The sequence below is a fragment of the Lissotriton helveticus genome, chromosome 7 (assembly GCF_964261635.1).
Source record: "Lissotriton helveticus chromosome 7, aLisHel1.1, whole genome shotgun sequence".
Lineage (NCBI taxonomy): Eukaryota > Metazoa > Chordata > Amphibia > Caudata > Salamandridae > Lissotriton > Lissotriton helveticus.
In genome coordinates this window covers 479,561,476-479,633,564 of record NC_136068.1, presented here as the reverse complement: position 1 = coordinate 479,633,564, position 72,089 = coordinate 479,561,476, and positions in this window count along the sequence as shown.

Here is a 72,089-nt window from a genome sequence, read left to right as displayed (position 1 = left end):
ACCATTTCGAGGAGGCTGTAACTGGGGGTCTGGCAGCGTAACCTGATGGCTACTCCTCGTCAGCAGGACTCGAAGTACCAGGAGTCCCCTTGGCCGCCCACACCTGTATCGGGGCTTGAGCGCCGCCCCTTGCTGACGCCTTGAAATCACCTCGCCGCGTCAGGAGGTGCTGTTTGTTTGTATCGCCCTTCATTACCCACACAGAGTTGCACGGGGACATTAAAGAACATTGCCCGCGCGGATTATCATTTTGAGGAGGCTGTAACTGGGGTCTGGCAGCGTAACCTGATGGCTACTCCTCGTCAGCAGGACTCGAAGTACCAGGAGTCCCCTTGGCCGCCCACATCTGTATCGGGGCTTGAGCACCGCCCCTTGCTGATGCCTTGAAATCACCTTGCAGCACCCGCTTCCCGGGTGCCGCAGCGTCAGGAGGTGCGGTTTGTTTGTATCGCCCTTCATTACCCACACGGAGTTGCACGGGGACATTAAAGAACATTGCCCGCACCGATTACCATTTCGAGGAGGCTGTAACTGGGGTCTGGCAGCGTAACCTGACGGCTACTCCTCGTCAGCAGGACTCGAAGTACCAGGAGTCCCCTTGGCCGCCCACACCTGTATCGGGGCTTGAGCACCGCCCCTTACTGACGTTACTTAACCTTCCACTTCCTCCGCTGCGCGGGAGCGCACAGGAGCGTCCCGGGAAAAGCCCGGGACAAGGACGGGACCGTCCAAGGCCGTCACAGGCCGGAGAAGGCCGGGCTGGGCCACCCCTCTAACGGGTCCCATAAGCTGGAAAGACCAAGCAAGGGTGATCGGGACGGACATCATCGACTGATATATTATACTTGTGTGTACTGGGGCATATCCTGCCCCACCTGAGTAATTCTTTCCCTCTGATAAACTGACTAACATGGCCCATCAACCTGGGAAGGGGAGAAAGATGGCAACAAACACAATAGGGGGCAGTATCACAGGGACCCTAGATAATTTCATCACCAGAGCAGCTGTCGTGTTAGAGCGCGAAATAGCCCTCACAGAGAAGCGGCTATCCCTGGAACTTCTGGGCTCAAAGCGGTCCTCTTTGGGCGATATTAGGAACGCTGTAACGCCAGAACAACCAGATACCCGCAGAACCCGTGGGACTAGCTCATGAACGTCAAGTAACGGTCCAGAGGGGTGTAACACCATTACTTCCCTGAACACCTCATCAGGCAGCAGCTTATCATCCGAGGATTTCCAGCCCATTGTTTTAACTACTAAGAAGGCTCAGGCTGTCGATACCCCGAAAAATACAGCTTCATGCCCTAAACAAATAGGTAAAAGAAAGAGGGGAGGGGGCCGACAACCAGGTAGGCAACCGAAAGTACCCAAAACAACAAATAAAAAGGTTAAACCCCTTCCTTCCAAAGAAATTATAACAGCCAATGCACCCACTACCCGAATGATTGCACCACCAAAATCCACATCCAGCGTTATCTCTCAGCCTCTCATACATGCTACACCCGTACCTAGCGACGTTGTAGGTATCATATCTCAAGTGAAACAGTTGTTAAAGTCATTTATGCTACGACTTATTGAGAGACTGAAGATAATTAATGAGAAAATGGGAAAGTTACACCAGGCTACTGCAGAAAACACCCACATGCTGGAGAGTCTATCATCTAGCCTGCAAACTGGGGGCTCTTACATAAACCCGAGTAAACAGACTATAATCCCACCACCTATGTCTTGTCCGACCCCAATTACCGTAGTTAACGAGCAGAGGAATACAACAAATAAGGAGTATGAGAATGAGGGAGGTAGCCTTAATACACCGGGGGACACAGGTAAAATAGCTGCTGTAGGGGAAAATAGCAAACATCGCAAACATAACACTCCTTTATCCATACAGGTTGAGGGGAAAAGAAATATGGCCAAACCTACCAAAAATTTGGATAACCTCCCCGTTATTGACCTACCCCCGCAATCAACCCCGCTGGTGTTAGTACTGAGTAATGTACCACCTCTTACTGAGGGAGTTAAAGAGGAATAGAGCCAATTGAAAAACAAGGTTGTCCATTGGCTGTCCCGTAACACCACAGAAGGACACACGGCAGGGCATAACGTCATTATGGTCCGTCGGGTGTCATGGTTAGGCAGCTCGAGAAAATCTAGAAATGGTGACTGCATCGTGATAAATTTCAATAGCCCAGTACTCGTAGAAAGGATACTTAGGGAAGTAGAGCATGGTGGGGAGTTCAGGGGCCCGGGTATAGAGATACTACCCCTAGGTTTCTTCTATGGGATACCGACCCGAGTCCGACTCGACACCCGGAATGGGGGACACCACGTTAGGACACCCTACCACAGAGGACAATAGGGAATGGGCCCACTACTGTCGAGGCCACCAAGGGAACCTTACTGGGGTGGATACGGGTTTCCCCCGCCCTTAGAGGGAATAAACAGATACGCAGCACTTTCCGGTCTTAACGACTGTGATTGACTGTGCGGTAAAAACGTAACCCATATCCTCCCCAACAGTATCATCTTATCCAAAACTAGTCTTCCCTTAGTTGACAGTTTAGTGCCTGAGCCCATACCTGTGGGAGTTAAACTAGATAAACTTGCCCCCTTCACAGCTGATGGGTATCAGAATAAAATCCCCCTGAAATATTATTGTCTGATCCTCCTCGGGTGGTTACCTTGGGTATCAAGGGGAACAATCAAGTTCACAACGTACTTTCATGGAACATCGCGGGGTTGGCAGGAAAGGTCACTGACCCCATGTGGGTGCAGTCTGTCAGCAAATTCTCACTAATATGTCTCCAAGAGACATGGCTCGTCAACTGTAACATCGCACTGCAGGGTTATAGAGCCTTCTTTGTTCCAGCGATAAGCGCAACCAGTGTCAGGGGTGGTTTGGCAATCTTTGCATCGTTGGCCCTCAGATGTAGTATCAGGGCTATCCCTCTTGACAATAGAAATATCCAGGCCATCTCTTTAGGCCATAAAGATAGTACCCTCCATGTGATAAATTTCTATAATGCTATTCATAAAGATGAGTGTTGTGGGATTGCTGAGCTGAATAATTTTGTCAAACAGGGCCGTGGCTCACAAATGAAGGACCTGCTTATTGGAGGAGACTTTAATGTTCATCCTTGTGGTAACCCTAAGTCCAACACCATGGGGACACTGGGTTGCCCATTGATAACGGGACTCCACTTTGAGCACACTAGACAAGGTAACACCCTCAATGACATGCTTGACGGGCTAGACTTATCCTCCGCGCTGAGTTTTGCCCCACCACTTAGCAAACAAAGGGAACCCACGTTTGAAGGTAGAGGCTACGGTTCATTTATAGACTACATCCTACTTTCTAGACCTATCGTACCTCTTCTCCAGGGTTTTTCTATAATCCCAAGCGCACACAGCGATTACAATCCTGTCTGTGTGACTATAGGAGGGAGTATAATGAAAAAAAGGGACAAGCACAAGGTAGTAACACTTTACTACCAACTGATGGAGGGTGGCGGATTAAATGGAGCCAAGTAATCCCGTCTCTCTTTCATGACACACTTAAGGTTGTTTGTGCGGCAGAATTTTCCTGTTGTCTCCACGATGAATCTACGGCTACAGGAATACTAAAATCCTTTGAAGGTATTGCAATTAAAGTGGGAGGCATGTAATCAGCCCAAGGGAGAACTAGCATGTCTAGTGAACCGAAATGGTTCTGTCACCTATGCTCAAAAGCTGCAAGAGAACTTAAGGCAGGTTTAAAAACTACACCTAGGGACAGATCCTTGATTAGCATATTTCGGAAAAACGATAAAAATGCCCTGGCCAAACGTAAAGTGGAAATGAAAGAAGCACTATGGAGGGAGCTCCTAGATCCCGTGACCCTATCTAGTAGCTCTAGATTTTGGAGCACCATTAATCGATCACCTTTTTTTGCGGAAGGGGTCAAAGAAGTGGGCTCCAACATCACAGAGGAAGAATGGGTGTCCCATTTTGCCAATATATTTAAAAACACGTCCACACCGTTAGTCATCTCCGACAAGATCCCAGGTAATGAAGCAGTGGTGTTCTCTTTGAATGAAATTGAGGAGGGCATTAACAACCTTACAAATAAAAAGGCCCCAGGCCCGGATGGAATACCTCCGGATCTTTTTAAATGTAACCCCTCTTTCTGGGCCCTGATCCTGACCGCAGTGGGTAATGCCGTGGCCAAGGAAGGACGCCCAACATTCTGGGGAGTCTCAACAATCGTACCAGTTTACAAGAAGGGGGATCGCAACTGTACGATGAACTACAGGCCAATCTCCCTGATTAACTCCGTTGTAAAGGTCATAGGGGGAGTCATACTAAAGAGATTGAGTACCTGGGTGGAGGAGAATAAGATCATCTCGGACATCCAGTACGGGTTCCGTCCAGGTCACTCGACAATGGCTCAGTGCCTAAATCTCTACTTGATCTTAGGAAAATACACCATCGCCCGCCCGGGACCATCTACATGGCCTTCATGGATCTTTCCTCGGCTTTTGACTGCGTCAACCCGGGAAAGTTGTGGCAGTCCATGGAGGCCATGGGGGTGGAGCATAACTTGGTGGACTTCTTGAGGGATCTCCATAGAGATACTAAGGCCAACATTAGATATACAACAGACCTCAATGTATACAGGAATTTTAATACCGAAAGGGGGGTTAGGCAGGGGTGCATATTAGCCCCCTTCCTTTTTAATCTTTATATCAATAACCTAGAAGGAGCATTGTTAGACACAGGGGCTGATTACCCATATGTGGGTCGGCGAGGACTGCCCGTCCTGCTATATGCGGACAACGCAGTCCTCCTGGCCCGCACCCCTAAGGGGTTACAAACCCTACTTGATGCATTCCATGGATTTATGACCAAGCGAGACCTGGCCATAAACAACACCAAATCTTATGTGATGCGGGTAGGGCCTAGACTCAAAAGACAGTACCCTTTTGTGGTGAACAGAGCCAGAGTGCCGAATTGCTTAACTTTCTCTTATCTGGGTATCCTTTTAGATCACCGGCTTAATTGGGTTGCACTTTTAAATAAAAAAAGGGGTGAAGTCACCAGGGCAAATGCCGCATTATTTGGATTTGCCGCTAAAATGGGTAACCGACCTGTGGCAGCACTGCTTAAAATCTATCGAGCCAAATGCTTAGCTATAGCCAGTTATGGGAGTGACTTATGGGGATACTCTGGCCTCGAAGGTCTTCAGGTAACAGAAAACAACTTTTTAAAACAACTACTGAGCATTCCGAAGGGGACACCGAATCTGTCAGTAACTGCATCATCTTACTTGCACTGTAATCGGTGGAACCACCGCTCTTTGTGGGTCCCTTGTTTGTTGGTTGGCGGCCATCTTTGGTTGGGGAAGAGGGTGCACGCGCTAGTCCTCTCTCTAGGAGGCGACTAGTGCTTAAAACCAGGCAGATCTGGTCAGTTCGTTCTTGACCATTAGCGCACCACATGCAGCGCTTCTACTCTGCGCGAACTTGCCTGCTGCTCTTTTGAGCTTTTAAAATACCCGTTTTTTGTATTTTTGTATATTTGAGTTTAAATTGTTTCCCCTGTTTTTAATTTACTTGGCCCTCGCCTACCTGTAACTGCATCATCTTACTTGCACTGTAATCGGTGGAACCACCGCTCTTTGCGGGTCCCTCGCCCTTGTTTGTTGGTTGGCGGCCATCTTTGGTTGGGGAAGAGGGTGCACGCGCTAGTCCTCTCTCTCGGAGGCGACTAGTGCTTAAAATCAGCCATGTCCACGCGCAGCGGAGACGCGCAGCGGGGATGCCGGAATATCGCCAGAGTTTCGCCAGAGTCAAGCCCGTCTGTGCCCGTCCGGGCCCAGACGGGCTCAGGGCATGCCACTCTGCTCAATCCACCCAGACTTCTGCCCCCCCCCCACAGGTATTCACGGGATTCACTGCTCTCGCTTCGCGCGCCTAAACTGCTTAGTTGCCGTTACTACTGGGTTGAGGGTACTGCTTTTAAACATTGTCATGGATGTCGTTTATCTAAGAGCTGTGTGATTTCAAATTCACTCACTATGGCTTTGCTTAATTGCAGATCACTGCCTTGTCACGCGTTGGAAATACACTCCCTCCTTTTGGACCACTGTCTGGATGTGTTATTCCTGACGGAAACGTGGTTGACCGCGTGTTCTGGTCCCGACATTGTCAACGCTTTCCCGCCGGGATACCTCATTTTCCATCTTGATAGGCCGGATGGGAGAGGGGGTGGAGTGGCTATCGTGTATAGAGACACACTTGTGTGCAAAGCTGTAGATTGCGGTATTACCAACGCTGAAAGCTGTCATTTTTCCCTCGGCATATCTTCTTCCGTTTCCATCTCTGGCCTCCTTTTGTATCGGCCTCCTGCTACGCTGGGGAATTTTGTGGACTCTCTTATTGAGGCCATCATTCCATTAGCTGCTGCCTCGTGCAACTTTGTACTTCTTGGGGATTTTAATCTTCACTTCGATGACCCCAATGATGTAGTAGCAAGAGATTTATTGAGCTCACTTGGTGCTCTTGATCTTCACCTCGCTCATATGGGAGCTACTCACAACAGAGGTCATCAGCTTGATGCTGTCTTTGCTAATTCTGCCAACCTGCAAGCCCTCCAGATGTTGGCCCTTCCCTGGACGGATCACCACCTTATTCCTTTCAGTTGGTTGTTGAAGAACCGGGGAGATCCCGTGCCTAGACAACATACTGTGGAACGACTCTGGTCGAAGCTGCCGGTTGACAGTTGGGTTGAAGAGCTAGCTATAATTCGCCCTGACCCTGTAGATGACCCCAATATTGCTGATCAACACCTGGCTAATTGGCTCACTAACTCTCTTGATCTACTGATTCCTAAAAAAAGGAGACTTATCAGGGAGAGAAGAATCGCTTCTGCCCCCTGGTACACTCCGGAACTTAGGAGTTGTAGAACTTCTTGCAAAAGGCTTGAACGGGCCTGGAGGAGAGAGCAGACGGAAGAAAGCCGGGCTAATTATAAAAAAGAGATGAGGAAATACAAAAGTGCACTGAAGGATGTCAAAAAGAATTTCTTTAGTGATAGGATTGAGAGGGCAAGTAATTCTCCAAGAGAATCGTTTAAAATTTTTAAAGAACTTTTGAAAGCCCCGGTCCCGCCAGTCGTGCATGCCAATCCTAAAGACAAATGTGAAGAGCTGGCTAGTTTCTTCCATTCAAAAATAGATACAATCCTATCCTCTCTGCCCGTTATGCCTCAAATCTCTGAACCGGCTGCTGGTCCAATAAGCTGTTTGACCGAACTTGTCTCCTTTGGCCCCTTCTCGGAAGAGGAGGTTACAAAGGTCTTGTTGGAGATGAAGAGTGGATCTCCGAGTGATCCAGTCCCTATGAAACATCTTAAACTTGTGGCTAACACTCTGTCAGCTCCGCTGACCGACCTTATTAATCTTTCTCTCTCTCATGGCATAGTCCCTCAGAGATGGAAAAGGGCAGTAGTAAAAGCCCTACTGAAAAAACCAGGCTTGGATCCCTCCAATTTGACCAACTTCAGGCCAATCTCGCTTCTGCCGGGGTTCTCTAAAATCGCCGAGAAGCTGGTTAACCGTCAGCTTTCCTACCATCTTGAGTCCAACCACCTGTTGGGAGACTCCCAGACTGGTTTCCGTCCCGGCCAGGGAACAGACACGGCCCTGCTGGCGGTAGTGGAGGAAGCAAGGAGCACTCTTGATGCTGGAGGATCAGTGGCAGTGATCCTCCTGGACCTGAGTGCTGCCTTTGACACCGTGAGTCATCAGGTGCTCCTCCAACGCCTGTCAGAGGTAGGTGTCTCAGGGACGGCCCTGAAATGGTTGGGATCCTTCCTCTCCAACCGTTTCTACCAAGTCTGGGAAGGGGCAGAGCAGTCTTCCCTATTCCCTCTTCAATGTGGAGTCCCGCAGGGCTCATCGTTGAGCCCTACTTTGTTCAATGCATACATGACTCCACTTGAAAGAGTGGTAGCCCCCTCGGGGTTGAAGATCATCAGCTATGCTGATGATACTCAGCTGGTGGTGGGCCTCACTCAGCTGGCGGAACAACCCAATGTGTTACATGACTGCCTGGCCAATGTCTACCATTGGATGTCCAACTCGGCTCTAAAGCTCAATGGAGGAAAAACTGAGCTGATGCTCTTGGGCAACTCCAGTCCCTCCATTATTGCCAGCTGTTGGCCCCGGTCTCTTGGCGATCCACCATCCCCCAAGAAGGAGATCAAGTCCTTGGGAGTATGGTTGGAGGAAGATCTGTCCTTTAGGACTCACGCCAGGAAGACCGCGGGGGTTTGCTTCGGCCTACTGAAGTCAGCCCGAAAGGTGCTACCACTGCTTCCGGATCCAGCTAAGAAGCTTTTGATGCGTGGTTTAATCCTGTCGAGGCTCGACTATGGAAATGCCCTGTTTCTTGGCGCCCCCGAAGCGACCTTTAAAACCCTCCAACAGGTGCAAAACGCAGCCGCCAGAGTCTTGATGGAGATCCCTAGAAGGCAGTCTGCTGCCCCGGCCCTCAAAGCGCTTCACTGGCTCCCTGTTAAGGAGCGGGTGAAATTCAAGGCGCTGTGTACGGCCATAAAATTCTACATGGCAAAGGCCCCCCCATCCTTTTTAATATGGCCCGTCCTTATAAACCTCCACGCCTTCTGCGCTCGGACCAGCAACATCTTTTGCAATCTGCAAGAGTTAAGAGAGCTCGGACTGGGGGCAGGCGTTTTTCGGTACAGGTGGCATCTCTGTGGAACTCTCTGCCCCTTAAGATTCGCTCAGAGCCCAAGATCCTACTATTCAGGAAACTCCTAAAAACCTATTTGTTTCCTCAGTAGTGAGTAATCGAGTCTCTCCTTCTTGGTCTGTCGCGCCGGGATGCCCCCGGGTAAGCTGAGCGCGTTACAAGTTTCATATAATAATATAATAATAATAATACATGAAGAAACCGGTATGCCGCATATAAGTGACACCCTGGCCCTGCGTCCCCTGACTTTCTGGCTACAATGTTGGCTTAACAAGCATCTTGGCCTTACACATAACCTTCTGAGAGAGATTCTAAGCTTAGACCACATGATCAAAATTCCATGGATTAATTATTTGAAAACTTTTTTAGCGAGCTGGGACGTTCGGATTTATTTATAAAACCTGGAGGTATTACTAGAAAGGATGTAACACTCGTAAAACACTCTTTCACTTAATTAAAACAATGGAAAGTGAGGAGAAAGAACTGCTGAAGCCCAGTGTATGGTTGCATTTGATGCTTAAAACCTTCCTAGACATGGAATCATATTTAACTTTGCCAATACCAGCATACAAGCGTTTTTTACTTATCAGGTTTAGAATGAATCTCTTTCATATTTTATTAGCAGTACCAAAGGGAAGCCACAAAGGGAAAGTGTTAGCATCCTGTGGCTGCGACAATAAGTCTCCTCAGGATTTGCTTCACTTCATGTTCCTTTGTAAATATTACGAAATGCCCAGAACCCTTTATTTAAAACCTATTTTAACAAAGTTAAATTTTGTGCAAGCATGTCCCGCCCTTTTTTACTTGCAATTGTTAAAACCTGACTGTATCCCCTTTGTGGCCGGTTTTCTAAAATGTGCAATGAAATATAGAAAACGTCTGGATTTTTAATTGGATATAATGCTTTTATGGCTTTTATTTATCTTATTTTAAAACGGCCTTTAGTGACGCCCTCCCCATCATGTTAACGTTGAAATTAAATTACCATTATTGTTTTGACGAAGGGCAATGTATATTTTGTGTTTTTATCATGTGTTTGTACTGTATTTTGTAACATGTAACTTTTATGGTTTCTTACAATGCAAACCGAATAAAGTACTTTTGAACTTTGACTGCCCGGTGGAGCTACCTGATAGCTATAGAGGAGATGGGCTGTGGACTTCCCCCTCGACCGTCACCTACCCAGCCGGACTTTGGGCAAACTTTCATTTGTCTCTTCATCCATCCTTTCTCCCTCCTACACCTTTACCCCACCCCCTTACCCGTCTTAGCTTCATTTATTCTGTCTTCCGACGCTCTTGAAAGGTTTTCTCGTAACCAATGTAACTTGTAACTGATGTATTTTGTAATTTTTGGATCCTTATGTAAAGAGCTCTGATACCTTCGGGTCTAGCCAGCGCAATATAAAACTCAAATAAATAAAATAAAAATAAAAACAACCGGCACTCCACGGTATCTGATACAAGATCACTGTGGGATTTGGCACTACTGGGCAACATGGGACAACAATTTTATTTATTTTGCGAAGGTCTTGCACGACCCTATATTTCCCGCTTGGTTTCTTTATGCCAATTATAGGTGAAGTACATGGACTGCTCATTATTTCTTTGAGAATACCTTGCTCAACCAAATGCTCAATTTCTGCTGCATTACCTGCTTTTATTTCTGGGCTCATTTTGTATTGCCGAATATTTGGGTAAACGGCATCTTCCTTCACTGTTACTTTTATTGGATCGACATTTGTCATTAATCCTACTTCTTTTCCGGTAAAATCCCACACATTAGGATTTACGGTATTCTGCAGCTCTTCTAGTAAATCTTTTATGGTAATCTTTTTAATTTCGGCTTCCTGCTTAGCTAACATTAATTTATAGATTCCATCCTCATCTGGAGTCTGAATTTCAACACCACTTGGAGTGCAAAAGATTGTACAGTTAATTTTGCACAGCAAATCCCCACCCAGCAAGAGTCACATACTACAAACTTATGCATTTCTTTAAAATTGCCAATTCGTACTTCCATGGGTTCTGTAACAGGGGTCCTAATCTGTTTATTAGAAACGTCGACTATTTGGATCGCTTCTCCCGAGAGGGGTAGGTTTGGAATGTCTACTGTTCTCACAGTAGAACGGGTAGCACCAGTGTCCAGCAAGAAGGTGATGTAATTTCCCTCAACCTTGCCTTCCACGTAAGGACCTGACTGATCTACCGGTAAGGATGGGCCAAGTACGCATTCCTCTTCCCCCCCTCTTAGGCACGGTCAATATGACCTGTCTTCAAAAAATGTGTCTTGCAAAAGAAACTGTGGCGTCACCGTGTTTTTCTTACCACTTCCCTCCCAATTTGTGGTATCCACACTGTATTTGGCTTTACTCATAAACTCTGGCATAGAGGCAAGTGGTAACTAGTTTTGTATTACCTGTTGCTGTTGCTTCCTTGACACCTCATTCGGCGTCTGTGGATTTAAATTTTCATTTCGGACATTATTACTTTGTACAGACTTACACTTGTTTTTCCAATGCCCCAATTTTCCACACCCGGGACAGGGAAACTTTTTCTTTGCATCTTCTCTGCTCATTCTTCCCCTTGGTCTGCCCCCACTTCTATCTCCTTGGCCTTCTCCTTTTCCTGAATTATTTCTCTGCTGACTCAATTGAAGTTCCTGTTGCTCTGCTAGTTTTACTTGTGCCCACATTACTTTTTCTTCTAAATTCTTTCGTTTATTATCAATTTCATCCCCTCAATATTTTGCATATTTGAGGATTTCCTCAACAGGCTTTGCCTGCCAACATATTTTATGGTCCTTAATCATTTGCGAAATTTCTGGCTTTAAACCTGACACCAAACAATAAATACAATTTGTCATATCTTTGTTATCAATGTTCTCCACCCCACTGTACTGCTTGAATACCTGCAAAAGACGCTCATAATATGCATATACTGATTCATCTTTGTTTTGGGTAGTTCTGTCTATTCTTGTCCAAACAGTCTTCTTTGGGTGTACCTTTCCTTTCAAATAAGTTATTACTTGATGGTATTTTTTCATAACATCATCTGACGGGGCTCCTGTCTTCGGGTCTCTAGAGTACTCGTCATTGGGCCAATCCACTGTAATTTTACATTCAGTCCATAAATCTTCAGGAACAACAATGTCAAATAAACCATCTAAATCTTTTAACAATACTTTTGAAACTTTTACAAACCTTTTGACTTGCCTGTACCATTCTACGGGTTTCTCTCTAAGTTTTGGGAAGTCATTTGTGAATGATAAAATATCCTGTCGAGTCCATGGGACATGTATATACCCTCCTCCTGGAACTTCTCTCATTGGGCATAACCTTTCAACCTTTTCTGGTTCTTTCATCAAATACTCAGATGTAGTTCGATTTGCCTGAGCTTCCTCCTTTTTCTTTGTCCATCTAGCTTTCCATCTATCTAAGTCTCCCCATTTTTGCAACAACGACAATAATTCCTTTATTTGCAATTTTTGTCCTGACACATTCATGTTTTCTAAATCTTTGTCAGAAAATTCTGCTCTGTAGGGATTCTGTAATAATTTATATTTACCTATATCAATTCCCATGTCAGAGGCCAAATTCATTAATTTTTTAAGAAATATTTTTGTATTTAGAGTAATACTTCTGCATATAAATAACAACTCTTCTTCACTGAATGTATTTAGCCTTTCAAATCCCACATTTCCAGCAATCATTTCTTCTAATTCAACTCTTAATTTAAAAATTCCAATACTTTTGGCTGTGATTTTGGCTTTTCTATCTCACGAGACCACCTTTCTATTTCTTCTGGGGTCACTACAGTGGCACTTCTCATTAATGTAGACGATTCCATCTGAACTCCTCTAGAGCCTCCAGGAGTGATTTTCCTGATCGAACTACCCACAGATTTTCTTATAGGTAAATCCATCAGGGGAATCACTGACTCACACTCACTTGCCTGGTCATCAATTATTATATTTTCTTTTCTGGGTTATACTACAGGTGTAGTCAGAACAGGAGTTTTAGGACATGGTTGTTTATCTCCATACAAGGGAACAACAGGACCTATAGTTACCGGTATCGTTAGGGCTTCAGGACTTGTATTTAGTTGGGTGACTTTCTGAATTAATTCACTTCTTTGTTTATTTAATGCTTCCTTTTCTTTGTCTTGTAATACCTTTTCTAATGTGGTCTCATGGACAATCTGCAGAATCAAGGGTGCTTTAAATCGGAGCACTAGGGGTAACTCTATTTGTTTCTTCCTGATCGGGTGGTGGATTCTTTAATAATAAATCCTCAAGATAATCATCTTCTGGATCACCACTGCTAGTCATTACATTTCTCGTTTTCTCTGTACTTTTACTTCCTGATGGTTCTTCTGTGGTTAATCTATATATATAAAAACAAAGGTATGTCTGTTTGTCCTTTATGCATTACTACACCATTCATCCGATCGGCATGAAACTTTGGGAAGTTGTTGAGTACACTCCCGTGAAGGTTTCTGCCAAAAAAAAAAAAATTATTGTTAAAAGTTGGTGAGTACACTCCCGCGAAGGTTTCTGGCCCAGGGCCCTCATAATCTTTCCAATAATGAACGTTTACAGTTTCCGGTGCGACTCGCTTTTGCAATTACCATCAACAAAGCACAAGGACAATCGATGCAAGTGTGTGGACTAGGGGCCAGATGTAGGAGGCCATTTACCGACCGGTAAATGGGTATTTGTGATGTAGGGGGCCTATTTTACCGATTCGGTAAATTTACCGAATTGGTAAATTTACGAATCGGTAAAATACAGAATCGGTATTTTTACCAATTCGGTAACGGCCAGATGTAGGTGGGACTCTTCTGAGTCCCAAAGGCCTTACAGATTCGGTATTTTACCACCCAATCCAATTGGGTGGCAAAATACCGAATCCAGGTGAGCATGCACATGTGTGCATGCACACCTAAGCCATGTGACAGACAGACATGCCCTTAGGGCATTGTCTGTGTGCCACATGGCACACATGCCTGTATTGGGGTGCTAGTGGGTGTCAAAGTGACACCCCCTGCACCCTTGCTGGAATCGGTATTTAACGAATCGGTAAATACCGATTCGGTATTGCCCATTGATTCCTATGGGCTTCAAGGCCCATAGGAATCAATGGGCATTACCGAATCGGTATTTACAGAATCGGTAAATACCGAATCTTAACGATTCAGTATTTACCGATTCTGAAATACCTACATCCCCTCCCTCTATTTTACCACTTCTTAAAGACCGAATCGGTAAAATTCGGTATTTAAGAAGTGGTAAAATAGAATTACCTACATCTAGCCCTAGATTTGGAGAATCTGTGCTTCTCACATGGACAACTGTATGTGGCCAGCTCACGCGTCGGAAAACCTTCTGATTTATTCGTGTACACACCAGACGGAAAATCAAAAAATACCGTGTATCCACAAGCACTCGAATAAATAAACAGAAGTAAAACAACACTTTTAAATGTTTTCCATATTAAAATGAATAACTTTAAATAAAAATGACACTATGTAAATTGAATGTTATCATAACAAGTTTCCTTAAATTTCCTTTCTTCTGAGATCGAGGCAACGTGCGACGGGTAAACTAGTACAGGATATAATCCTTCCACCGGCATGGACTGTCTCCACTGTTTCATTTGCTTATCTCTTATCTCTCGGGGAAGTCTGTGATAGAATTTACTCCAATTCCTGTCACATCTGGTCTATCTCGCTCAAAAACCTCAGTTTCCAATTCTTCTAATGCTTCATACTGCGTTAATCTTGGTCTGTGGTCTAATACATTCATGCGAGTTCGTAAATTATGCAAAATTCTACCATTAAAAGTACCATATTCAGGAAATGCCAATATACCGTAATCCTTTGTGTATTCTCTCCAGTTTTCTAACCATACACAGGTGTGGTAGCCACCTTCCTATTATCATGTATAATGCGGCCATATTTGGTGGTGGAATAATAATCCCGTCTCTAGTTTTAATGATTTTTATCCTTTTTGAAATAATTCTTAATTTTCTGTAAAAACTAAATTTTTCTCTTTTCTCCGTACATGATATGGATTTCCTGTTCTTGTGCAAAACCTAAGTACCTTCTATCAGGGCGATTTCCTATTACTGCTGGATCTAAATGCCGCATATAATTTGTGCTAAATCTTTAATTTTCGGTTTTACTCAATTGTTTACTTCAGTTAAATACTTCTCCAATACCAGTGCGTCTCTTATTTGCAGTGACCAATCAACACTTAATTAAAAAAAAAATTTAACCAATGGTTGCGCAGCTTTTCCCGTGAGATGCATTCTCACACTCTGCACTCACCCCTACTTTACAATATTACCTAAGCTACACACCCACTGCCTCAACAAATCCCAGCGCGGCTCCCTGTGACGTCAATGCAGCACCCGCGACTGACCCCACCTTTACAAGGTAATACGAAAACTCAATTCTTTTCACTTTTAAATGCACTTTTCATTAATTAACAAAATAGAAACATTCGCTACTGTGATTGATTAACTAAATTCAGAGGAATGACAATTTATTTCACTGCAAGTAAAACCTCTTCCGCTTACTCTTCACACAAGCATCAAAGAACCTGTTACTCCTTCAGACTTACCCTTTCTAGGTGATATAAGGCCAAAGTTTCACCAGCGAACCTCTTTGTTATCATTTATTCTCATTTTTACACCAGAAAAATAATCCCTAACTAGTGCTTCAAGTTCTACCTAACTTTACGCACTTACTTCATCAGACAAGTAAACTCACTGCAGTGTGGCTTCCATTTACCACCCGCTATTCAATATCCCCGGGGCTTCCAAACAACATAAAGCAAAATGAACGGGTTTTGGTTAAAACATATAATCAATACAAAATCAATATAAAATCAATACACAACTAACTACCTATCTTTAATTAAACCCTAATTATCCTCTGCTACCAAAGAAATACTGATGGCGCGCGGGATTACCAGCTCGGTTTACCATACTCAACTGGGCCCATAACATACACACCATGCACCGGTAATCCTGCTTTACTTCCTGCCTATCAGAATTTCATTATTTAGGACTTTTACCTATACACCTTGACTTACCAAATCCTTGTCACTTGAGCTTAAAGTCCTAAGGGATCAAAGGGAGTTCGAATAATAGGTAGATGATAACATTTACCTTCATAAATAAACAGACTCAGGAAAGTTTTAAACACTTTATCTATGCAAAGTCTTATTAGCCAGAGTCCATACAAGTACTGTTAAAGTTTTTTCAAGTAAGAAAATAATGATCAAAGCAATGAATTGTAGGAATATTACGAGATTTGTTTTAGACATTGGTACCTGGGAAGGGTGAGAAAAGGGAACGGTACAAAGACATACCACACAGATTATATTTACCTAGAATGGTGTGCAGACCAACCCTGGCCACGGGCTGGGGCAAAGACAAGGCTCCTGACTAATCGGGCGCCAACGGGACAGGACAGGCGCAGATCAGGACAGGACAGATGCAGATCAGGACAGGTATCCTCAGCTAAGTGCAAGGCCAGTGTCACACCCCTCTCTCTCTGCAACTAACACTCGGACTCCGATTGGGTTATCGACTCTTCTCCCTCAGCAACTTCCCGATTGTTCTGACAGAGTGCTCGACTAGCACTCTGCTCTCGATTCTACTTCAGCATACGTTGGGTCAGTGACAGGTCTGTGACAAGTCGGACAATCTAACTGACTAAGCCTACCTTAGTTATACCATTTCCAGGGCTATGTACCACCCGCCAGTGTTGCAAATTTGTGTATTCCCTTTATTTGATTGGTCCGAAAGGCGAGGATAGGTCATAACACCATACCAGTATGAAGTCATTTTCATTCAATAGAGTTGATCAATGTTCCCTCCCATAATTTACTTTCCCATGAATCTTTATTCCACCCAGCAATATTATTTTCCATTTATACAATGTTAAATTTAAAATTGCAAGTTGTCTTCCTCTTCGCAGGTCATAGGGTCGGGTTCCCAGGCGCATCGCAGGCAAGACTGTCATTGGCAACAGTTCAATGCCACCGCTCGAGGACTCTCAGTACTTTTGGTTCATGTGCAGTGCAGATTCAATATGGCGTTACAAGTCACCCTTCAAGGCCCAAAAAAGAGCTAATGATAAAGTTAAAGAAAGACACATTAGAATGCGAAAATAAATGAATGCACTGTATACCACTTATTTCTACGCTATCCCCATTACTTTATTTGAACTATAGCATTAACAGTTAAGCAGAACAAACAAAGTTTAGTTCAAGCAGTAGCAGGTGCATTAGTGTGTGAGACATGAAGCGGCCATCTTTAATACTAGTGCGCAGCTGCAAAGATTTCCCACCAAAAGCAGAAAAACGTCACACCATATAGATGTGGCAGACGCATGCGCAGAAGAGTTCCTGCATTTTCGGCGGCCATTTTAATGCATTTGGGTTACTGTTAGTAAAAGCACATAGGCAAGCCTCCTCTAGATACTAGAAATGTCATGTAATGCATTTATTAATAATACAAAACATGATGATTAATTAGTTACATGTTATTTCGAGAGGATTGAATCCGAGCAAGTTTCTTTACATATGAAACCTTGCTCCATCAGAAGTTAACCAGCCCCTAGCCAAGAATGGCCCAAGGCCCATAATTTAGGAGACTGGAAGCCCTAACAAGCCATTAAATGACCCCCCAATGCTCCAAAATATTATCCTGGAACGTAGCAGGCCTCCACTCCAAAGTAGATAATCCGGAGTGGGGGAACTTTATCTAAGATTATGACATTTTTATGTTCCAGGAAACTTGGGCCAGGGAGCACATACATAGACTTGGCTATGCAACGTTTAATATATCAGCCACATCTGGGGGAAAGGGTAGACCATCGGGGGTCTTAATATCTGGATTGCTACACACTTAGGTTGCATAGTGAAACTGGTAGAGACATCTTCCAGCAACATCCTTTGCGCTATCCTGAGTTTTTCGGCTAGGACTAGGATCACACTTATCAACGTCTACTCAAGGCCAGTAGGTTATGGACAAGAGTCTGCCACCCTTGATTTATTATCGTAATTTCTGCCTACTATCATCAATAACGATTTGGTGATCCTGGCAGGCAACCTAAATTGCCAGTATGAACCACTGAAGGACATGGATGCAGGTGACCCTAAGTGAGAGGACCTGTACTGGGCTATTCCAGTGGTCAATGCCCTTCCTACTCGGGCTTTGACACCACTGGTTATACAGATGAACACCCTTGCTTTGAATCAGTCGCTTAGGGCACGTAACGGGTGCTTTAAATCTGATTCTCCAGCTAACTCTACCTTCAATAGACTGGGCTGTTCTTCCATTATAAATTATATTCTGGCGAACACTAAATCTTGGCACCAGATAATTGACTTTAAGATTGTGCCCAGATATAACAGTGACCACAATGCTTTGATCTTAGAACTGGCCTCGCCATATACAGGGGATGCCCCAAATGGCAAATCGTCGATTACCCCAGGGCCCATCCTCACTAATTGTAGGAGGAGAGTAAGATGGGGAGCTCTATGCCAATCTCAAGACAGACTAGCTTCTCTCTATTGAACCATCATGCCATATCTGAAGGTTGAAAATCAACTGAGCGAGAGTGTAGATCCCGCTCATCCATTTTGTGAAATTGCAGAAAACCACCAAGGCTTAATGGCGGCCTTGGCTGATAACTTTTCATAAGTACCGAGACCAAAGGAAGGTAGTGTACCTAGGTACAACTGGTACGATGGCAACTGCTGCAAGGCCAAAAAAACCTTGTCTTAGCCATTAAATCAAATGATAAGATGGCAAAAAAGGCCAAAAGGTTATCCCATAAAAATACAAGTAAGATAGCCAAAATAAATTGGGATGTAGAAAAATGGGAAAGTTTGAGACATGCTCTAAATAGCAGGAACATGAGGACCTTCTTGAAATTAATAACCACAGACTCCAAGGAGGATAAACCAGCACTCGAACCGAATCTAGGGGTTGAGATATGGAAGTCTCACTTTCAGTCTCTCTATTCCATGGTGGAGTTCAACCCAGGGCAAGCAGCACAAGACCTCATCACAAGACCTCTGCAACTCCCTCGCCTCCTACTTCCACAACAAGATCGCTGACATACACAACAGCTTCAGCACACAACCAACGCTCCCCACGACCGCACCAACGCCCCCCACCACCACCCTCTGCCTGGACCCCTATCAACACCGAAGACACCATCCGCACAATGAACTCCATCCACTCCGGATCTCCAACCGACCCCTGCCCTCACCACGTCTTCAACAAAGCCGACGCCGCCATCGCACCCCAGCTACGGGACATCATCAACGCCTCCTTCGACACCGCAACCTTCCCTGAGAGCTGGAAGCACGCCGAACTCAGCGCTCTACTAAAGAAACCAACAGCAGACCCCACCGAACTCAAGAACTACCGCCCCATCTCGCTCCTCCCGTTTCCAGCCAAAGTCATTGAGAAGACAGTCAACAAGCAGCTGGCCGCCTTCCTCGAGAGGAATGGATCCCTCGACCCCTCACAGTCGGGCTTCAGGGCCAACCACAGCACCGAGACCGCCCTCATCGCTGCCACCGATGACATCCGTGCCCTGCTTGACAACGGAGAAACAGCGGCCCTCATCCTCCTAGACCTCTCCGCGGCATTCGACACTGTCTGCCACCGCACCCTAGTGCAACGCCTCAGGAACGTCGGAATCCAGGAGAAGGCACTGGAATGGATCATCTCCTTCCTCGCTGGAAGAACACAGAGAGTCTGCCTACCCCCGTTCAGGTCAGAGGCCACCGAAGTCATCTGCGGCGTTCCTCAAGGCTCCTCGCTCAGCCCCACCCTCTTCAATGTCTACATGAGCCCCCTTGCGGCCATCGCACGCCAACACAACCTCAACATCATCTCCTACGCCGACGACACACAGCTGATCCTCTCCCTGACCAACGACCCCGCCACCGCCAGAGCCGACCTACACGAAGGAATGAAACACGTAGCCGAATGGATGATGACTAGCCGCCTGAAACTGAACTCAGACAAGACGGAAGTTCTCATCCTGGGCTCCTCGCCCTCCGCCTGGGACGACTCCTGGTGGCCACCCGCCCTGGGCTCCGCACCCAAACCAACAGACCACGCACGCAACCTGGGCTTCATCCTGGACTCCTCCCTCTCCATGACCAGACAAGTCAACGCCGTCTCCTCATCTTGTTTCAACATCCTGCGCATGCTAAGTAAGATCTTCCGGTGGATCCCCACCGAGACCAGGAAGACGGTCACCCAGGCCCTCGTCACCAGCCGTCTGGACTACGGCAACGCCCTCTACGCCGGAACCACCGCCAAGCTCCAGAAGAGACTCCAGCGAATCCAGAACGCCTCAGCAAGACTCATCCTCGACATCCCCAGATGAAGCCACATCTCCAGACACCTGAGAGACCTGCACTGGCTCCCGGTCAACAAGAGAATCACCTTCCGCCTCCTCACCCACGCACACAAAGCCCTGCACAACCAAGGCCCGAGTTACCTCAACAGCTGCCTCAACTTCTACGCTCCCACACGCCACCTTCGATCGACCAGCCACGTCCTCGCCGCCGTCCCCCGCATCCGAAGAGCCACAACAGGCGGAAGATCCTTCTCCCACATGGCCGCCAAGACTTGGAACTCCCTCCCGACCCACCTCCGCCTGACCCAAGACCACCTCGCCTTCAGGAAACAGCTCAAGACCTGGCTGTTCGAGCAGTAGCGGACCCCCCATCCCCAAGCGCCTTGAGACCCTCTGGGTGAGTAGTGCGCTATACAAATGCTATGATTGTTTGATTGATTGAGCAGCAATTTATTGTCCCCAGTTACAGCTGGCTCACCTGGAAAACCCCAAAAGATCCCTTAAAGAGATAACGGCCACAATTTCCGCAAAGGCTCCGGGCTTAGATCAGATTCATGGAGATCTCTATTGTACTGAACCTAGTATTTGGGCTCCCTACTTATGGACCGTATTCAATGCTATCCTACAGGAAATGAATATCCCCACAACATGGTTAGGGGCGGAAATTATCCCGATTTTTGAAAAGGGATCACCCCTCCATCCCGCAAATTATCAGCCCATTAGCCTTATTGATGTTGCACAGAACATTTTTGCTCGAGTGCTCTTGGACTGGTTACAAAACTGGATGGAGGAATTTTCCATTCTCAGTCCCTATTAGGCCAGTTTTAGAGCAAAAATGTCCACAATCAACCAAGTTTTCAGGTTGCAATTATTGCACTGGAAAACAGTGATCTTGGAGGGTGGCAGCCTCTATATGATCTTTGTGGACTTAAAATCGGCTTTAGATTTAGTTCCCAGGGAGAAACCTTGGGTTATTCTATAAGATATGTGAGCGCCCCCATACCTATGCCACATTCTAAAAAGGTTACACAAACATAACTTTGCCCAAATCAGATACGTGGAAGAATGGAAAGCTCACAGATGATATACACATAGAGAGAGATGTACGGCAATGGTGTGTTTTGGCCTGACCCTCTTTAGTATTTTTATCAATGGCCTAGTGGGGGCCCTGACAGTGGGTGGGGTACCTGCCTTGATGTTCGCAGATGATACCCTTCTGCTGTCAAGGTCTCCGATGGGCATTCAAAGGGCTTTTGACATATTCCACCGATTTTGCAATATTAGGGGCTTGGAAATCAATACCCAGAAAACCAAATATATGGTTTTCAATGCAAGATATTCTAAATGACCTAATCCCCAGTTAGTTGGGGAACTTTTAGGGAAAGTCCCTGTATGCAAATACTTGGGTCTGTCACTAAATGAGAAAATGGAGTGGGATGTTCAAATTAAGAAGGTTTGCTTTAAACTGGCTCAAACATCACGAGACTAGCGAAACAGCAAAGGAAGTGTGTGCACCAGATGATGGGGCCGGTTCTGGAAATATATAAGGCACAAGCCAGAGGAGCCGCATTATATGGGGGGGAAATATGAGGTCATCAGCTTTCTGAACAACTTGCCAAGATCGAGAATTCGTTTCTTAGACAACTTTTGGGACTTCCCAAAAGCACACCACTCACCCCGCTCCGAATAGACCTTGGAGTTAGCCCAATTGCACTGGGGATAGCCCTCAGACCCTTGCTATATTGGCGCCGTCTATGGAGCACCTCAGAGTTATCTATATACAGAGAGGAACTGAGGGAAGGGGCAACTCTGAGTGGAGCAAGCAAAGTACCTTGGCTGGCTCATATTAGGAGTTCCCTGATATCCATTGGAATGGGAGATTTATGGGATAGTGCTGAAGCTAGATGTCCGTTAACCCCTAGGAAGGTTTAGATAAAGAATTTCAAGGATCATAATCTCATTCGACTACTGAGGGGCCCTAGGACAGGCATACTCACAACATCTTTCCTAGAATTTAAACTGCAATACAGTCTAGAACTTATTATAGACGATATACAGCCGTCTCTAGCTAAAAAAATATATTTGTAGTTTAGGCATGGTACACTTCCCTTACGTGCCGTTACTCACAAGTTGGGGGCAGTTCGACAAAAGATTGTCCGACCTGTAATAACTGCATGGAGACTGACTTACATGTACTGTTTATTTGTCCAGCATACAAGAAAGTAAGACATTTCTGGCTACGACAGCTATGTAGGAATCTTGGAACCTCCCACTGTTCACAGGCTTGTAGGATTCTAAAATGTGATAGCAGTATGCCTATTGCATATTCAGTGTCCCGCTATGTGTTCTCAATGTGGAATGTAAGTCAAGCAATTTTAAAGAAAGAGCAAGCCCAACCAACTCATCTTACATCCTTAATATGACCCAAGGCTCTGTCTTTTTGGGTGGTGAATATGAAGACAGGTCGATACGGAAACTATGTTGTAAGCTGGACCCTCATAAAATTATGGTGGTGTTGGGGGCTGTCTATGGCGTGAACAAAATGTTTCTACCCTTAATTGTATTAAGATGATTTTTAATATACTTTAAAACATTCATAGAGTACAGTCCCCGTCAGAGAATGTGAAAAGTATGTATGAAGCGGGTGATGAAGACATTCGCTTGATAATGAAACAGCATCTGAGGAAGAAGAATTATCGTAGATATTTTAAGATCAAGTATCTATGTAGGAGTTTGAAACCGAGGAACAAGACATTTATTAACGCAGAGTCAATGAAAACATGTTGATGTTTGCATTCAATACTATTATGTATGTATGTTTTTCTGTTGCAGGAAAGTTTGTTTCGACACATGGTCGAGATCGGAGTGCATCCGAGCGCTAAATGCCTGGAAGATACTTTCTATTTTCCGATCAGAGCAAAGAGGCCATACCCCAAACCCGTGTTTCACCCGACCTCGCTATGCCGTAACAAGTGATATGAAATCATTGAAGAGTTTGAAAAAGAGCTGGGTCAGAAACGAGAGGCTTTTACAACATTGAAAAGAGCAAAATCTTCTTGGACGCCGACGACGTGCTCGAAGACTGTATCAACAATTATATCATGAAGACATTTTGCACCCTAGGAACTACTCTGAATAAGAAACAGTTTTTCAATTTCATGAATACAATATTCAATTTGTATTGTCGAGCCTTCTTGAGGGGGCGTGGGAAAGATGCAAGAACACTGATACTGTTCACAGCTAGCAAAATCCACATACTGTTTTGACTTTATGAGTTTTTGAGAGCATTGTGTTAAATATCTATGTTTTTGTCTTTATTATTGTTAATAGCGTTGTACATTCCTATATTACACAGTTTAAAGCATACACTGTTTAATTCAAGTTGTATTAAATAATCTACTATTGTAGCATAAGCTGGCTTCTAGTTCAGATTATACGCTATAGAAAAATAATAAATCAAACAAAAAGTGAATTAATAGAGTAGAGGCGTGGGAGTAGGGGTTACGGTATTTTAGTTTAAGAAGTGCTACGATGCAGAAGATTTTCAAAAGAGTTCATTACAACCCCTTGAATGTTGGTAGTTTTGGCGGTGTAGACTCCTTGTACAAGGATACCAAAATCCACAACAATGCCGTTAAAAGAACACAGGTACATGACTGGTTATCAGGCGAAGATGCCTATACGCTACGCAAGGGATCCAGAAAGGGATCCAGAAAGCGATTTCAAAGACGGCGTGTTTGAATCAGCGGCTTAAATCATCAATGGCAAGCAGACCTTCTAGATGTCCGTGAACACGCCGCGGTTAATGATGGTGTAAAATTTATAATAACTGTGATAGACATACTGTCCAAGTATGCATTCGCAGTTGGCTTGAAGGAAAAATCAGGGAGCTCAGTCACAAAAGCGTTTGATTACATTTTCAGCAGCGTAAGAATCCCTAAAAAGTTACAAACAGATAGAAGAAAAGAGTTTGAAAACAAGACACTAAAAGCTCTGCTGAACCAGTATGGGGTAAAACATTTTGTCACAAACAACGAAGTTAAGGCATTGTAGAAAGATTCAAAGGAACTCTCAAAGCTCGAATTTGGCGGTATTTTACAGCGTACAACACATTTCGTTATATAGATCATTTACAAGATTTTATTGAAAGTTACAATCATAGATATCATACAACCATTAAGACAGCTCCGGTAGAAGTGACCCAGAAAAATGAGTTGAAAATTTGGAGAACTGTGTACAGGTCCGGGTTCAACAACAATCCTGTTTCAAAAAGCATATTAAAATAAAGTGATCATGTTAGGGTATCTAGATGCAAGGGGGTATTTCAAAAGGGGTATGAACAGACTTTTACAGATGAGATCTTTGTGACAAACAAGATTTCCAAGCATTCGGACGTTACAGTTTTTAACTTATAAGACTATGCGGGGGAGGAGGTCGAAGGCTGTTTTTACAAAGAAGAGCTACAAAAAATAAAACAGGATCAAGATCGTGCGTACCGTATTGAGAAAGTTTGGGCGAAGAAGGGCCGCGGCGCTCGAAGACAGTGCCTAGTTAAATGGAGGGGGTGGCCTGATAAATTTGATAGTTGGGTTTGTGAGAGTGAATTAAAGGATATACAAAGTCTACAACGGCTGGTATAAGCATTTAGGTACCTCTATAGCGCCATGGAGTTTGGACCTTTTATCTGACACTCCCGAGTAACGCGTCTTTGGACATTTTCCCTAATAACAAAATTTCAAAATTTACAGTGAAACTAACAAAACCTATACATCTACAAGGCAACTGGGAGGTAGCCCTAATAGAAATTCAGTACCCGCACACGTGGGACACTTTCGAAACCGAGGATGTTAGATTTACAGTGGTACGCAAGAAGGAAAGCGCCCATGAACTTTCTTTCCCACCGGGTCACTATGACAGCATACAAGACATTGTAGAAGTAATGAATAAATCCATTGGTAACATTTCAGAACTTATAGACTTTAGATTAATGTATGAGGCACGACTTAGAAAAGTACAGTTCAGGAATGTGCAGGACTACGGTATTTTGGTGCATCAAAAACTGGGGCGGGTGCTTGGGCTGACGCCCAACGTTCACTGCGCTTCATCAGCAGACAGAGCCTACACGGAGGGTTTTACATGATGTTTGTATACTGCGACGTGATAGAGCATCAGAGAGTGGGGAATAGCTATATGCCGCTCCTCCGGTGTGTGGAAATCACTGGCAGAAATATTAGCATGATAAACATCATTTACACCAAAAGAGACTATGTTGCGATCAGCAAAAAGCATTTCCATACAATAACTTTGGAACTGAAGGACGATTTGAACGCTAATATAAGATTTAAAGTGGGTAAAGTCGTAGCGAAGCTTCATTTCCGTCCGCGACGCAGTGAAGTGTACTAGAATAATGATTTTACCAGAAAATTACGGCGAAGCATCGTTCTATAGGGATTACTACAGAGCACAAGCTGGCTCGGGCTCCCGGGGGTTCCACGGGGCTCCTATTATGTATGGGGCGGGTGTTGGTGGTATGTTCAGAAGTCTTTTCAGAATAGCGGTACCGCTTTTAAGAAGAGGGTTCCAGCTGGTAAAACCGCATGTGAAAACCGCTGCATCAAATATTGCCCGAGACGCTGTAGGGCTCATTTTTGGAGCGGTGATGAAAAAGTTCAACAAAACGGATCAAGAAGGCTTGGGTTTAATCTATCTCAAAAGAGGTAGATAGAGAAAAAGGGGGGTATCACTAAGGGGCCTGCCCATGCTCCTTCAAAGCGGTGTGAAGCGCCGGCGACTGGCTCAAAAGAGATCGCTTAAGACCCGGAGAAGACGAGGAAAAAAACGAGTCTCTAATGGCAACATATTTTAAATAGGACCATGGCCTCCATCCCCTTTGGTTCCCAGGAATGCACGAAGTCCGAGTTGGACCTATTGAGTTGGACCTATTTCAAGTACCACCAACGCAAACCAGCATTGAAAGTTCTCTATACGTCGAAGTACCGCCACTTTCAGCCCTGTCAGACACTGCCCCCTTAGCTGGGATTCTCATCTAGATTTTACCTTACCAATTCTTCTGAATCCCAAGACAGGTTGACTGGACTTTTTTGTCTGCTAAGAAGTGTAGAGGGCAGATTTCCCGATTCATAACTTTAAACAGCTTTGTAAATCAACAATCAAATCCAATTTAAAGAACCACCGACTACGAACTAAAGTTTAAGAATTTATTACAAAGCCAAAAATAACTGAACATACAAACACCTCAGCAAGAGGTTCAGAAAATAGACTGGCATTAATACAAACATAATCCTACTCAAGAGTCTCAGACGACTCAGAATTTATTTATTCAAGAGTTTTATATAGCGCTGGCTAGACCCGGAGGTATCAGAGCGCTTTACATGAGCATCAGATCATAGTTACAGGTTACATCATTACAAAGGTTACAAGGTTCTTAGAGCATGGCAACATACTTACATGTAAGGTCAAGATAAACAATAAGCACAAATACGAAAGGGGAAAAGCAGGCAAGGTGAGAGATTCAGGGGAGGGGGGTTGGAGCACGGGAAGTAGACAGATAATGAGGGCGGGAAAGGGGAGGGGAGGGTGGGAGACACAGCATGGGAAGAGGAGGGGAAGGGTGATGGGGACACAAACCGGTAGACGAGTCAAGGCAACGTCCAAAGTCCAGTAAGCTGTGATCCCAGGGCAGACAAGGGGAGAGATCAGGGGAGAGAGGATAGGGGCTAGGGAAGAGACAATAAGGAGAGACGAAAAGAAGTCTGCCTAAAGACCGACTGGGTAGGTGACGACCAAGGAGGGAATCCATGGCCCATCTCCCCTATAGCTAAACCAAGTAGCTCCATCGGGCATCAGACAAAATAGTTCAGTCTCAATACATTGAGAGAGGAGAGAAGGAGAGACATAAATAGAGGGAGGATGCGGTAGGAGACGACAGGAGAGACGAAAGGAAGTGTAACAATGTGGTTCAACAATATACCAGAAAGGATCAACAAGTAAACATTGTATCAAACAATCAGCAATACAATTAGGGGAGGAGAGAAAGGAGAGAGAAAGTAGTGGGGGGTAGAGGAGGAGGGAAAGTGAGGATAAGGGAAGAGACAACCGTAGAGACGAGAGGAAGTCTGTCTAAAGACCGACTGGGTAGGTGACGACCAAGGAGGGAATCCACGGCCCATCTCCCCTATAGCTAAACCAGGTAGCTCCATCGGGTATCAAACAAAATAGTTCGGTCTCAATACATTGAGAGAGGAGGGAAGGAGAGACATAAATAGAGGGAGGATGCGGGAGGAGACGACAGGAGAGACGAAAGGAAGTGCAACAATGTGGTTCGACAATATACCAGAAAAAGAACAATAAGTAAACATTAAATAGAACAGTCAGCAATACATTAGGGGAGGAGAGAAAGGAGAGAAAAAGTAGTGGGGGGTAAGGGAGTTGAGAGAGTGAGGATAAGGGAAGAGACAACCGCAGAGACGAAAGGAAGTCTGTCTAAAAACTGACTGGGTAGGTGACGACCAAGGAGGGAATCCACGGCCCATCTCCCCTATAGCTAAAACCAGGTAGCTCCATCGGGCATCATACAAAATAGTTCAGTCTCAAGTGGCGAGGGAAGAGGTTCACAGAAAAACAGGGTGGGGACAAAGGGCAGGGGCATGCGAGGGCAGAGGACAGAAGCTGGAAAGAGTAGGAGCGGAGGGGGGGAGGGTTGGGGGAAGTGGGAGCGGGAAGGTAAGGTTAGGAGAGACGCGGGTGCGTTAGTCCGAACTCCGGCTGGGTAGGTGATAGTTAAAGGACGGAGCCCAAAGTCAATCTCCCCCATAGCTAACGAGGTAGCTCCATCGGGCATCATACAAAAGTATGCAGGTGGCCCCTCAATTCGTATGCCCGAAGTCCTGCAGTAGAGCTCCAGTCTGCACTCATGCACCACTCGCGGTGTCATACCATCGATCATACATATGGGTAGTGGCGCGTGCTATAGAGTCTGGACACAGCCTCCAGAGCACCATGCAGCACGATCAATAGAACTCTTCACTAGCATGCAAGGTTTCCACAAATTCCAGTGTGGTTATATCAATTGGCTGGGCATATTAAGGGCGATCATCATCCCCGGCACTGGCATGCATGACCCACGATGGAACCATCTCCTGTCCCCCATTTGCGCCAGAGCCGCCATTTTGATGAAGGCAACCATTATCCTGCTGCTCATAATGAACTCCACACCACTTTCCTGATGCCTTAAGCAGCAAAAGCTCTTTCAGATGCCGCAAAATGTCACACTTATAGGTGGGGGCAGGCACATTAATCAACAGTCTACACGCCATATATACGCAATGTCAATTGGAGTAGCATTAGGCATCCAAGAACAGTCCCTGCTTGAAGTCTGGACTGCATTTACCGAAAAGAAAAAGGAAATGGTTAGTCTGTCCCTACACTAGCTCTAAGGTGACATCCCTACTTAACAATTCCCTTCAGACAAGAGTAAAGGTGTCAGCAGTGAAAACTGCCTAAGAAGTACATTCACTCTCCATAGCCTAAACTACCCAGCTCGTTCTAAGATGCTCCTTCCTACACCCCACTCTACCCTAAGTTCCCTCAAACTCTATCTAAGATTGCTTACATCCTGCTCTAGCAACCTCCTGACAAAATCTGCTCTCCACCCTCGGGTACTGTCCCTAATCCAAAACTCCCAAAATCGAAGGTATGCCCCAAGGCACACCCCTCTGGCAGGTGTCGGTTTTCAGACTTTTCCACCATGGCACATCTCCATCCCGCATCTGTTGAGGTGTCCTTGGATCCCAGGCACCTTCTCCGCTAAATGTTGCACTCCCGCATTCCTTGGATACTCCTCTGTGCTCGCGCCTACCATACTAATTTCTAAACAATAGATCATTCTACCTAACGAGTTCCATGGCCTTGCACCTGCAACTGAAATACGTGAGAAACAACATTGCACACATTCAAAGTTACATTTTGACTTTCACCGAGAACAGTACCCTTCTCAGCAGAAATTATTTAACGATTTAACCAAGGCTAAGTAAAGAAATCACAGCTAGGCCTCTACTGGCTTTCTCATGTCCCAGGCCTTTACACGTTTAAATGCATTTCTAATTCTACATTATAAGCAATACATTCTAAATCATCATAAAAGCAACATTACATTTCAATTCTAAACTTAAGCTCTTTTCCATGTTAAAAACATCACATTTTGTCTCCTACACGTGCAGCTCTTAATATGGCACGTTTACTAATAATGCAATACACACGTTTAATAGCACTTCAACATTATGCAAAGCATCACACTCCTGTTAAGGCTCTACATGAATCTGCAAACACTATGAATAAACCTTTACATATTGTATTGATCCTCGGCCTACTGTTACATTCCTAAAAGTGCATGCTAATATATCCTCTAAATATGCGGGTGCTGACTACGGGCGATTATAATGCACCCCTACAAAATTTTAAGGTAACATGGCGCTCTCTCAAGTCATAGCGAAGCTTTATTTCCGCCTGCGACGCAGTGAAGTGTACTAGAATAATGATTTTACCAGAAAATTACAGCGAAGCATCGCTCTATATGGATTACTATAGAGCACAAGCCGGCACGGGCTCCCGGGGTTCCACGGGGCTCCTATTATGTATGGGGCGGGTGTTGGTGGTATGTTCAGAAGTCTTTTCCGAATAGTGGTACCGCTTTTAAGAAGAGGGTTCCAGCTGGTAAAACCGCATGTGAAAACCGTTGCATCAAATATTGCTCGAGACGTTGTAGGGCACATTTTGGGAGCGGTAATGAAAAAATTCAACAAAACGGATCAAGAAGACTTGGGTTTAATCTATCTCGAAAGAGGTAGGAAGAGAAAAAGGGGGCATCACTAAGGGTCCTGCCCACGCTCCTTCAAAGCAGTGTGAAGCGCCGGCGACTGGCTCAAAAGAGATCGCTTAAGACCCGGATAAGTTCTCTCTACGTCGAAGTACCGCCACTTTCAGCCCTGTCAGACACGGCCCCCTTAGAGTTCTTCATCGCACAGTCGGATGACTACCTGGACCTTTCAGCTATGCTGCTTTATCTTTCATGCAAAATTTCTAATGAAGACGGTTCCTATCTGGACGCCGGTGCCCTTGTGGCATTTTCTCCATAACCCATAGCATCAATCCTGGGGGGACTGGATGTGAACCTTGACGACGGACTCATCGGCCAGTTAAACAACTCGTATCCATACAGGGCCTATTTAGACACTGTACTTAATTATGGGGACCCCGCTTTGAAAAGCCAACTTTCTGCAGGTCTCTTTTACAGAGACACCACTGGAGAGCACGAGGACACGACTTTAATTGGCTCTAATGCGGGGTTTAAGAGTAGGGCTAGCTTTACAGCCCGAAGTAGTAAAGTGGAACTGATTGGTCAATTACACATCAATTTATTTTTCCAAGACAAATTAATGCTTAATGGTCTAGATGTGAATATCAAACTTATTCGAAATAAACACAATTTTTGCTTAATGAGCGGAGACGCTGAAAATTACAAAGTGAATATCTTATTGGCGCCGCTATTTGTGAAACACGTCAAAGTGAGCCCTGTGGTGCGTTTAGCTTACGTTGAGACTCTGTTAACCAGTTATGCCAAGTACTCCATTGAAAGAGTGGAGCTTAAGGTGTTCAGCATCCCGGCCGGAGCTCTACTATCGAATACAGAGAATATTTTCTTCTGTTTTTTAACAAGAACAGTAATTGTAGCACCGGTCGATAATTCAGCATTTAGCTGTGAATATGGCAGAAACTCTTTTAATTTTAAGCATTATAATATATCTTACAGCAGTCTCGCTGTAAACGGCCAAGCTATACCCGCAAAACCATACATGCTGTCGTTTGAAACTGGGGGTGCGGCTAGAGAATATTTGGGTGTGCTGCAGGTTGCTGGGAAGTATGCAGCAGACAGACCCTTCTTCGTGAATCACTTAGAGTATACGAAAGGGTATTCTATGCTGGCTTTTGATCTATGCCCTGACAACAACGCTGGTGGTGGCCATTTTCCGATACAAAAATCAGGCAACATGCGTCTGGAGCTCCGATTCAGCGCCGCCCTACCATTTACCATAAACCTCCTGATTTACGCAGTGTTTCAGAATGTTATACATGTCAACCATAGGAGAGAGGTGCTAATCGACCATATGTAATGATTACGGCGCAACTGGAACTTTTTCTCACCAAAGATGAGACTGCTAAACATTCATTTTTAGGTGTATTTGCAGCTGACACTCGACCACAGTATCTGAGTAAACATCAACGCCCGCTTCACTTAATAGTCAATACAGACGGTAAAGATCAAACTGGCCGGCACTGGTTAGCAATATTTCTAACGGATAAGGACTCAGAGTTTTTTTACTCCTACGGTTTGCCACCGAACATTTATCTGAACCCCGATACCATATGGAAATTTTTAAAAAGAAACTCTGAGAGCCAAATAATATTTAGCGATAACCAGATTCAGGATGACGCATCATATACCTGTGGGCACATTGTCTGTTTTATTTATATCATAGATGCTGTGGTGTAGACTTTGAAAGCATTTCAAAAATGAAATCAGCAGATTTAAAGTCAAATGATGCTCTAGTAACAAGGTTTGTGATGAGAGAATTACGCAGATTGAAAAGAGGCGATGTAAATAAGAAACCATTGCAAAATTGTATTTCATTCACTCATAATATACGTGTTCGCTGTATTTATGATAACTAACAGGCCTCTGCAAGGTTTTTTTAAAACCACGGGCCCGATTCACAGAACTAACTTAAGACAAAATCCTAAACTTACTACCATTTTGGTATTCACAGAAGGCATTTAGGAGTCCTAAAGTTAGGAGTCCTAACTTTACTACTCCTAAACTGAGAGAAACCCTAACTTTAAGATTTTCGGTATTCACAGAAGGCATTTAGGAGTCCAAAAGTTTGACTCCTAACTTTAGGACTCCTAAATGCCTTCTGTGAATACCAAAATGAGTAAGTGCCTTCTGTGAATACCAAAATGAGTAAGTGCCTTCTGTGAATACCAAAATGGTAGTAAGTTTAGGATTTTGTCTTAAGTTAGTTCTGTAAATCGGGCCCCACATTTGTACCGAAAATTTTCCCCTGTGATATAAAATATATCTAAATAAAATGCAGGAAAAAAGTCCTCAACTTTTCATGTCGGTCTGACTTTTTTCAGCATCTCGCAGCTATGTTAATGCGCAGCTGTTTATATTCATCCGGCAATGCTTAGAGAGGATATTGTACGTTTATGGGGCCTAGAGTCAGGGGACTGCAAAAAACATTAATAAAAAAAATGAATGAAAAAAAGGGGCCTAACTTTACGTAATGGTCTGACTTTTCTTCAGCACCTTACTGCTATGTTAATGCGCAGTTGTTTATATTCATCCGGAAATGGGGCCTAGAGTCAGGGGGCTGCAAAAAAAATGAATGAAAAAAATGAATGAAAAAAAATGAATGAAAAAAGAGGACCTAACTTCACGTAATGGTATAACTTTTTACGGCACCGCGCTGCTATGTTAATGCGCAGCTGTTTATATTCATCCAGAAATGCTTGGAGAGGATATTGTACGTATATGGGGCCTAGAGTCAGGTGGCTACCAAAAAAATGAAGGAAAAAAATGACTGAAAAAAGGGGCCTAACTTCACGTAATGGTCTGACTTTTCTTCACCTTCTAACAGCTGTTAATGCGCAGATGTTTATATTCATCTAGAAATGCTTAAAGAGGATATTGTATGTATATGGGGCCTAGAGTCAGGGAGCTGCAAAAAAATGAATGAAAAAAAGGGGCTAACTTCACGTACCTCACTGCTATGTTAATGCGCAGCTGTTTATGTGGAGTGGTGTGGCTCACTGATTAGAGGCGGCAGACCCGGGAGCAGAAGTCGGCCCGGGACCAGGGTTCAATTCCCAACGCGGCAGGGTCGTGGACCAGGGTCAGTGGACTCGACAATTCTCACCTCGGTGCCTACTCTAAACTGGGGTCCCACTCGGCAACTCTGGGCATTAGCTTGCCTAATCTCCACAACGGCCCCATCAACGCCAGGGATGCCTGGCTCCACCTTGGGGTTTCCCAGTAGGGACCATCCCACAGGGAAAGCCAGGACGGGTTCCCCAGCGGTATACAGCGCCGGGACGCCCCTTTGCTGGGGCAGCTGTGCGCTTTACAAGTATACGACATTTAACATTTATATTCATCCGGAAATGCTTAGAGAGGGTATTGTACGTATTTGGGGCCTAGAGTCAGGGAGCTGCAAAATAAATGAATGAAAAAAAGAGGGCCTAACTTCACGTAATGGTATGACTTTTTACGGCACCTTGCTGCTATGTTAATGCGCAGCTGTTTATATTCATCTAGAAATGCTTAGAGAGGATATTGTATGTATATGGGGCCTAGAGTCAGGGGGCTGCAAAAAAAATGAATGAAAAAACGAATGAAAAAAAGGGGCTAACTTCACGTAAGGGTCTGACTTTTTTTCTGCTTCTAACAGCTGTGAATGGGCAGCTGTTTATATTCATTCAGAAATGCTTAGAGAGGATATTATCCATATATGGGCCTAGAGTGTTAGAGGGATGTACTGTTTAATTCTTAACACTTGAAGACGCACGTAGCATTGCGAATTGTGGCAGGAAACTGTCAGGTTTTAGATATAAAACGTGAGGGTTGCAAGAACATTCTGGCTGGAGTTTTCAGGAAAGCTAAAACGTTCCAACCAATGGCACCGTTGACCAGTGCTTAATTTGTAAAATATGAAGTCCAGGTGCTCATATTTTTGTAGGAGGCCACACCCATGACCCCTGGCTCCACCCACTTCATTTACTGGCCCCACCCACTTACTCTATTGGCTCAACCCACATCCCCAACTGGCATGGCTGAAAGCCACATTTAATACCCGATCTGAATTCCTACCTTGGTAATATGATGGTTGACTTGATACGTGTTGGTTTTCAAGCTCCTTTGAAAGAATATCTTAATAAAATCAAGGCAAAACCGCAAGTCCTGACTCCAAACTAATTCTGGTATGATGTTGTAACTTATCCCTTGGTTCATCCCTCTCCTTCCTGTTCCCCCCTGCCTCCCTCCTACTTGGTATGGCCCGCGCTGTCACCGTAAGGCAGCAGTAGAATGTTACCGGTTTTGTTACGTTCCTGTCAAGCTGGGAGCACCTATGTTCAACAGAACTAAATAAAGGTTCTTGAATCTATTAATGTGTGGATCTTCTTTACTACACTTTTGGCGACGAGGGAAACGGAGCTGAGCCAGGGTCAGTGAGGTGTCTCCCCCCTGGAAGAGTTTGAGCTTGGACGAGGAAAAGAAAGAAGAAAAAAGAGGTGATTTGATGACTTACTAGTTTTGAAGAGCCGGTCACATCCTGATTTGAGAGGAGGTTGGTCGCGACTTGAACGGTGAAAGCACGGCACACCGGTGAACCTAACACGTGAGGAATTGTTGACTAAAAGAGCCAAAGCGTATGACGGCAGTGGCAAGATTGAGTTTCTCTGCTCAATGGATTTTTATTGAATGGAGGTGCAGTGAATCCCAAGCATGAAATGAAACGGGAAGGAGTCGGTAATAATTTTCACTAGGTCTGGGAGAGGATTAAAGGTGAAAGTAAAATCAGATTTAACCTTGGGTGTTCCCGTGAAATTGTTATGGTGTAGGAAAGCTAGACCCAAGTCGGAGAATAAGGGGATCTGCACAAGTCTATGAGGTGAGCAGTCGAAGCTGTCTGAGGAGAAGTGAGAGGAGCAGGGAATGAAGTCAAATATCTGACACCGCATTGGAAACTGACCCGAGGCATTGCTTCTAGCGTTTGAAGCATGAGTGAGTGACGGCATTAGGAAGCGGGTATCTCCAAACACTAAGTATTATTGGAGGCGATTAAAGAACAGTCTCTGTGTATTCGGGCATATGAAGACATGTAATTGAGATTGAAATTTCCCGAAGGCGGGACCCAAGTTGGATAACACAGAATCGGTGCAAGTGCATGTGTTGAGCCTTTGAAACAGTGTGATGAGAGGGGAGCGGAACAGGGTGTGCAGTAAACCCCTGCTACTGCGTTTGAAACTGATCTGAGGCAGCGCGTGGAAGCTGCATGAGGAGATTTGAGAGGAACGGAGAGTGCAGCAAACCTCCAGTACGTGTTTGAAACTGAACCGAGGCAGCGCGTTGAAGCTGCGTGAGGAAATTTGAGAGGAACAGGGAGTGCAGTAAATCCCTGCTACTGCGTTTGAAACTGATCTGAGGCAGCGCGTGGAAGCTGCGTGAGGAGATTTGAGAGGAACGGAGAGTGCAGCAAACCTCCAGTACGTGTTTGAAACTGAACCGAGACAGCGCGTTGAAGCTGCGTGAGGAAATTTGAGAGGAACAGGGAGTGCAGTAAACCCCTGGTACAACGTTTGAAATTGATTTGAGGCAGCACGTCGAGTGTATGATAGCCACCTTCAAGTGAAAAGAAGGAAAAGAGATAGTCGAATTTTACTGCGGAAAATCAATAAGAAGACCCCTAGTCAGCTCACACGTGTATCTGCGCAAAGCATTTTAACTCAGGAAGCCGAGAAGGGAAACTGGAGGCGGAGCAGGAAACAACACCTTCTCCTCAGAACCTCGTCGGCCTGAAGGAACCAACGTTTTACGTAGAGCGTCAAAGGGGGGCCATCTTGTGTGTGAAAGACACCGTGTGAAGAATCCCGGTAACATGATCCAAACGTAAAGAAATATATAATCTGTGGCTGTGGACGGGGAAAAAAAGAAAAGAAAAAAAACTGTATCCTTTAAAGCTAAATTCTTGGGAGAGTGTAAACTTTGTTGTGTGAGGAACACATATAAACAAAAATAAGTAATTGGTATTCATGAATATAAGGGGGAAAGTTGTGAGAAATTTACAATAAGAATAGCACAATGTGTAATTTACCGCCACCTGAGCTATTATTGAAAGAAGAGGGAACAAGTATCGCTGATTGGGAAGAGAGGAAAGATTGTTATAAAAACGTATATCCATTTTTGACGAGAAGGAAGAACCACAGAAACTAGAGGAAAAGGCAGAATTATTGTCACACAGTATGGGAGCGGGTGGATGGAAAGTGAATATTAACAGAGAAAAGAGAAACATTAAGGGAACAGACAGAAACGTATGGGGAAATGTCTTGCATGTGGTAGGTGAACACTATAAGTGTGTAAGGAGTGCCAACGTACAAGGGAACAAAATATTCAGAGAAGAGGGAGATAACGAAATGGTGAGGAACAAAAGTGAAGCTAAACAGGTGTATACCATCCATATTGGTGGAGAATTTAAGAGCTTTATCACAGACTCAGTGTCACATAGTACTGTAGTAGACAAATACATATGGAAGAGTGAATTGTCAATAATGCTAGGAAATGAATTTGAAGTAACAAACACGGGTGAAAGCATTATCTTAAGTAGAGTTGGAGAGATGGAGTGGTGTTACATGAAGAGAAGTACTAGGGGTAAGATTTACAATGCGCAAGAAGAGTTTGCTGTAATGGAAGGGGAGGAACGTAGGAAATTAAGAACAGCGAAAAATCCTAAACTATTTGAGCCCAGGAGAGGGCTGGCTGTAAACGACTGTAGTCAATTTACCAGGCTGGAGAGGTTGAGGGTGAAAACGTCTCCATCCATGGACAATGAAGAAGGGACAAAAGGGGTTAAGAGGTATAAGGAAAAAAAAGAAGCAGCCATTGCCAAATTCGGAAAAAAAAAACAGAATACGTCAGTGGGAGAGCATGTTGAAGACAATATAAGCAAAAATGTAGGGAAAATAACCAGTGAACATGATGCGCTGGAAGGAAAAGAGTTTGTCTATGAGGAAACGTGTGGGGTTACACAATCCACGATGGTAGAGGTGGAACTTTGCAAGCCTACCCGCCACAAAGATGAGAAAGCTTGGAGCTCAACGGCTCTGGTCAAATCCAAACCTAGGTCAAGTGAGAATTACGTTGATGACATGTACCTGGAAGGAGTAGTTTTTCAGAGTATGATCAAGTCAAAGAATTTCAAGCAAGGAGAGTACTGGGATTGGTTACACAGCGTAGAGTCTGAGAAGGGAAGTGAGAATTCACTCAAAAACGTACCAGGTCAGCACTCTAAAGGTCTGGGAGGAAGTAACAGGATGCTTATAGAAGGCTGGAAAGAAGAGGTGTTAGGGTTCACAGGAGACAAAGCCACATTCTCAAGGGGAACCCATTTGACGAAGTCGGAGGAAAGTCTAGTCCCTGAGGAGGCATGTATAGAAGGAGGTACGAGTGGCTCAGGCACAGAGTGCCACAAGAGAAATTATGCTGGACCCAATGCTTATGAGGTCGATGAGAAGAAAAACGGTTGAATGAGCAGGGTTAGAAGCAGTGTAACATGGTCAAGGAAATTTCCGAGGAAAAAAAAAAAATCCTAAGGCGGTTATCACTCTCCAGTAGGGTGACGTGGTACGAGAGTTTGAGGACTAGAGCACGTCAGCAGAGAAATCGTTTGGGATGCATGGCTCTTGAGGAGTTAATGGGAGAGTACTGAAAGGCACCTGTACACACTCTATACCTTGCCATGAACTATTCATGGGAGTGATCTGATGCCTATAGGAACTGTGGGGGGAGCAAAGTTCAGGTTTTCTATAGCCTCCATCGCATCTTATTGGTAAGCCCATTCATCCATTTCGAGGAAGATGTGGTAAATAAATAAATAATACCCTATTTTTGACTAGACTTATAGCATAACAGATAGCTCAATAAATAAGAGTCAAGATTCGAGGTAGTAGGAGTTTCTGCAGGTTTATTACAGCATAAGGACAGGATCAGGACAACCTGCATGGGAATAGGACAATAAGGCCCGACAGCTGCCGGGGCTGGATCTGGGATGAGCGCGCTAACATTTAATAACAAAACACAGGCATATATACATAGCGCAAACACATAGCATTACATTGCAGTAGGCGTAACAGTAGGTGGAGTAGAAGGCGTGACGCGTAGCAGTCGCGAGAGATAAGAAAAATAAGAGGTGTAACTGGGAGTATACATAGACATGTGATGCAAACGTAACAGAATATGTCATGAATGGGCGGAAACATTGGAGGGGGCTACCTAAGGAGCCGGGACCTCTAACCTAATGGTGCGCGAAAACTGGCAATGACGTGTTACTAGGAGAAGCTGGGGGCTACGAACTCTGTGCTAGGAGCAGAGACTAGAGTCTGGAGGGTCGGAGCGACATGTACCTAAACCCTATCTGGTATCTAATGTTTAGGGAACATGTTGATATAAACTAGAAGTCATGAGGGGAGAGGCTAACCTGATTCTAAGGCTGGACCATGCATTATTCTACATGTAGTGCGTGAAGAATATTAAAAAGACCATTAAATACAGTATTTCTCCAACATGGAGACGAGAAGGCTAGACAATGACGGAAACTATTGATGCAGTTCAGTAGCTTAGGAATGCAGAGGAGGAGGACTGAACTGATAGCAGGAACTATAACATACTTTTGGCAGACTCAGAGGCAGAGCCGGGGTGCACCGGGCACTGCAAGGCAGGAAGTAAGTGAAGGGTCGAGGATACAGGTGGGGCTGTATCGCTCCTCAGCGAGGCTTTCAGGAGACAGGAGCTGAATCTGTGGTCCGGGCCCTTTTGAGGCCTAGAAACGGAGACTTTATAATGGAATAACGTGCACACTGAGAAACGTGGCAACATTACTTACATAGGCCTGATATTCGTAGTATTCACGAGGACTGGAAACTAACATACCAGAGGTGGACACAACTGTAATTGCGTCTTTAATCAGAAATGGGGAATAACATATGCATATTGATCATGCACACATAACACATGATGGATGAGGCGTAGGGACACAGAACATGGCAAAATTTACTTTTCCACATTCCCTCCTTGTCACTACGTTTCCATCAGGAAACATCAATATTCATGATACCGTCTATCATTTCATACAGTACCATTTGCTCGTCTCGAATTGTCTTGGAGCGGGATTTAGAACGGGGCTTGAGACTGGGAATACAAGAGGTAGCACACATGCTGCAAATCGCAGGGCCACATTGTATACAGAGGCAGCAGCTAAATATGATCGCTACTGCAATACCTAGAAAGGACAGGACTTTCCAACCCCATGCGGAAATTATATTCCAGAACCAACCGGACCATGTCCAGGTGCCTGGATCTTGGTGTAACAGATGGGCAATTTTATGGAGTCTGGTTATAGCTGAATAAACAGACGGCGCGTTATTTGGAATGAAAATACAACAACTGGATCCGAGAATTCTACAGGCCCCGCCCCTATCGGCCAGTATGACGTCAAGGACGAGACGATTCTGTAAAACGACAATTCTCATAAAGGATTGCTCTTCAGTTAAGTTACCTAGAGCAGAGGCAGTCTCATCTACTACTGCTTCAAGGGTTCTTGTTAACCTACGAATAAGCTTACTATTTACAACTGTACCTAAATAAGGGAAAACACCTTTATCTATATCAATGAATTGCTCTGCAGCGGTTTCAGTATAATCGACAATCGGGAGATTTCTCTTGTGTCTAGTGTGTACTAGGAAGGAATTCCTATGATAGTCAGGTGGGGCTAGAAAAACAGGTGGCAGTAGGAAAGCAATGTAACAGGTTCCCTCCCAATCGAGGGGCAGACGGACATATGCAGTTTGGCCACAAACAAAATAAGAATGACGTGAAGCTTTAAAAATAGATTTCCTACTGTCACTATACTCGATAACAGTAGTACATTCACTATGACCTATATGTACAGAACCATAACTACGGACACATAATTCGCCTTTGACTGGTAGTACTGAAATAGCGGGTGAGTCTGGAGTAGTATCAGACTGAACATTCAGAACCATGAAATTCGACGAATAATTTCCTAAATTATATACTTCATTTTCTAAATCTAAACCTGTTCTGTGGGGGAAACCTTGCTTGTCTGGGAAACATGTACTGTTAAGAAAAGACATATCTGTTGAGGATGACGTTAACGTGGACCATGCTCCACACGAACCATTGTGTGAGAATGGATAAGGAAAGAGTGGCAGAACTCCCTTTGGTGTCTGAAAAGGGGGGAGTCGACCACACACCCAACAATTAGTGGTATTGCTGGTCTGGTGTGAATAATGTAACATACGGATAAATGTGTTATTACGCATAGCGAGGCGGTATGCATATTCGTGAGGAGGCAGATCACTAAACGTGTGCTCTACTGTAGCATGAGTAGACATATTTACATGAGGAACTGAAAAACACAGATAGAAAGCATAGCTGGTGCAGGAAATCATTATGCTGATGAATAATACGAAACTCAGAAAAACGATACATTTGATTGAGCTTTGACTGACTCTCTCACTATGGGGGTCTATTTTATACATGTCAGAAACAGTCTAACCGTTTCACCTAGGGGAGGACTTATACAATCAAACTGGCTGACTTATTAGACCTGAGCTTTAACTTATACTCCTGTTGCGGAGTTTTCTCTAACAAGGGAGGGGTTGTAATAAAGTCTGGTGCGGGACAGTCCTTTAAAACAATGTTCTGGCGATCCTTCAAATCCTGGGAAATGTTCTTGGAAATGTTTTTAAAGACTGGTTTCGGTCCTTTGAAAAGTTTTACGTGAGAAAGGTGGACCCACCCCTTCCTGCCTTCCAACTTGACGGCAGTCCGGGTGGTCAAGAGGACCTGACGTGGCTCCTTCCAACGTGGTTCCAGTGGACTTGATCTGTCGAAATTTCTGATCATCACTAGGGAGCCTGGAACGATCTCGTGCGGTGCCACCTCGGTATTGTCTGGAAATGCGGCGGCAACCTGTGAACGACATGAGTTGAGGGCAGACATCAAGGAAGCTAGGTAATCTGTCAGCATATTACATGAAACATCGGTAATACTTCGGGGTCTAGGAGTACCCCACATGTTAGGGGGGCGGCCGAAAACGACCTCATACGGGGACAGACCTGATCTGGAATGTGCGACCATACGCATGTAAAACAGAGCGACTGGCAAAGCTACTAACCAGTCCACACCCTTGTCTTTACAAACTTTTGCTATACGGATTTTCAGAGTCTGATTATGCCTTTCGACTAGTCCAGCTGCTTCTGGATGGCGTACACAATGGAACTTCCACTGGTACCCTAACAAAAGGGAAACGTGTTTCATGAGTTCAGATGAGAATGGCTGGCCGTTATCAGAATATACGACTCTAGGGAGTCCATATCTAGGGAAGAATTCACGAACCAACTGCTTGGCAGTGGTCGCGGCTGTGTAATCTGGGACTGGATATGCTTCTGTCCACCTGGACAAAGCGCATACAACTACAAGGACATACTTGAAACCTCGACATCGCTCCATTTGAATATAATCCATCTGGAGGACCTCAAAAGGGTGGTCAGGGGGCTGGAAACCACCTTGTTCCACCGGGACACTTTTACCTGGATTAAACTGACAACATATCATACAGGTACGGACTTTCTGCTTGGCTGCAGCTCGTAAATGCTTGTTGAACCAAATGTTCTGGATACTGTCTAACATAGCTTTTTCTCCTAAATGTGCTGGACTATGTGCGGTATTGATAATGACTTGAACCATAGAATCGGGGAGAAACCATGTGGCTCTACCCTTCGTTAACCATCCTTGATCTGTCTGGACCCCTCCTTGTACAGACCATTTCTTGATTTCATCGGGAGTAGCATGTGACTGGATATCTATGACATCTTGAGTAGGGTCCTTAACTGTCATGCATGTAGTCAGATCTGGAATATGTGTCTGATTACCTGGAATGTCTGGAGTCTGTGCTGTAAGCTTGGCTGTGCGGTCTGCTAAATCATTACCTTGGGAAATAATGTCAGTAACTTTCGTATGTGCTTTGCACTTCATGATAGCAATAGATGTCGGTAAATGTATGGCATCTAACAGGGCTTGAATAAGGAGACCATGCTGAATCTTGGTTCCATGAGAAGTCATAAAACCTCTCTCCTGCCAGAGCACTCCGAAGTCGTGTACAACTCCGAATGCGTAACGTGAATCTGTGTAAACATTAACTTTCAGGTTCTTGGCATGTATACAGGCTTGTGTCAGAGCGACTAGCTCTGCTGCTTGAGCGGACAGAGTATCAATACGGTGTGTTTCAATAACTTCAGTGTCAGTAGTCACTGCATACGCGGCGACTAGTTCTCCTGTACTAGTTCTCATACATGAACCATCCACATAAAGTGTCAGGTCAGGATCTGGTAACGGAATATCTGTCAGGTCTTGTCTTGGCTTTGTCGTAATGTTAACTACTTCCACACAATCATGTGTGTCTGGATTTGAACTAACTGATGGTAACAGTGTAGCAGGATTCAGGACGTTGCAGCGTCTAATTTCTATGTGTGGCTGGAACAGTGTCAATTCATAACCTGTTAAACGTGCAATTGTCAAGTGCTGAGTTTGTGTTCGGCTTAAAAGAACTTCTACTGAATGTGGAACTTGTACTGTCAAGGAATGTCCTAAAACTATAGAATCACTCTGTCTGATAGCTAGTGCTGTGGCTGCAACTGACTTGAGGCACGCAGGCAACGCCTGGGCGACTGGATCTAATGTGCTCGAAAAATAAGCACAGGGCTTGTATTGACCTGCTTGATCTTGTGTGAGGACAGATAATGCTGTACCTTCGCGTTCTGTAACGAAAAGTGTAAAAGGCTTACTGTAGTTCGGTGTAGCTAGAACTGGAGCTTGACATAGGGCTTTCTTTAACTCGTTGAAACTAAGTGTATGGTCAGATGTCCAAGGGAGGACAGTCGATACGGCTGCCTCCTGTGTCGTTAACTGTATCAGTGGCTTGGCTAGGAATGCATACTGGGGAATCCATTGTCTACAATAAGAAGTAAGGCCGATAAAGGCACGTACCTCCTTCTGGGTTCTGGGCTGGGGAAGACTCGCTATTAACTGGATACGGTCGGGTGTCAACTGCCTACCCCTCTTGGACAGCAAGTGTCCTAAGTATACCACTTGCTGGACACAGAATTGAAGCTTCGAAGGTGACACCTTGTGCCCCATCTCGGCTAGAAAATACAGAACTGTAAGTGATGCACACTCGCAGTCACGTTCAGAACGGGCTGTGATCAGTAGATCATCGACATACTGGAGCAGGGCAGTGTCAGTTGGCATGTGAATGTTGTCTAGTTGTCTCTTGAGTGCTTGACTGTAAATACTAGGGCTTTCTGTGAAACCTTGAGGAGCGCGTGTAAACATATAGCTCCTTCCATTTAAACAAAATCCGAAAAGAAACTGGCTGTCTGGATGAATTGGAACACTAAAAAATGCATTCTTGAGGTCAATAACAGTGAAAAACATGGCTTCGGAATCAATGGCTGTTAACAGGGAAGAAATGTCTGGGACAACTGGGTACTGAGGAATAATACATTTATTAAGCTCTCGTAAATCAATCACTAATCGATATACTGGCGGTGCATTTGGATCAGTACGTTTCATGACTGGAATGATCGGAGAATTACATACATTGGAGTCAGTTTCTACAACTACTCCTTGAGCCATGAGCTCGTCAATAATTTTGGATAAGGCTGCTACAGCCTCAGGTGGCAATCTGTACTGCCTGATTCGTGGTAACACTACACCTGGTTTGAGAGTCACACGATAGGGTGTGATTTGCATGTAACCTACATCAGTTGGACCTTGCGCCCATAAATGCTGCGGAACATTAGACAATCTTGAATCAAAATCTCGTAATACATAGTGACCCTTAAAGTCACGTAGGAACAGACGTATTCCCTCTGGGGAACAGCAAATAACTGCACCTAATTCTTTCAATGTCTTAATGCCTAATAGATTTTCTGGACATGACTTAGTAAGTAACAGATCAGTAGTACGGGACAATGGACCTACTTCTAGAGTAACTGGCTTTGAAATCTCATTAACTATGGGTTTTCCTGAAAATCCAAGGGAAACATTTCTTGAGCCTGAGAGCGGAGCCCCTGGAACTTCGGCATGACTAATTGTGGTCCTACTTGCCCCTGTATCGATCAAAAACTTTCTGTCTTTCCCTAATACTTGACTATGAACATAGGGACCTTCTTGGTCTACAGGTATCTCGATGAGAGGCAAGCCTACCTCCCTCTCTAGGCTGTTTCATGAATATGACTGGTACTCTGGATACTCGGACTGTGCATACTGGTACATCTGCGATGTAACGTGCTGTGTTGCAGCAATAGGCTGCGGTACTGTAACTGTCTGTGGTGCATTCTGTGACTGGGGAGTCTGTGAAACTTGTTCTTGTCTCGGCGGACGTGGTCTTTCTTTAGTCTTACCAGTAGCTATGTTGTGTTTCAGAACTGCACACTCGTTTATAAAATGACCTGGCTGTTTACAATAGTTGCAGTTCCCTTTAACGGGAGCCGCAGGATGACTGGCTTGATTCGGACCCCTCTTCTGACTGTCTTGAGGAATAGATTGTGCAACTAGCACTTTCATTTTCGTGTCTTTCATACGTTTTCTTTCGTGTTCTTGCTCTTCTCTAATTCTATTCTGGTGATACTGGAGCATCTGGAGCATCTGGGACGGAGTATTTGCTTGCCAGGTGCTTTCGACTTTCAAAACTCGGTTTTTAATCTGTGGACTTGAATTCTCGACTAATTTGGTAACGAAAAGATGAGGGTATGACTCACTACTTGTCTTGAGACCACTGTTAATACTAAAACATTTTTCGAATCTAGAATAAAAATCACTAATATCCTCTTCTTGTTTCTGTTTACAGGCTGAGATTGCATCCCAGTCTTCTTTTCTAGTTGTCAATAATCTGGGTAAAACTTGAATCAATAATTCTGGTAATTCTTTACATTTATCTCCGAGACCGGTACCTGGTACTCGTGCCTTGTCTTCAGCTTCTAGAGCTGTCCAATCGATCTTTTTCTCTCCCACCTCCCATTCTTTTTCCTTTAACTTTTCATACACCCCTGCGGGTAACAGGACCTTTAACATTTTAATGATATCTGGGTAAGTGTATTCTCCCATACGGAGCATGTCTTTTAATTCTCTATGGAACCCTGCTGGATCTTTGTCATGACAGGGGATTAATTTCTTCATTTCAAGAAGTTCCATCTTTGATATCGGAGTGTATACAAACACTCGTTGCATTACGCCACCCGCCCCTTGGACTGGGTGGACTTCTCGTAGCGGATTCTGTCTGTCTATGTAGAATGGTTTACTTTCTGGGGGTGAGACATGAACAAAATGCGGGTTCAGGAACGTTCTATACTTGTGGCGCTGTTCTAGAATGACACTTATTAAATCGGTACCTAGACCTCTCCATCTGTACTGGAGTAACTCGTTCAGGATATCATGTAACGGGCCTGGATCAGAATGTTGACCCTCATACAGGGTAATGAGGTGCTGGATCATATACATACCCACCAGTCGTTGCTCGGCTGGGGGCAGTTTCAGAAACATTTGTGCCACTATTTCGTCTGGAAAAGTGGTAGAATCAGTAATCCATCGGACTGCTGATCGGGCTAGTTCTTGTTCGTGCATGGTACTTAATTCGCTATAACCGACTCGTGATTTCAGAATGTGATCGGTAGCTTGAAATACTTGTTCTAGGGAACCTTGTTCTGGTGCTGGATGATGAAAAATAGACTTAGGTTCTAGACGTAAATGGCGATCTGGAAATCTGGATTTTCCTACATACGCTATTCTGGCGGGATTCTCGTCTTCCTCTTCAGGATCAGAGATACTTTCTTTCTCGCTTACTTGTGCTGCTTTACGCTGTTCGTGTAACCTTATTATTTCTTTACGAATTTTCTTGTACATACTTTCCATGGCACTAATGGTCTTGTGCTTACCCTCGGCTATATTATCACTCCACCTTGTTAAGATTCTCATTTCGGCGGGATCTTTAGACGGATAATCTTGTTCTCTTATTAGACAATTGATCAGGAACTTTAATACCATGAGCTGAGTCTCGGCTTTCCTTTGGGACATAATCTCGCCAATACTTTCTGGATCATCCCCTGTACGGATGAAACGATATATTCTGTCTAGATCTTCTTTCATATTCGGTAAGGTGACTAGATACTCGGTCACCCTTCTTACGCGTACGGAATATAAAACCATATTATACTCGCCTGGGACTGTGTCATAGACGCATTCGGCAAGGGCTTGTCTGATTTCTGTAACTGACTTATTACTTTTTGGAGTACGCTGTGATGCTTGAGCATGTAATTCGAGTGCTGATAAACGCTTGTGTGGCGGCGGGGTTTGAGGAGGACCTCCTCCTGCGGCCCCTAGACTGGAATCGTCGACTGACATTCTTCGTGCTTGCAGGGTCGGTAATTGTAACGTGGGCTGAACTTGTATGGCTGGCTGACCCGGGGGTACCGTAACAGGTACTCCGGTGTCTGGAGAAACGGGAAGTGCCTGATTTACAGGGACAGGCGGAGCACGAACTGGATTTGCATATTCAGGAACTGTGTCGTCCAAATAGGACGAAATAAAAATATCAGCTGCGGTCGGTTTGTGACGCAGCTTGGTCGGAACTAATGGTGGCGGGAAATTACTGGGTGCCTCTGGGGTCGCTTTTGGCAAGCCTTCGGCAAGAAGAGGATACATACCCTTAATAAGGGCATGCCTCTGTCTGTCTGACTGTTCGACTTTGACTTGTTCACCTATCTCGATTAATTCTCTTTCTTGGGCTCGTTCTTGGGATTCTCTACTTAACTCTGACTTTCTGACTTCCTTTTCCGTTCTTCTATGCGCTTCCTTACGCCATAACTCGATGGCATCTTTCTGTGACTGTCTGGCTTTCTTTTTCCATAATGCTTCTTCTACTCGCATGATACATTCGGCATCCCATGTACCCGATACGGGCCATCTATACTTTTCTTCTAACTGTTTGGTATACTCTACCCATAAATCTAGATACAATATGGCACTTATGCCATGTTTCTGATACATAAAGTGACCTGGACTGTCCCTAGGCGGAACAGGAACTGCTGCTTCCAGCAGACCCTTTCTAGTTTTTAACTGACGTAACTTGGAAAAGAGCGGCATTCTAAACTTGAATCGGAACACAATACAATACACGAAAAATAATAACAATTGGGAAAACAATTCAGGCATACCACGACATTGGAAATACATTAAACAATATCATAACATAACAGTTCGAACAGAATACTACCTGAAAATACTGAAAACAGAAACAGAACAGAATTCTCGAGAACGGAACAGACTAGAGTTACTGGATGCACTGCTATAACAGTACGGAACATACCGGTCCCATAAAGGAACGCATCAAGACCCGTATCCACCTAGGTGAATACTTCGTTTGTGGGCTTGGGTACCACCAACCCACGGACCAGGAGTCAATTTAGACTGACCCTGTCTAGACACTACCCCAGCAATGGTACTCACCGGGCAGCACGGAACGGAAAGCCTCGGACGGGACTGGACTATGACGACGAACTTCGGACTTCGGACATCAGTTACGGGTGGGCCTCCGGATACCTCGGACCTTGGACTCTCGGCTTGGGCTCTGGTCGGGACTCGCCGCGTTCCTCCACCGTCTCGTTCGGATGCTGAACCGCCTCCTCCGTCTCCTCCGTGGGCCTGAGGGATACTTGAAGCAGAAATATCTGCACTTGGCCAGTATGGTTCCGTCACGACTGCAGAGGGTCAGGGGGTCGGCGTGGCTTCACCGACGCGTGGGGAAAGGGCAAGTCCCTATTCGGGCGCCATTATGTGGTAAATAAATAAATAATACCCTATTTTTGACTAGACTTATAGCATAACAGATAGCTCAATAAATAAGAGTCAAGATTCGAGGTAGTAGGAGTTTCTGCAGGTTTATTACAGCATAAGGACAGGATCAGGACAACCTGCATGGGAATAGGACAATAAGGCCCGACAGCTGCCGGGGCTGGATCTGGGATGAGCGCGCTAACATTTAATAACAAAACACAGGCATATATACATAGCGCAAACACATAGCATTACATTGCAGTAGGCGTAACAGTAGGTGGAGTAGAAGGCGTGACGCGTAGCAGTCGCGAGAGATAAGAAAAATAAGAGGTGTAACTGGGAGTATACATAGACATGTGATGCAAACGTAACAGAATATGTCATGAATGGGCGGAAACATTGGAGGGGGCTACCTAAGGAGCCGGGACCTCTAACCTAATGGTGCGCGAAAACTGGCAATGACGTGTTACTAGGAGAAGCTGGGGGCTACGAACTCTGTGCTAGGAGCAGAGACTAGAGTCTGGAGGGTCGGAGCGACATGTACCTAAACCCTATCTGGTATCTAATGTTTAGGGAACATGTTGATATAAACTAGAAGTCATGAGGGGAGAGGCTAACCTGATTCTAAGGCTGGACCATGCATTATTCTACATGTAGTGCGTGAAGAATATTAAAAAGACCATTAAATACAGTATTTCTCCAACATGGAGACGAGAAGGCTAGACAATGACGGAAACTATTGATGCAGTTCAGTAGCTTAGGAATGCAGAGGAGGAGGACTGAACTGATAGCAGGAACTATAACATACTTTTGGCAGACTCAGAGGCAGAGCCGGGGTGCACCGGGCACTGCAAGGCAGGAAGTAAGTGAAGGGTCGAGGATACAGGTGGGGCTGTATCGCTCCTCAGCGAGGCTTTCAGGAGACAGGAGCTGAATCTGTGGTCCGGGCCCTTTTGAGGCCTAGAAACGGAGACTTTATAATGGAATAACGTGCACACTGAGAAACGTGGCAACATTACTTACATAGGCCTGATATTCGTAGTATTCACGAGGACTGGAAACTAACATACCAGAGGTGGACACAACTGTAATTGCGTCTTTAATCAGAAATGGGGAATAACATATGCATATTGATCATGCACACATAACACATGATGGATGAGGCGTAGGGACACAGAACATGGCAAAATTTACTTTTCCACAAAGAGACAGAGCGGGGCCTTGGACTACACGGAACTAACAATCTTGATTCACAGCAACACCACAGGAGAAGGTGGAAGTGGTTAGAACCACATGTTTGTGGTTTAGTTAAACTCAGAACATGACTCGGAGTAATGTAACCCTTTCAGTTACAACGGGGTCAGTTCATGGACAGACTCATGTGGTACAAGTATTCGCTGGTCTCATTGGTTATTTGCATTTGTTTGTCTTTAGTTCAGATTTTAGTAATTGTGTTACGTGTGCACCCCAGCCCTCTGGTTTACGGGGTCCTGGATTCAGTTTATCTCCACTCAAAACAGTGGGGTTTAAGGGGCGCAGGAGTCAGTTTATGTTTACAGGAAAGGGGGGTGGATAAGATGATATTGTCCCAGGCACCTCCACCCCGTCCTGACATAGACAGTTTAACAAGTATTAAGGGGCTCTCTGCCAGCTTTGGTAGAGGCCATGGGTTTATCCTTTCTGGTAGACCCAGGTGTTTAACAGGGGCTAGGGTCTGTGCAGGACCCACTGTATTGCTTCTCTGCGCATATGTTGTTCTCTCTCCCTTTTGTGCTCACCTGTCTTTCTCTCTCTCTTACTTTCTTTCTCTCTCTCTCTCTATCTCTCTCTCGCTCTCTCTCTCTCTCTCTCTTTCCCCCCGTTCTTTCCTTTTCTCCACCCCGCTCCCACCTCCAGCTGTCTCCCGCCCTTTTTCCCTTTCCCCTCATGGTCTCCCTAGGGAGGATGATGTGTTGTAACTTATCCCTTGGTTCATCCCTCTCCTTCCTGTTCCCCCCTGCCTCCCTCCCACTTGGTATGGCCCGCGCTGTCACCGTAAAGCAGCAGTAGAATGTTACCGGTTTTGTTACGTTCCTGTCAAGCTGGGAGCACCTATGTTCAACAGAACTAAATAAAGGTTCTTGAATCTATTAATGTGTGGATCTTCTTTACTACATATGACTATCTACTTATGTTGTATTTTGTGTCTCCCCAGGCTTGACCCTAAACTGCCCCGGCCCAGTCTATTACTGAAAGACAGTAGGATATATGACATTATAGAGCTCAGAGGTACAAGTCCACTATGAAGGCATCTATCACATTAAGAATATATTGGACTCTGCTAGAGGCACAATATGCACCCCCCCTGGCAGATGCACAACCTGTAACTGATTTATGCACATCATTCACTCATGTAATATGCCCAATATTGTAATTGTATTTATAAAGCACTTCCACCCCTGACGACATGTCAAAGCACTTTTCGGTGAGTAGCATGCGACTGCGGAACCCAAAAAGGATTAGTGGTTGGTTAATATAGGGAAATATCTGTTAATTTGAGCGATGGACATGTGAGTCTGTTAGTTTCATTGAATGGGATAATGGAGGGATAGAAGAGGGAAGCGTCTAGAAAGTGTTATTTAGGAGATCATAGTATTAATATGAGGTTTGGGATGGGTTGAGGGAGGGATAGAGGAGCGGAGAATCTCAAAAGGGTTATTAGGGAGCTCATAGTAGCAAGATGAGGCTTGGGGTGAGTAAAAGGATAGATGGAGTAGGGACAAGCCTCTAGAAAGGGATTTACTCTCACAAGTGCATTGTAAATAGGCATAAACAGAACATTTCTTACCCCAACTGGCAACCCTTAGCCTTAGCCCTTAAAATAATGTTCCCAACATACAACAGTGCCTTTTGCTCCCTAACATGAAGGTAATACACAATGATGTAGCTGTAAAACCCCAACCAGCACAGAATTCAATTGACAACAGTCTATAAAGAGGTCTTTGTCTGACAGGGTGCATAGAAGAAAAGACAATGGACCAAAATCATTTGAATGTTGATACCATCCTGTTTTGTGTTCATGTGTAGCAAACGCGACATTAGAAGGTTAATAAACAGAACAGTACAAAATGCATACACACAATAATACACTAGGACACTAGAAACAGCCAAATACGCTCTGCTTGATTTGAGAACACGTTTTGCATTTTGTCATTTTAAAATTTTAAACGTTTAATGATTCAATACATTTTGTAACAATCAAACCGTAAACTTGCAACTGAAAAATCAAGGAAAATCACACTAAGCCTGTATATTGGTATTTGTCCTTTTAAATGTTTTTAAATCAAATTAAAAAAACACACAAATGTGTCTTACAATTAAGAAAATTAATGAAAGCCACAGCATATGTGGCCAAAGTGCATTGTGGCTGCGTTGTTCTTTGAAATAGAACAGAAGAGTGCCATGTCAGAACTGAGTTCTAAAACTTCTTTGTGGCCAAATTAGCTTCCATGTATTGGGGGCGAAGGAGGGATGCTGCAGCTCCTTAAGTGCTATTAGTAAAATAAAATACAGCATTTTGTATTTGTGACTATTCCCACTATTGAGATTTTTGTAATGCAAAAGGAAAAAGGGCTGCAGCCTGCAAGGTGTCTGGATATGAACTGTTAAATGTTCCCGAAGTTAAAAACACTATTCAGTATTATGTCACCACTGATGCTTTACGCATATTTAGGTCAGATAGAGTAAGGTGGCTTGTTTATACAAAGCAATATATCTGCTCTCTGCCTGGTGGCAGTGATCGAAAGTTGTATTATAACACTGTGATTTAGGCCTACATAAAAAAGGAGGTCAAGCAGCTGACATAGTTTTTTAGCGGGCAGGAGGGAAATGATAAGTTCAGATTGTTTTAATATACCTGTCCTTTTAACGGATATCCTTGTTTTTATGGATTTGTAAAATTGTAACCCTGTCTTAAACGCTGATGCGGCAGCTGAGCTTAGCTATGTTTTAAACTTCTGTTTTTAACTATGTTTTAAGAAATTGTTCTTAATGATTTTATGCAACATTGTGCACTATGACATTTTTTATGCGGTGTATGATCAAGTTATTGGCCGAACAATAAAATATATATACACGAAAAGCAAATTGGTGTTCAGCAACGCCTTTCCTATATAAAAGGCTCCCCTGCAAGATAAGAGATACTGGGAACTCAAATAAAAAACTAAATTGATAGTGTCTTAATGGCCCTCTCCTCAGTTAGCAGTGCTAATAAATAGAATATTACACTGTGCACATCTGCATATATAGTTTAGGCCAGGGGATCTTTTCATGTACTTTTAAAATTTTTATTTTATATTTTTAGAAGGTATTCACCCAAAGCCAAGATGCAATGAGTTAAACATGCAGTAAGGTAAAATTGCATTAAAGAGATTTCCTCACTATTAGGAGAGTTGTTGAACTGTGTGAACTGTGTAAAGTCATTGTAACATGCAGTTTGCAAGGGTGTGGAATTTTTATAGCCCGACACTGGACCCAGATACTGAATGTTGGCATTGGACCTGCAGGATGCTTATTTCCACAGGCTCTTCCTGCAGTTTACAGTGGGCCAGGAGCGTTTTAGGTCACAGTGCTCGTTCAGCCTTACCAGTGCCCCACAGGTGTTCATAAAAATAATGGTGGTGATTGCAGTATGCCTTTGGAGGTTGGGTGTGGTACCAGTCTTCACCTACCTCGTCACCTTTCTGTTGAAGGCATGCTCACCCCAGGCTGTCGTCAACTACCTGCAGACACCCAACCTAATGTTAGTGTGGTTCCCCACCAGCATGCTGCCCAATATACATACCTCCTTTATGCAGTTATATACTTTCAATGTACTTATGGATCTATATATTTATCACTTTCTCATAATTTTAGCACTTCCAATGCACTTCCCTATTTCTCAGCCTATACTTCGCTCAATATATCTTCTAGCCCAACCTTCTGACTCATCTCAAACTTCTTTCTACTACTTTTTCCAATGCACTACCCTATCTCTCATCCTATACATCTATCAATATATCCTCTACATCCACTCTCTCATTTATCCCAAACCCCATACCACTACTATGATCCCCAAAATAACCCTTTCGAGACTCTCTCCTACTCTACCCCTCCTTGCATCATCTGACACCTCTTTTACTATACCGATCCCCCAAAACAAACCTTTCTAAACTCTCCCTCTTTTATACCCCTCCCCAACCCTTCTCAATCCAAATAACTGACTAACATATCCACTACTCAAATTACTTCATATTTTACTATACTAATTTTCAACATTAATCCTTGATGGGTTCCGGAGTACCGTGCTACTCGCCAGAAAAGCGCTTCAACATCCATCAGGGGTAACAAGTGCTATATGAATGCAAACCTTTCTTTCCCTTTTATCCCTCCGCTATCCTTCTCACTCCAAATAACTGACTAAGATCCACCACTGAAATTACTTTCATATTTCACCATATTAATTCACCACTAATCCTTTATGGGCTTCCTGAATAGCTTGCTTCAACACCCCATTAGGGGTAACAAGCACTATATAAATACAAACCTTTCTTCCTCCTCTATCCTTCTGCTCTCATTCCAAATCCAAATAACTGACTAACCTATCCACCACTTAAAATGTACTTGCATGTTTCACTATACTAATTCAACACTAATCCTCTATGGGTCCCGGAGTAGTGTGCTACTCGCCAAAAAAGCGCTTTGACACCTCGTCAGGGGTAGTAAGCGCTATATAAATGCAATTACAATACAAAACGATACATAAGGTTATAATGAGCACTGCATTCAGGGCTTTATGAATGGGGAGAGGTGGCCTTTCTAGGTGTTGTTGCTGACTTAATGTTATACACAGTTAGCGGACCTGCTGTCCCTTGCACGTACACATGCAAAAACCACAGTTGATGGACAGAATGCAGAACAATGTCATACATTCACCCCAGTACAGAGATCTGGGCCTAAATCCATCGTTTTTTTGCACTCCACACCACCCCAGTTCAGACATGGCCATATGCAAATCAGCCTTGACCCTGTGCCTCATGGGAACAGCCCAGCCCAGAATGCCAAGCCATGTCTTTCCTGGACCGGAATCAAGCATCCGAGGACCGGTTTCTGGCTATCATTCGTCTTCAGCCAGGATAGCTTGACTCCAGTGGTGTGGAGAGCATGGGACTCACGTCTGAGCATACCCATCCCACTCGGGGTGACAAATGCAAAAACCACAGTTGATGGACAGAATGCAGAACAATGTTATACATTCACCCCAGTACAGAGATCTGGGCCTGAATCCATCTTTTTTTGCAATCCACACCACCCCAGTTCAGACATGGCCATATGCAAATCAACCTTGACCCTGTGCCTCATGGGAACAGTCCAGCCCGAACTGCCAAGCCATGTCTTTCCTGGACCAGAGCAAGCAATAGAGGGGTTGCTGAACTGTTCCTATGGAGAGATGGGGAAGTGTTTAGCTGGCGTGACCAAAGGCGTTCGTGTGGCACCCTAGGGCATCCATTATGTTGGATGTATTTGCCTCACACACCCAGAAGGGTGTCATGCTTCATCATCGGCGTTTGCTCCTCGTCGGGGAGGCGGTGCAACCCCCGACGGGCTCACCTCAAAGAGGGGCTCTTTGGCGGAGATCTTTTTGTCCAACAGCCTTATGATGAGGTGGGGGTGTGTGGGCAGGGTGGTGTGTTATTTTGATGGGGAAATTAAAATGTAGCGAGGGGTACCGGAATTCGCTTTATTCTGGGGGTCCCCTGGCTGCAATTAAAAAGTGGGGCTAGCTCGCTAGGTATCAACAGGTTAACTCAAGAGAACCTAGAGGAGACTAGACGTGAAAGTGGTCGACATGTTTCTCGCAAAGGGTAAGGTCACCCGCGATTCATCAGGACCTTTACGAAAGTGAGGAAAAGGAAAAACAATAACATGCTAGTGTCATGTATGTGGTGTATGTTACCTCTGTGGATTCTCCTATGCCTATACATAGAGAAAAGACAAGGAAACAATGGTTAAACGGTATTTTCATTAAACCAGAACAAGTCACGTTATTGCCAGGGGATATGAAAGTAGTGGCATGCTGGCGGTGTTGTGAACTATTGTGCACAACCACTGCATGCCTGGACAAGTGGAGCGTGCATCGTGCATAGTTTGGTGTACACACAACCACTGGATATGTGAGAAGCACTGTGGTGTGAAGGAGTGAAGTTTAAAAACAAGAGTTAAAATGCAGCATTCTAAGAGCGATGTTTTTCCCATCCATTATCTTTTTAAATGAACAGTTCTTGTGGTAAGGGCACCAATTAAAACATACTGTGGCTAGGCACCAACCAGACAACAAACTCACTCACACTGTGACCTGATAAGTGCTCAAGTAGTACAGCCCCCATTCCCTTCTTACCTACTGGTCAAGGACTAATTGCCACATGAGGGATCGGCGGGACAGAACATCAGGGATGAGCCCATGAATTGTAGCTAGTGGGAAGCACATAAGTGGCGCCTATGGGTTACTGAAACAAACACGGAAGTGTTCTTCGATCAAGGCTTAAAGTTCCCTTCTCCCGCTTAGAGCGATGTCACTCACCTCAAATCGCCAGTGTCCGCGTGGGGAGACCTACCCATATCAGCCGAGCTCGAGTAGATAAGTGAGCTCGGCGGTCGGTGTATTTAAACCTGGTAACCGAACCGGCGTGCATGGGCGTGACGCCGCCCACTCCCCAAGGTCATGTGATTAAAGCCGGTATTATGGCGGCCATCTTATAATGGTGAAACAGCGCTATATCGTTGGTCTCTTCGGTTGGTAGTGACCAAAAGTTAACACTAAAAGGGCCTGAATGTGGGGAATCTTTGGGAAAAGTAAGAAGATGAAGGACCCCGTGTGTCTCAAGAATGTATCCTACGAGTTTCTGTATGGAAATCAGAACTACCGGCTAGCCGGGTGTCAGTGAGAAATGTGGCGGCCAAGATGTAGTGGGCAAATAGCTCGTCCGGGTGGACAGTGATGGGAGTATGTGGTATAGCGGCTGCTTGTAGGTCTTACAGTTGGGTGGACCCTGGTATATTTGTAGCAGGGAACACACATCACAGTGTGAGTCGAGACCAGAAAGGGGTGTGGTAACAACATGGTAGAGTAAGGTAAAGCAAAGTGTCACTTTTGCACTCAATGTGTGCCCTTGTCAGGTGTGAAAGCAAGGGAAAAAGGGTAACCATGATCCACTAGTTACAACTAAAGGGTTTAAAGTGAGTGCCAGGGAATATCTTCATTAAGACCCTGTTTATCCGTAGACAGTCGGTGTACCCATCTCTGTTCCTTCCGGAAGAGGGCATTTTTTGGGCAGTTTGGGCTGGATTCTAACACTACCCACTTAATAGAATCTTCATTGTGGTTGGAATCAACATAGTGTTTACACATTTTTGTGTGGGTCTTCTTGCAGCGGAAATTGCTGCGATGTTCAATGATACGGGTTTTGACGGGGCGGGTTGTCATCCCGATATACTGCAAGCCACACGGGCACGTGAGCATATAGACGCAGTGTGATGTGTTGCAATTGGTGTGGTGTCTGAGCTCCCATTTGAATGTCTCAGAGAGTTGTATGGTCTTCAGTGTCATGGTGTATTTGCATACCCCACACATGCCGCACGGGTAGTGGCCCGTCACGGGGGGTAGATGCCACAAGGTCTGTTGAGTTTCTTTCCTGACATTCTTGGGCCTGGTGCTGATTAGGATATCCTTCAGGTTTTGTGATCTCTTGAAGGCGAACCTTGGTTCATCCAGGACCATGTCTCCTGTGTTGAGAATACCCCAGTGGTGTTTGATCGTATTCCTGATTTTGTTGGATAATGGGGTGAAGGTGGTCACACAGGTGATCGGTTGATTCTCAACCGGGACTTTTTCATGACGATCAAGAAGTGCTTCTCGGTTATTGTTCCTGGCCCGTTTTCTAGCTTTTAGGACATCGCTTTTAGGGTATCCCCTATCAAGTAGGTTCCTTGAGAGGATTGAGGACTCCTTCTTGTAATCCGATACAGCACTACAGTTGCGCCTTATCCGTAGAAATTGGCCAAAAAGCAAGTTGGTACGTAAGGCCCTGGGATGGTGGCTCCTGTAGTGTAGGAGGCTGTTGCGGTCTGTGGGTTTTCTGTACATCGTAGTGCTTATAGACCCTTCTTCCAGTTTTATTGTTAAGTCAAGGAAGGAGATCTCTTTGGGTGAGGAGGCCATGGTGAAATGTAAGTGTGGGTTCAGTGTGTTGACCCATTCAAGAAAAGCTTCATGAGAGGTGGAAGGGCCCTTCCACAGGATTAGGATGTCGTCTATAAAGCGTCGCCACATTTTGATGTTGTCCCGGAAGGGATTCGACTCATGGTGTATATGTAATCCCTCAAATTTAGCCATATACAAACAGGCCACCGAAGGGGCAAAGGTACTGCCCATAGATGTACCTTGGGTCTGGTGATAGTACTTGCCTCTGTACTCGAAAAAGTTTTCGGTGAGAGCTAGGGTGGCGCATTCCATAACAAAGGTCTGCGGGGTGTTGGAGTTCCACGTTTCTAGGCCCAGTTTTTCTTCAATTACCTCTAGAGTGGCCCTCTGGGGGATATTAGTGTAGAAGGCTTCCACATCTAGGGTAATCAAGAGATCAATCTCTCCTATGTCCTGTATGGTATCCAGGATTCGTAATACACCCGTGGTGTCTTGGATGTATGAGGGAATGTTTTTCACAAGAGGTTGTAGGAAATGGTCACAGAATTGGGAGAGTGGCTCCAAAACGGAGTCTATCCCCGAGACAATCGGTCTCCCTGGTACTGGTCTGGTTACTTTGTGGATCTTGGGCAGTATATAAAAGTATGGTACCCGTGGGTCCTTCTTTATAAGAAAATCTGCCTCCTTTCTGGTGATCCATTGTTCACACTCCGCGCTTGTGACCAAGCTAGTAATCGTGGTATGTAAGCGCATGGTTGGATCATTAGGGATGGGTGTATAGTATCTTTGATCGCTGAGTTGTCTGGTACATTCTAACTCATAATCCACAGTATTCATTAAAACTGTGGCTCCCCCTTTGTCCGCCTGTTTGATAGTAATCAAAGGGTCATCAGCCAGTGATTTCAATACAGCCATCTCATTCTTGGAGATGTTGGAGTGTGGTGTTTGCCGATCTAATTTATTGATGTCTTTAAGTACCGCTTGTTCAAAAGTCAAGACTTCGTTAGGGACCATTCCGTTATTCGGTGTAAAGGTTGAAGGATTGCGTAGTCCTGAGTCTTCATTTGGTTCACAGGGCTTGCCTTCAAAGAAAGTCTTCAGCCTTATTTTCCTGAAAAACGATTTGAGTTCCCTGGTTTGTTGGAATGAATCTATCCTAGGGGTGGGAACAAAGCCCAAACCTTTCTGAAGGACTTCTTCCTCTCTCTCTGTGAGGAGACGGTCAGACAAATTGACCACCAGGCTTATTTTGGTCCTGATCGGGTCGTGGTCCTCGTGTCCATCCCTTGGGGGCGTGTGTCCTCCCATTGAACTTTCTTTTCTGGTAAGTTCCCTCTTTTTCGCCCTCGCCCTCTGCCCCAACCTCTGCCTAAAAAAGGAGGGTGTGTAGGGTTTTGGGGGGGATAGAATGGAGGATATTGTGGCGCAAAAGGGGGTTGGAAGTGGGGGAATTGTGGGTATTGCCACATCAGGGGACCTGCTGGTTGTCCCTGGTTAGGGTAATTGGAGTAGTTATGTTGTCCCCGTCCCCTTCCTCTCTTAGCCCTGGGAGGCATCTGTGCAGGATTATTTTCCCCGCTACTGTCAGAACCACTATTGGAACCCTTTCTCGAGGAATTCGCGCTAGAGTCTGAATTGTAGCTCGTGCCTGGGGGGACATAGTCATCCCTTAGATAGGGATAGACTTTTTCCTTTGAAAATTTCTTTATGTCCTTTTGTAGTTTAGCTACCTTCTGGTTCATGAGGAATTCTTTATGTTCCGCCATTTCTTTATTTAACTCAGCCAATTTTGTTTTGAAGCCCGGGTTTTGTACCGCAGTCTTCAAGGCGGCCTCTGCTGCTTGGATCTTGACTAGAAGCGCATCCGCTAATCGTTTCGCTGTGTTTACGATGAGGATGAGAAGGTCGTGGGTGCATTTCCATGATACCTGTGACCATTCAACTTTAAATACTCCATCCTCCCAGAAAATTCTGGGGAAGTTTTTGACAATCAAGCCATTAGGTGCAATTTTGGCTTTAAAATATTCAGCCATCATTGTCCCGTGGATTGTGACCCTTATCCATTCTCGTTTGAGATCAGACAGGGATTGCCACTCAGTTGTATTACTCCCTGTTGCCTGTTCGATGTCGATGCCAAACAGAGAAGGTGTCCTCATAATTGCTGCTGCATCCTCCTCACCAAAACTCAGTCCTTGACCCTCCATAATGGTGGGATCAAGGGTGTCTGGTCCCGGTGGGGTGGAGTCCTTCACAGAAGGAAAGGAATGGGGGGGGGGGGAAAGAGAGAAGAAAGGGGGTCAAGTATAGGAAAAGGTTCCAACGCCGTGATAGGCTGTGGACCGAGTAGGGCCCACCCAAATGGTGTGGGCTCAATTGGTTGGGGGATTTGAACAATCTAACCCGCCAGGAGGGAACTCCCACGGTTGACACCGTGCAAAAGTTTTTATCAAAAAGGGGGGAGGTAAGACAAGTGATCAATTGATCAACGGACACTGTTTACCACTCAGAAGGGTGGAAGGTCCAGTTGCAGCTTGTGTCCGTATCTAGTACAGAGCAAGCAATAGAGGGGTTGCTGAACTGTTCCTATGGAGAGATGGGGAAGTGTTTAGCTGGCGTGACCAAAGGCGTTCGTGTGGCACCCTAGGGCATCCATTATGTTGGATGTATTTGCCTCACACACCCAGAAGGGTGTCATGCTTCATCATCGGCGTTTGCTCCTCGTCGGGGAGGCGGTGCAACCCCCGACGGGCTCACCTCAAAGAGGGGCTCTTTGGCGGAGATCTTTTTGTCCAACAGCCTTATGATGAGGTGGGGGTGTGTGGGCAGGGTGGTGTGTTATTGTGATGGGGAAATTAAAATGTAGCGAGGGGTACCGGAATTCGCTTTATTCTGGGGGTCCCCTGGCTGCAATTAAAAAGTGGGGCTAGCTCGCTAGGTATCAACAGGTTAACTCAAGAGAACCTAGAGGAGACTAGATGTGAAAGTGGTCGACATGTTTCTCGCAAAGGGTAAGGTCACCCGCGATTCATCAGGACCTTTACGAAAGTGAGGAAAAGGAAAAACAATAACATGCTAGTGTCATGTATGTGGTGTATGTTACCTCTGTGGATTCTCCTATGCCTATACATAGAGAAAAGACAAGGAAACAATGGTTCAACTGTATTTTCATTAAACCAGAACAAGTCACGTTATTGCCAGGGGATGTGAAAGTAGTGGCATGCTGGCGGTGTTGTGAACTATTGTGCACAACCACTGCATGCCTGGACAAGTGGAGCGTGCATCGTGCATAGTTTGGTGCACACACAACCACTGGATATGTGAGAAGCACTGTGGTGTGAAGGAGTGAAGTTTAAAAACAAGAGTTAAAATGCAGCATTCTAAGAGCGATGTTTTTCCCATCCATTATCTTTTTAAATGAACAGTTCTTGTGGTAAGGGCACCAATTAAAACATACTGTGGCTAGGCACCAACCAGACAACAAACTCACTCACACTGTGACCTGATAAGTGCTCAAGTAGTACAGCCCCCGTTCCCTTCTTACCTACTGGTCAAGGACTAATTGCCACATGAGGGATCGGCGGGACAGAACATCAGGGATGAGCCCATGAATTGTAGCTAGTGGGAAGCACATAAGTGGCGCCTATGGGTTACTGAAACAAACACGGAAGTGTTCTTCGATCAAGGCTTAAAGTTCCCTTCTCCCGCTTAGAGCGATGTCACTCACCTCAAATTGCCAGTGTCCGCGTGGGGAGACCTACCCATATCCGCCGAGCTCGAGTAGATAAGTGAGCTCGGCGGTCGGTGTATTTAAACCTGGCAACCGAACCGGCGTGCATGGGCGTGACGCCGCCCACTCCCCAAGGTCATGTGATTAAAGCCGGTATTATGGCGGCCATCTTATAATGGTGAAACAGCGCTATATCGTTGGTCTCTTCGGTTGGTAGTGACCAAAAGTTAACACTAAAAGGGCCTGAATGTGGGAAATCTTTGGGAAAAGTAAGAAGATGAAGGACCCCGTGTGTCTCAAGAATGTATCCTACGAGTTTCTGTATGGAAATCAGAACTACCGGCTAGCCTGGTGTCAGTGAGAAATGTGGCGGCCATGATGTAGTGGGCAAATAGCTCGTCCGGGTGGACAGTGATGGGAGTATGTGGTATAGCGGCTGCTTGTAGGTCTTACAGTTGGGTGGACCCTGGTATATTTGTAGCAGGGAACACACATCACAGTGTGAGTCGAGACCAGAAAGGGGTGTGGTAACAACATGGTAGAGTAAGGTAAAGCAAAGTGTCACTTTTGCACTCAATGTGTGCCCTTGTCAGGTGTGAAAGCAAGGGAAAAAGGGTAACCATGATCCACTAGTTACAACTAAAGGGTTTAAAGCGAGTGCCAGGGAATATCTTCTTTAAGACCCTGTTTATCCGTAGACAGTCGGTGTACCCATCTCTGTTCCTTCCGGAAGAGGGCATTTTTTGGGCAGTTTGGGCTGGATTCTAACACTACCCACTTAATAGAATCTTCATTGTGGTTGGAATCAACATAGTGTTTAAACATTTTTGTGTGGGTCTTCTTGCAGCGGAAATTGCTGCGATGTTCAATGATACGGGTTTTGACGGGGCGGGTTGTCATCCCGATATACTGCAAGCCACACGGGCACGTGAGCATATAGACGCAGTGTGATGTGTTGCAATTGGTGTGGTGTCTGAGCTCCCATTTGAATGTCTCAGAGAGTTGTATGGTCTTCAGTGTCATGGTGTATTTGCATACCCCACACATGCCGCACGGGTAGTGGCCCGTCATGGGGGGTAGATGCCACAAGGTCTGTTGAGTTTCTTTCCTGACATTCTTGGGCCTGGTGCTGATTAGGATATCCTTCAGGTTTTGTGATCTCTTGAAGGCGAACCTTGGTTCATCCAGGACCATGTCTCCTGTGTTGAGAATACCCCAGTGGTGTTTGATCGTATTCCTGATTTTGTTGGATAATGGGGTGAAGGTGGTCACACAGGTGATCGGTTGATTCTCAACCGGGACTTTTTCATGACGATCAAGAAGTGCTTCTCGGTTATTGTTCCTGGCCCGTTTTCTAGCTTTTAGGACATCGCTTTTAGGGTATCCCCTATCAAGTAGGTTCCTTGAGAGGATTGAGGACTCCTTCTTGTAATCCAATACAGCACTACAGTTGCGCCTTATCCGTAGAAATTGGCCAAAAAGCAAGTTGGTACGTAAGGCCCTGGGATGGTGGCTCTTGTAGTGTAGGAGGCTGTTGCGGTCTGTGGGTTTTCTGTACATCGTAGTGCTTATAGACCCTTCTTCCAGTTTTATTGTTAAGTCAAGGAAGGAGATCTCTTTGGGTGAGGAGGCCATGGTGAAATGTAAGTGTGGGTTCAGTGTGTTGACCCATTCAAGAAAAGCTTCATGAGAGGTGGAAGGGCCCTTCCACAGGATTAGGATGTCGTCTATAAAGCGTCGCCACATTTTGATGTTGTCCCGGAAGGGATTCGACTCATGGTGTATATGTAATCCCTCAAATTTAGCCATATACAAACAGGCCACCGAAGGGGCAAAGGTACTGCCCATAGATTTATCCTTGGGTCTGGTGATAGTACTTGCCTCTGTACTCGAAAAAGTTTTCGGTGAGAGCTAGGGTGGCGCATTCCATAACAAAGGTCTGCGGGGTGTTGGAGTTCCACGTTTCTAGGCCCAGTTTTTCTTCAATTACCTCTAGAGTGGCCCTCTGGGGGATATTAGTGTAGAGGGCTTCCACATCTAGGGTAATCAAGAGATCAATCTCTCCTATGTCCTGTATGGTATCCAGGATTCGTAATACACCCGTGGTGTCTTGGATGTATGAGCGAATGTTTTTCACAAGAGGTTGTAGGAAATGGTCACAGAATTGGGAGAGTGGCTCCAAAACGGAGTCTATCCCCGAGACAATCGGTCTCCCTGGTACTGGTCTGGTTACTTTGTGGATCTTGGGCAGTATATAAAAGTATGGTACCCGTGGGTCCTTCTTTATAAGAAAATCTGCCTCCTTTCTGGTGATCCATTGTTCACACTCCGCGCTTGTGACCAAGCTAGTAATCGTGGTATGTAAGCGCATGGTTGGATCATTAGGGATGGGTGTATAGTATCTTTGATCGCTGAGTTGTCTGGTACATTCTAACTCATAATCCACAGTATTCATTAAAACTGTGGCTCCCCCTTTGTCCGCCTGTTTGATAGTAATCAAAGGGTCATCAGCCAGTGATTTCAATACAGCCATCTCATTCTTGGAGATGTTGGAGTGTGGTGTTTGCCGATCTAATTTATTGATGTCTTTAAGTACCGCTTGTTCAAAAGTCAAGACTTCGTTAGGGACCATTCCGTTATTGGGTGTAAAGGTTGAAGGATTGCGTAGTCCTGAGTCTTCATTTGGTTCACAGGGCTTGCCTTCAAAGAAAGTCTTCAGCCTTATTTTCCTGAAAAACGATTTGAGTTCCCTGGTTTGTTGGAATGAATCTATCCTAGGGGTGGGAACAAAGCCCAAACCTTTCTGAAGGACTTCTTCCTCTCTCTCTGTGAGGAGACGGTCAGACAAATTGACCACCAGGCTTATTTTGGTCCTGATCGGGTCGTGGTCCTCGTGTCCATCCCTTGGGGGCGTGTGTCCTCCCATTGAACTTTCTTTTCTGGTAAATTCCCTCTTTTTCGCCCTCGCCCTCTGCCCCAACCTCTGCCTAAAAAAGGAGGGTGTGTAGGGTTTTGGGGGGGATAGAATGGAGGATATTGTGGCGCAAAAGGGGGTTGGAAGTGGGGGAATTGTGGGTATTGCCACATCAGGGGACCTGCTGGTTGTCCCTGGTTAGGGTAATTGGAGTAGTTATGTTGTCCCCGTCCCCTTCCTCTCTTAGCCCTGGGAGGCATCTGTGCAGGATTATTTTCCCCGCTACTGTCAGAACCACTATTGGAACCCCTTCTCGGTGAATTCGCGCTAGAGTCTGAATTGTAGCTCGTGCCTGGGGGGACATAGTCATCCCTTAGATAGGGATAGACTTTTTCCTTTGAAAATTTCTTTATGTCCTTTTGTAGTTTAGCTACCTTCTGGTTCATGAGGAATTCTTTATGTTCCGCCATTTCTTTATTTAACTCAGCCAATTTTGTTTTGAAGCCCGGGTTTTGTACCGCAGTCTTCAAGGCGGCCTCTGCTGCTTGGATCTTGACTAGAAGCGCATCCGCTAATCGTTTCGCTGTGTTTACGATGAGGATGAGAAGGTCGTGGGTGCATTTCCATGATACCTGTGACCATTCAACTTTAAATACTCCATCCTCCCAGAAAATTCTGGGGAAGTTTTTGACAATCAAGCCATTAGGTGCAATTTTGGCTTTAAAATATTCAGCCATCATTGTCCCGTGGATTGTGACCCTTATCCATTCTCGTTTGAGATCAGACAGGGATTGCCACTCAGTTGTATTACTCCCTGTTGCCTGTTCGATGTCGATGCCAAACAGAGAAGGTGTCCTCATAATTGCTGCTGCATCCTCCTCACCAAAACTCAGTCCTTGACCCTCCATAATGGTGGGATCAAGGGTGTCTGGTCCCGGTGGGGTGGAGTCCTTCACAGAAGGAAAGGAATGGGGGGGGGGGGGGGGGAAGAGAGAAGAAAGGGGGTCAAGTATAGGAAAAGGTTCCAACGCCGTGATAGGCTGTGGACCGAGTAGGGCCCACCCAAATGGTGTGGGCTCAATTGGTTGGGGGATTTGAACAATCTAACCCGCCAGGAGGGAACTCCCACGGTTGACACCGTGCAAAAGTTTTTATCAAAAAGGGGGGAGGTAAGACAAGTGATCAATTGATCAACGGACACTGTTTACCACTCAGAAGGGTGGAAGGTCCAGTTGCAGCTTGTGTCCGTATCTAGTACAGAGCAAGCAATAGAGGGGTTGCTGAACTGTTCCTATGGAGAGATGGGGAAGTGTTTAGCTGGCGTGACCAAAGGCGTTCGTGTGGCACCCTAGGGCATCCATTATGTTGGATGTATTTGCCTCACACACCCAGAAGGGTGTCATGCTTCATCATCAGCGTTTGCTCCTCGTCGGGGAGGCGGTGCAACCCCCGACGGGCTCACCTCAAAGAGGGGCTCTTTGGCGGAGATCTTTTTGTCCAACAGCCTTATGATGAGGTGGGGGTGTGTGGGCAGGGTGGTGTGTTATTGTGATGGGGAAATTAAAATGTAGCGAGGGGTACCGGAATTCGCTTTATTCTGGGGGTCCCCTGGCTGCAATTAAAAAGTGGGGCTAGCTCGCTAGGTATCAACAGGTTAACTCAAGAGAACCTAGAGGAGACTAGATGTGAAAGTGGTCGACATGTTTCTCGCAAAGGGTAAGGTCACCCGCGATTCATCAGGACCTTTACGAAAGTGAGGAAAAGGAAAAACAATAACATGCTAGTGTCATGTATGTGGTGTATGTTACCTCTGTGGATTCTCCTATGCCTATACATAGAGAAAAGACAAGGAAACAATGGTTCAACTGTATTTTCATTAAACCAGAACAAGTCACGTTATTGCCAGGGGATGTGAAAGTAGTGGCATGCTGGCGGTGTTGTGAACTATTGTGCACAACCACTGCATGCCTGGACAAGTGGAGCGTGCATCGTGCATAGTTTGGTGCACACACAACCACTGGATATGTGAGAAGCACTGTGGTGTGAAGGAGTGAAGTTTAAAAACAAGAGTTAAAATGCAGCATTCTAAGAGCGATGTTTTTCCCATCCATTATCTTTTTAAATGAACAGTTCTTGTGGTAAGGGCACCAATTAAAACATACTGTGGCTAGGCACCAACCAGACAACAAACTCACTCACACTGTGACCTGATAAGTGCTCAAGTAGTACAGCCCCCGTTCCCTTCTTACCTACTGGTCAAGGACTAATTGCCACATGAGGGATCGGCGGGACAGAACATCAGGGATGAGCCCATGAATTGTAGCTAGTGGGAAGCACATAAGTGGCGCCTATGGGTTACTGAAACAAACACGGAAGTGTTCTTCGATCAAGGCTTAAAGTTCCCTTCTCCCGCTTAGAGCGATGTCACTCACCTCAAATTGCCAGTGTCCGCGTGGGGAGACCTACCCATATCCGCCGAGCTCGAGTAGATAAGTGAGCTCGGCGGTCGGTGTATTTAAACCTGGCAACCGAACCGGCGTGCATGGGCGTGACGCCGCCCACTCCCCAAGGTCATGTGATTAAAGCCGGTATTATGGCGGCCATCTTATAATGGTGAAACAGCGCTATATCGTTGGTCTCTTCGGTTGGTAGTGACCAAAAGTTAACACTAAAAGGGCCTGAATGTGGGAAATCTTTGGGAAAAGTAAGAAGATGAAGGACCCCGTGTGTCTCAAGAATGTATCCTACGAGTTTCTGTATGGAAATCAGAACTACCGGCTAGCCTGGTGTCAGTGAGAAATGTGGCGGCCATGATGTAGTGGGCAAATAGCTCGTCCGGGTGGACAGTGATGGGAGTATGTGGTATAGCGGCTGCTTGTAGGTCTTACAGTTGGGTGGACCCTGGTATATTTGTAGCAGGGAACACACATCACAGTGTGAGTCGAGACCAGAAAGGGGTGTGGTAACAACATGGTAGAGTAAGGTAAAGCAAAGTGTCACTTTTGCACTCAATGTGTGCCCTTGTCAGGTGTGAAAGCAAGGGAAAAAGGGTAACCATGATCCACTAGTTACAACTAAAGGGTTTAAAGTGAGTGCCAGGGAATATCTTCTTTAAGACCCTGTTTATCCGTAGACAGTCGGTGTACCCATCTCTGTTCCTTCCGGAAGAGGGCATTTTTTGGGCAGTTTGGGCTGGATTCTAACACTACCCACTTAATAGAATCTTCATTGTGGTTGGAATCAACATAGTGTTTAAACATTTTTGTGTGGGTCTTCTTGCAGCGGAAATTGCTGCGATGTTCAATGATACGGGTTTTGACGGGGCGGGTTGTCATCCCGATATACTGCAAGCCACACGGGCACGTGAGCATATAGACGCAGTGTGATGTGTTGCAATTGGTGTGGTGTCTGAGCTCCCATTTGAATGTCTCAGAGAGTTGTATGGTCTTCAGTGTCATGGTGTATTTGCATACCCCACACATGCCGCACGGGTAGTGGCCCGTCATGGGGGGTAGATGCCACAAGGTCTGTTGAGTTTCTTTCCTGACATTCTTGGGCCTGGTGCTGATTAGGATATCCTTCAGGTTTTGTGATCTCTTGAAGGCGAACCTTGGTTCATCCAGGACCATGTCTCCTGTGTTGAGAATACCCCAGTGGTGTTTGATCGTATTCCTGATTTTGTTGGATAATGGGGTGAAGGTGGTCACACAGGTGATCGGTTGATTCTCAACCGGGACTTTTTCATGACGATCAAGAAGTGCTTCTCGGTTATTGTTCCTGGCCCGTTTTCTAGCTTTTAGGACATCGCTTTTAGGGTATCCCCTATCAAGTAGGTTCCTTGAGAGGATTGAGGACTCCTTCTTGTAATCCAATACAGCACTACAGTTGCGCCTTATCCGTAGAAATTGGCCAAAAAGCAAGTTGGTACGTAAGGCCCTGGGATGGTGGCTCTTGTAGTGTAGGAGGCTGTTGCGGTCTGTGGGTTTTCTGTACATCGTAGTGCTTATAGACCCTTCTTCCAGTTTTATTGTTAAGTCAAGGAAGGAGATCTCTTTGGGTGAGGAGGCCATGGTGAAATGTAAGTGTGGGTTCAGTGTGTTGACCCATTCAAGAAAAGCTTCATGAGAGGTGGAAGGGCCCTTCCACAGGATTAGGATGTCGTCTATAAAGCGTCGCCACATTTTGATGTTGTCCCGGAAGGGATTCGACTCATGGTGTATATGTAATCCCTCAAATTTAGCCATATACAAACAGGCCACCGAAGGGGCAAAGGTACTGCCCATAGATTTATCCTTGGGTCTGGTGATAGTACTTGCCTCTGTACTCGAAAAAGTTTTCGGTGAGAGCTAGGGTGGCGCATTCCATAACAAAGGTCTGCGGGGTGTTGGAGTTCCACGTTTCTAGGCCCAGTTTTTCTTCAATTACCTCTAGAGTGGCCCTCTGGGGGATATTAGTGTAGAGGGCTTCCACATCTAGGGTAATCAAGAGATCAATCTCTCCTATGTCCTGTATGGTATCCAGGATTCGTAATACACCCGTGGTGTCTTGGATGTATGAGCGAATGTTTTTCACAAGAGGTTGTAGGAAATGGTCACAGAATTGGGAGAGTGGCTCCAAAACGGAGTCTATCCCCGAGACAATCGGTCTCCCTGGTACTGGTCTGGTTACTTTGTGGATCTTGGGCAGTATATAAAAGTATGGTACCCGTGGGTCCTTCTTTATAAGAAAATCTGCCTCCTTTCTGGTGATCCATTGTTCACACTCCGCGCTTGTGACCAAGCTAGTAATCGTGGTATGTAAGCGCATGGTTGGATCATTAGGGATGGGTGTATAGTATCTTTGATCGCTGAGTTGTCTGGTACATTCTAACTCATAATCCACAGTATTCATTAAAACTGTGGCTCCCCCTTTGTCCGCCTGTTTGATAGTAATCAAAGGGTCATCAGCCAGTGATTTCAATACAGCCATCTCATTCTTGGAGATGTTGGAGTGTGGTGTTTGCCGATCTAATTTATTGATGTCTTTAAGTACCGCTTGTTCAAAAGTCAAGACTTCGTTAGGGACCATTCCGTTATTGGGTGTAAAGGTTGAAGGATTGCGTAGTCCTGAGTCTTCATTTGGTTCACAGGGCTTGCCTTCAAAGAAAGTCTTCAGCCTTATTTTCCTGAAAAACGATTTGAGTTCCCTGGTTTGTTGGAATGAATCTATCCTAGGGGTGGGAACAAAGCCCAAACCTTTCTGAAGGACTTCTTCCTCTCTCTCTGTGAGGAGACGGTCAGACAAATTGACCACCAGGCTTATTTTGGTCCTGATCGGGTCGTGGTCCTCGTGTCCATCCCTTGGGGGCGTGTGTCCTCCCATTGAACTTTCTTTTCTGGTAAATTCCCTCTTTTTCGCCCTCGCCCTCTGCCCCAACCTCTGCCTAAAAAAGGAGGGTGTGTAGGGTTTTGGGGGGGATAGAATGGAGGATATTGTGGCGCAAAAGGGGGTTGGAAGTGGGGGAATTGTGGGTATTGCCACATCAGGGGACCTGCTGGTTGTCCCTGGTTAGGGTAATTGGAGTAGTTATGTTGTCCCCGTCCCCTTCCTCTCTTAGCCCTGGGAGGCATCTGTGCAGGATTATTTTCCCCGCTACTGTCAGAACCACTATTGGAACCCCTTCTCGGTGAATTCGCGCTAGAGTCTGAATTGTAGCTCGTGCCTGGGGGGACATAGTCATCCCTTAGATAGGGATAGACTTTTTCCTTTGAAAATTTCTTTATGTCCTTTTGTAGTTTAGCTACCTTCTGGTTCATGAGGAATTCTTTATGTTCCGCCATTTCTTTATTTAACTCAGCCAATTTTGTTTTGAAGCCCGGGTTTTGTACCGCAGTCTTCAAGGCGGCCTCTGCTGCTTGGATCTTGACTAGAAGCGCATCCGCTAATCGTTTCGCTGTGTTTACGATGAGGATGAGAAGGTCGTGGGTGCATTTCCATGATACCTGTGACCATTCAACTTTAAATACTCCATCCTCCCAGAAAATTCTGGGGAAGTTTTTGACAATCAAGCCATTAGGTGCAATTTTGGCTTTAAAATATTCAGCCATCATTGTCCCGTGGATTGTGACCCTTATCCATTCTCGTTTGAGATCAGACAGGGATTGCCACTCAGTTGTATTACTCCCTGTTGCCTGTTCGATGTCGATGCCAAACAGAGAAGGTGTCCTCATAATTGCTGCTGCATCCTCCTCACCAAAACTCAGTCCTTGACCCTCCATAATGGTGGGATCAAGGGTGTCTGGTCCCGGTGGGGTGGAGTCCTTCACAGAAGGAAAGGAATGGGGGGGGGGGGGGGGGGGGGAAGAGAGAAGAAAGGGGGTCAAGTATAGGAAAAGGTTCCAACGCCGTGATAGGCTGTGGACCGAGTAGGGCCCACCCAAATGGTGTGGGCTCAATTGGTTGGGGGATTTGAACAATCTAACCCGCCAGGAGGGAACTCCCACGGTTGACACCGTGCAAAAGTTTTTATCAAAAAGGGGGGAGGTAAGACAAGTGATCAATTGATCAACGGACACTGTTTACCACTCAGAAGGGTGGAAGGTCCAGTTGCAGCTTGTGTCCGTATCTAGTACAGAGCAAGCAATAGAGGGGTTGCTGAACTGTTCCTATGGAGAGATGGGGAAGTGTTTAGCTGGCGTGACCAAAGGCGTTCGTGTGGCACCCTAGGGCATCCATTATGTTGGATGTATTTGCCTCACACACCCAGAAGGGTGTCATGCTTCATCATCAGCGTTTGCTCCTCGTCGGGGAGGCGGTGCAACCCCCGACGGGCTCACCTCAAAGAGGGGCTCTTTGGCGGAGATCTTTTTGTCCAACAGCCTTATGATGAGGTGGGGGTGTGTGGGCAGGGTGGTGTGTTATTGTGATGGGGAAATTAAAATGTAGCGAGGGGTACCGGAATTCGCTTTATTCTGGGGGTCCCCTGGCTGCAATTAAAAAGTGGGGCTAGCTCGCTAGGTATCAACAGGTTAACTCAAGAGAACCTAGAGGAGACTAGACGTGAAAGTGGTCGACATGTTTCTCGCAAAGGGTAAAGTCACCCGCGATTCATCAGGACCTTTACGAAAGTGAGGAAAAGGAAGAACAATAACATGCTAGTGTCATGTATGTGGTGTATGTTACCTCTGTGGATTCTCCTATGCCTATACATAGAGAAAAGACAAGGAAACAATGGTTAAACGGTATTTTCATTAAACCAGAACAAGTCACGTTATTGCCAGGGGATGTGAAAGTAGTGGCATGCTGGCGGTGTTGTGAACTATTGTGCACAACCACTGCATGCCTGGACAAGTGGAGCGTGCATCGTGCATAGTTTGGTGCACACACAACCACTGGATATGTGAGAAGCACTGTGGTGTGAAGGAGTGAAGTTTAAAAACAAGAGTTAAAATGCAGCATTCTAAGAGCGATGTTTTTCCCATCCATTATCTTTTTAAATGAACAGTTCTTGTGGTAAGGGCACCAATTAAAACATACTGTGGCTAGGCACCAACCAGACAACAAACTCACTCACACTGTGACCTGATAAGTGCTCAAGTAGTACAGGCCCCGTTCCCTTCTTACCTACTGGTCAAGGACTAATTGCCACATGAGGGATCGGCGGGACAGAACATCAGGGATGAGCCCATGAATTGTAGCTAGAGGGAAGCACATAAGTGGCGCCTATGGGTTACTGAAACAAACACGGAAGTGTTCTTCGATCAAGGCTTAAAGTTCCCTTCTCCCGCTTAGAGCGATGTCACTCACCTCAAATCGCCAGTGTCCGCGTGGGGAGACCTACCCATATCCGCCGAGCTCGAGTAGATAAGTGAGCTCGGCGGTCGGTGTATTTAAACCTGGCAACCGAACCGGCGTGCATGGGCGTGACGCCGCCCACTCCCCAAGGTCATGTGATTAAAGCCGGTATTATGGCGGCCATCTTATAATGGTGAAACAGCGCTATATCGTTGGTCTCTTCGGTTGGTAGTGACCAAAAGTTAACACTAAAAGGGCCTGAATGTGGGGAATCTTTGGGAAAAGTAAGAAGATGAAGGACCCCGTGTGTCTCAAGAATGTATCCTACGAGTTTCTGTATGGAAATCAGAACTACCGGCTAGCCCGGTGTCAGTGAGAAATGTGGCGGCCATGATGTAGTGGGCAAATAGCTCGTCCGGGTGGACAGTGATGGGAGTATGTGGTATAGCGGCTGCTTGTAGGTCTTACAGTTGGGTGGACCCTGGTATATTTGTAGCAGGGAACACACATCACAGTGTGAGTCGAGACCAGAAAGGGGTG